Here is a 59266-nt window from a genome sequence, read left to right as displayed (position 1 = left end):
ATTTAACATAAGAATGGCCATGCTGGGTTAGACCAATGGTCCATCTAGCCCAGTATTCTGCCTGCCAACAGTGGCCAATACCAGTTGCTCCAGAGGGAGGGAACACGACAGGTAATCCTCACATGATCCCTCTCTTGTCACCCATTTACAGACAGACAGAGGCTAGGGACACCATTCCTATCCATCCTGGCTAATAGCCATTGATGGACCTAACCTCCATGAATTGATCTAGCTCTTGTTTGAACCCTGTTAAAGTCCTAGTCTTCACCGCATCCTCTGGCAAGGAGTTCCACAGGGTTGACTGTGCACTGAGTGAAGAAAAACTTCCTTTTGTTCGTTTTAAACCTGCTGCCTATTAATTTCATTTGGTGACGCCTAGTTCTTATATTGTGTAAATAACTTTTCCTTATTCACTTTCTCCATACCAGTCATGATTCTATAGACCTCGATCATATTCCCCCCTAGTCTCCTATTTTCTAAGCTGAAAATCCCAGTCTTTTTAAGTCTTTTTACATTTCTCCCCATAACCTAGTAAAGGTTTACTTGAAAATTTGCCAGAACAAACCATTTGGTGAATCTGGCCCAAGTTTTGGAGCCATAATAAAACTTGAAAGCAGAAAAGTATTCCCCTTAGTTTAGATTTCTCTAAAAACTCTTTGCCCAACTCTTATTAAGAACATAAGAACAGCCATACTGGGTCAGACCAAAGGTCCATCTAGCCCCGCATCCTGTCAGATGCCCTAGAGGGAGAGATCACAACAGGTAATCCTCCCTTGTCTCCCTTTTCCAGAGAAACAGAAGCTAGGGACACCATTCCTTCCGATCCTGGTTATTAGCCCTAGGTGGACCTATCCTCCATGAATCTATCTAGCTTTATCTAGCATAAATTATAAAACTATGTATAACATATCGGTGTATAGTGCAAATGGAACCTTTTCCATTCACTGGGTGAGTCAGGCAAAGGAGCTGTGTATTTTCAATCACATTGTAGAAAGTATCTTTTTAGTAAAAACAGAATTAGGGGTTTGTATGCAGGGGAAGGATTTCATTCTCAGATACAAATACACAACAGCAGCAATGTATTCATTAGAAATATATTTGTGTTATTTGTAACCATGGCACTACATAGTGAAAATCATGTCATTTCAGTTTCTTGAAAGAGAATAGAGTAAAAGAGCATGGATGCAGCATATCCTTTGACTGAACCATTTAATTGTGTTCCAGGGTATTTCCAGAAAGAGTAGTCTCATGAGTATCACTGTAGCATTGCATCACACTGAAGAAGCTGGAGAGAGAGGGTGCAATGACAAACTGAATTACATTAGGCTTTATTCGGATCTTGCTGTGGTGTACATAAGAAGTTAACTCCATAGAGATCAATGGAATTATACTGATGTAAAATCAGAATTAGACCTACTAGATATCTTTGTGCTCCAGCTTATGTAATAATAATACTTAGCTCCAACAGAATGCTTTTCACCCACAGATCTCAGAGCACTTCGTAAAGATAAGAAAGTATTAATCCCCCTTGTACTGAAAGGGAAATTGAGGCACAGAGATGGAAAGTGACCTGCCAAAGGTCACACAATAGGCCCATGGTAGAGTTGGAAACCAAGTACAGGTCGTTTGAGTCCCAGTCTTGTTCCCTATCCACTGACCCATGATGACCTGTCAAATAGGCAAATTAATTTTCACTCCCATCTGCCTGAGCAATGAGCATACACTATAGATACAAGGGATTTGGGTGATTGCCATAAAATCAATCTACATTAATTGTGCAAAGCAATATCATACCAAAAAAAAGTTTTACAGAGACAATACCGGTTTTTACAGTAATTAGATGCGATGGTCACATCCGAGTCTTCTACCACAGAGCATAATTCTTGGCTTGCTTTTACTTTTTTTTGTTTGTTTTTGACTTTTTTTGGTACTATTTTCAGTCTTTGCAGCTTTTTTAAATAATATTTTCAAGTATGCACACTTTTAAAAAAATATTTCCATGACAAATTTTTTAAAAATATACTTGTCCAAAAAAACTGTCCAGCGCTATTCCAAAAATCTCCTATAATAAATGTTTGTTTATCTTTTTAACAAAAATATCTGCCCTTGTATAGAGGAAATCAAGTTTTGACAAGATCTATAGTACAGCCAGAATTGATATATCCTACAGCCAGATTCCGCTTGTTTACACTGATGCCAATCTGGATTAACTCCATTGATTGCACTGGTGTAATTCTGGATTGGTACCAGTGTAACCATGAGTGGAACGTAGCCCTTAGCATTTCAAAACAATAATTAAGAGCCAGATTCTGCAAGTAGACTCCTGCTCCTTTTTGAAGTTCAACTGAAGTCAGTAAGAGGTGCATGGACGCAAGGATCGGCCTTCCTGCATCTGCTTGCAAGACCAGGGCCTTATTGGCCAATAATTTTCCGTGGTTATGTCACGCTGCCAGAGCAAGAGTAGGAGACGAGCCTCAGTTCTCCTTCTGATCTCTCATCCCAGTTCCATGCATGACAGTGACATGTTTCATTATGTCTATTTATTCAATATCAATGATTTGTTTGCAGAAATCCTCACTCTGTGAAAAAAATTAGTGGGTGCTTACCCTCTACAGGCAGCCAGCTCCTCCCCCCTCCCCCACACTTCCTGTCCACTAGTAGCCCTGCCAATCAACTTTCCCACCCCCGTTCCAGCAGCTCCTATGCACTGGCAACAACTGTTCCACTGTGTGCAGGAGGCACTGGGAGGAGGAGCAGGGATGGGACCCACTCAGGAGAAGGGGCAGGTTGGGGAGGGGTTTTGAGCAAAGGGGTAGAATAGGGGTGGGAGCTGGGTCTGAGTGGGGATCGAGCACCACAAGAAAAGGAGGAAGCCCAGGCCTCTGTTTGTCCGAACAAACTCCCCGGCAATCCCTGCCTCATGAAAACGCAACACAGTCCTCCTATCCAGTGACAAGGCTGTTGGGATGACTGTTCTCTGCTAGGCAGGGGGCAAGAAGCCATCTCTCCTATGAGCACCCCCTGATTCATCAAACCATCCTTAGTCAGGACAGCACGTAAAGCATGTGCCTCAATCCTGCTGAAATCACAGGGGCTTCGGCACATATTTGAGTCCTGCCGTGCATCAGCGACTAAATGCACATGGGGATTTGTGATCTGAACCCCGGTCCAGAGCCCTGTTTTACCCTTGGCCTCATCTTAAGACAGGGCCGAGTGAAAACCTCCAGGACAAACTCTCCACTATTGTGGGTAATCGAAATCCAGATCCAATTATTTCTCCACTTCCCGAGAGTAAACCATCGCACTAAGTATGAGCGTTTTAGTGGCTTGTTTTCTGTTTCAGAATGGGAACTCTGTACGCTCCTACTCGGAACCCACCTCTTACCAGGCATGGCCTTGAAGTGACCCTGACTGCAAATGCCCTGAGCCTGGGGTTTTCCCAGTTCATCAAAGGGGAACCCATTTAAAAATGCCAACTCAGGAGAAATCACTCCAACATTGGGGATTTTCAAATGTAGCATTTTGCTTCATGCTCAGGTCTCATCATCATGAACTTGGGGGTCAAGAAGCTCTGTTTACATTGAAGCAGAATGAATGCACCAGCGTATATCAGTACAGCGAAGTTGTGCAAGTGGCCCGGGATGGACAATATTGTCCCAGGATTTGAGCTATACACTAAGATAAAGATCCTGGTACCCAGCATTATAGAGCAAAGGGTTGTCTTTGCTTCATTGCACCTGAAACTGAAGAGAAAATCTATCATTATTTATACCCTGACCAACTTGTGCTGGGCTGCGGGAAATTTCTGAACTGCAGCAAATGCTTGAGAGGGGTTTTGTTGTTGTTGAGATCTAGAACACTATTGGCTTATTTAAAATATTTCTTTGCTTGAATGTGCCTCATGATATGGGCCATGGACTTGCAGGAGGAATTGACAGAGAGACTGTGTGTCAAGAAAACGTCAAACTTCCGAGAATGTTTTTTATAGCTCTGTGAACCATTTTAAATTTGAATTTTGTCACTTGGGAAGTGGGGTGAGGTTATCTGACTCTCTCCCTTCCCAGGGAGAGGAAGGAGACAGCCTGAAATTGTTTCTGTATTTCCAACGGAAAGCTCTATACTTAGGCTGCCTATAGTGTGTCCTTTTTAGCATGCAATTAGAACAATCTATTATGGGCTATCATGTGGACAATCTTGTTCAAACACAGGGGTTTCTTTTGATATCCTTCCCCTCTTTATTCCTCTCCTACCCCCACCCTGACTTTTAATGCAATGTTCGATTGAGCTTCACAGAAACAGACCCTAGGCTGAGAGATCTACGTTCACTTTTCTTTCTTCTTCTTTGACATTGGCTGCGGATCCAGCAATTGATCCACAAGGGACGTTTAAATACAGGGAAAAGTTCAGTCCTCACTGTCGTCTTCATCGTCGTCATCGTCTTTACTAGGAGCGCATCTCTGGAAGCAGTGCACCAGTGCCGCCAAGAGGAAGCTGGACAAAATGGCAGCGATGGAGACCGCCACTCCAGAGAAGATGATGATAAAAAGGTCCGTTAACGACAAGCTAAATTTGCATTCACTAAAGCTGACCTCGGATAATTCATCCAGAAAGATTCTTCTGTTTTCCACAGGCAGGGAGCACTGAAGTTCATGGAGACCTGCAAAGAAAAAAACAAAGGAGATGAGAAGAGCACCACTCAACCCTTTGCCTGATTACAGCTGGGACCCAGACATGGCGGGATTTGTCTGAGGATCACCGTTAAGTTTCTAAGACCAGGGACACCGGGAGCAAAGCCGGGGAGGCGGAGGGGCGCTGGGGCGCTGCCGGTTGGCCTCTTAAGGGGGGGTAGTCTTATACGGCGAGTATAAGACGAAAACCTATCTTTTAACTAAAAAATTAGGGGGTCGTCTTATACGCCGTTGCCTTATACGCCGGAAAATACGGTACTCCAGATGTGGCCTCACCAGTGCTGAATAAAGGGAAAAGATTCACTCCCCTTGGTGCTGTTGTCATGAACATTCACCTCTCACCTCATCCCCCACCCCGTCTGGATAAAATGGTAGTTATGTTTTTCCTTCGGATCAAAATAACTGCTTGGGCTCAACCAATGCTTGATTAACTCTGTGATCAGCTTTCACCTTCTCCTTTACACTTTGTTATAAAATATGATTTTTCCATGCAGTATTGAGAACAGCCTGGTGCTATGTAAAAGTCTGGTTTCTTTACGATGAAATTAGGAAATCCAAATTCAGAAACAAGTCTGAATACAGTTTGATACAGACAGGACACCAGCAAAAGGAATTTCCTCCTTGCAGAGCAAACATACTAAACAGAATATTTCTCATGGTGCCAAGGAAATGCACTGATGGACTGACGGGTAAAGTGAGTGAACACTTCATGAATTATTAGTGTGATGGATTCTACGGCTACGGCTACACTGCAGCACTATTTTGAGATACCAGAGGTGTTCTGAAGTAGCTATGCCGCATCTTTTGAGTGCGCCTGTTATTTTGAAATACAACGGGCTCATTATTCCAACGTTCCTGTAAACTCCACAAGGAGTAAGGGGCATTTTGGAACAGTGATTTATTTTGAAATAAGTGCTGTGTAGACAGCGCCCAATTTTGAAAGAAGCTATTGCAAAAGTAATTTGAAAGAAGCTATGCAATTTACATAGCTCAACTTGTGTAGCTTATTTCGAACTCCAGGTGCAGTGTAGAGGCACCTTACTTGTTTATTGAGGCTAGAAATATAAAGGGGATCAGAATGTACTACATGAGAAATGTGTATTAATAGCCTGGGAGTTGCTACTGATCTAATTGATACCTTCTTCCCTTTGTGAGCTGGGGAACACAGAATAGCTGGACAGGCACCTGTCACCGTTCAAGGTGTGTTTCTGGGGCAGGACTGTCCATGGCTGCATAAACACAGTTCCCGCTGCATATTAATGTCGTTGTTTCAACAAGGCAGCATTGGAGATGGAGATGTTTGAATCAGGATGTGACAGTCTGGACCCAGCCTAGCTGTAAAATATTCGTTATCTCTTTTGGGATGTGGTTAGGTTAAGGACCACCACAGGCTCAATTTTTCACTCTTTTCAACCCTACAGTGTTACAACCCAAGTTTACCAAATTCTGGCTCCTAAACCTCTCGGCATAATCCTGCTTATTTCTCCCAAAGTTCTGTCATCTTCCCCATGCCCCACGTTCCTCTCACCCACAGCATAACACAGACCTGCCAACCAGCCTCTCAAAGCATGCTAGCAAATGAGCACTCCAGGCAGAGTGCCCAGGGCTGTGTGTGGCAGAGGAAGCTACTGAGCAATTTCCACGTGGAAAATTGGCAGTGAGAAGTTGTGGTCCGTGTTCTAAGGCTGGAGGGCAGTGGAAATGTCTGTTAGATGGCTAAGCAGGCTGGTTGGCTATGTGGATCGTTTGAAACCATCGTGTCTACTTTGCTGGCTGGCATCCTTTGGAAGCTGAGGAAGCCAAAGGTTTCCGATGTTCTCTGAGAAGTTGGGGTTGCTCCAGATTTAACCAAGTTCATCAATATTCCCTTAAGTTTGTGTAGCCAGGGGGATGGATCAGTGCACTCAGATAGTGGGAGGAGGGCATAATTTAATTATAATTCCTATGACTAGCTGGAGGAGGTTGGAGGAAGGAACTGACTCTCAATAGCTTTCAGGGGAGTTTTCTGTATCCTCTGGACACCTTTCCAGTGTTCACTGGAGCTTTGCATTGGATCTAGCATTTGCCCTTAGTGATGACCTTGGGACAGCCATTCTAACCTAGGGTATGTCTACACTACCACCCTAGTTCGAACTAGGGTGGTTAATGTAGGCAACCGGAGTTGCAAATGAAGCCCGGGATTTGAATTTCCCGGGTTTCATTTGCATGTTGCCGGGCGCCGCCATTTTTAAATGCCGGCTAGTTCGGACTCTGTGCCCGTGGCTACACGCGGCATGGACTAGGTAGTTCGGATTTGGCTTCCTATTCTGAACTACCTTTACACCTTGTTCCACGAGGAGTACAGGTAGTTCGGAATAGGAATGGCAGCGCCCGGCAACATGTAAATGAAGCCCGGGAAATTCAAATCCCGGGCTTCATTTGCAATTCCGGTTGCCTACATTAACCACCCTAGTTCGAACTAGGGTGGTAGTGTAGACATACCCCCAGTTATTTATCCAGTGGTAACAATGATGAAAAGCAAAATGAGATGGGAAGAGGAGCTTTTCTCCTTCCAAGATCCCTGGGAAAGAAGCAAAAATGATGAAGGAAAATTAAAGCAAAAATGTAGAGCCAGGGAGGTTAAGTCCTAAATTTTAAATCATACGCTCCATTCTATCAGATTTTAAAGCCCTAAAATCTGCATTTAACGCATTATGCATTAAAACAACATGGCCCCTTTAAGAGTGAGTGCAGAGTTAGAATAGGGATAGGAACAGGGGAGCGGTTGAGCACTATGACCCAGGGAAGGCACTATGACCCTTGGTCTTTAGGCTTTTTTCTGGTGGCCATTTTATTTTATTTATTAAGCCAAAACGCAGCTTCCCTGTGGAACCTGGTAAGCAGGGAGTCTGGAGGTAGGGGCCCGGGGGCTGGGTTGTGTCATAGGGTTGCCAGGTGTCCAGTATTTTCACCTCCTGCCTGGGAAAAGAATCAGAAAATACCGGACATTTTAGGTGTCTGGTATTTTCTGATTTTTTTTACTGGACAGTGGGCGAAAATACAGTACTGTCTGGGTCAATACCGGACAACTGGCAACCCTATGAGTATTCACTATCCACCGTCTGGGCCTGGAGCCCTGCTCCCATTGTCCTGCGTTGGGCCCTGCCTGATTTTCAGGTAGCTTGCAAAGAGGATCTCACAGTTGTTATTCTCCCAAAACCAAGTTTCTTTCCTTCTGCCTTTGAGACATTTCCTTGCTGTTGGGCTATTTCCTGAAAAACGCTTCATGTCAGGCTGCTACAATTCTATTCTGTAACATCAAAGGGACCCGACTGGGCTAGCTGTGCTGAAAAACCAGACTTTCATCATCTGAACCTTTGAGAAAAATCCAGGCTTTAAAAATGTCTTGGCTGCTGCATCACACTGAGGCGAAAGAATCAAGTCATGACTCATGAAGGGACATGGCCAGGAAATGAAAAAGGGAGAGGAAGAAACTTTCTGAAATGACAAAGCGTGCCGGAGAGCATCTTTGAACAACACGGCAGGCTCATCGCGGGTGTTGCAGCAAAGCAATGGCGAATTGGGATGCTGGGCCTCTGAGCTATTGCGCATTTCACTGCAAATTCAAAGTTAGTCTGGTTGCGTTAAATTATCAGCCACAATTATCACCCTGGCTATCTCATGCCCCAGGGACAGACCCCTTACCTGCTCCACCAGCCCCATGTCCTGGCCTCCAAGTGGCCCCTCCGGGTTCCCACCAGCCCTGAGTTCCAGCATCCAGGCAGCCCCTCCCGGGTCCCACTGGCCCTGCCAGCTTCTGCTTGAGATCCTGCTGCCTGCCTACCATCTGTGGAGGCCAGGCCACTGGACCTAGAAGCTGCACTGCCACGCCAGGTCCTGCTGCCAGCCCAGGGCTCTGCAGCCACCTCTAGCTGTGGCAGGGTATCCAACTATCCCGGACCAGATGCCATTACTGCCAATGGCACCCAGTCCTGGAGAGTGTGCAACTCTAGGTGTGACCCCAGCCTGGGGCGGTGATGGGTGCAAAAAGGTTCTGGGGTGCACATCAGGACCCTCACCCTAAAAATAGTTCCAGTGCTACTGGCAACCTATCCTGTTTGGTGCACTGCTCTGCCCCCTCCATGGCACCCCCTAGACCAGGAGTGGGTAAAAGGGCTTCCAAGGGCTAAATCAGGCCTGCCAAGTGGGTTGATCCAGCCTGCAGAGGCCCTGCTGCTCCCTTGTCCTCAGCCCAATTAGGGCCTGGGGTGGGGAGCGTGCAAAGTTTCTTCCACCCTGCCCTGCAAGGAGTGTGGCACTTAGAAGCACCACAGGCTCCTGGCCTTGGCCTGGGGGCAGAAGGGGGAGCATGCGAAGTCTCCTCCCACTGCCAGGGGCATGGATGCCTAGGAAAACCGGGGGCGGGGCAAAGGGGATCCCCCACCCACAGACCGGTCATGGTCTGTGGGTGGGGAAGCAGGGAAGTATCCTGGTCCTGCCCCTTCTGCTTGAGGCCCTGCCCCGTTGGGTGAGGCTCTGGCCACTTCAAAAATTTCTGAAGCGGCCCCCAGCAAAACATTATTGCCCACCCCTGCCCTACACCATGCTGAGCTCGACAAGTCTGACCCGGCCTCAGCTCAGACACACGTGGCTTTTAGCTCCTCCGGTGGAGGCTCATACACTAAACCCTGGAAGCCCCAGGAGCCATCCCACCCTCGGATGACTGGACTCTGCCAGCGTTTCACAAGCACCAGACCTCTGCTCTGCCTGGGTTTAAATGCAAATTAAGTGACTGATGAGCTTTGCGCTGAGGCTCTGCGCAGGGCTGAATTTCATCCATGGGTGACATGTGGTGGGCACAAGAGGCCGTGTGCCCCCAGATGCTGTGGGAGGGAGGGACAGGCCAGCAGCCAGTGGGAGGGCTAAAGGGGAGGGGGAGACTGGTGCCCACAGCAGGACTCCGCCCCCCGGCACTCACCAACAGTGGCGGGGGATGCAGAGCAAGTCAGCCCCAGCTCACTCTGCTCTCCCAGTGCACCCCTCCAGCACAGGGGCAGGACCCAGCCCCCACTCACCTGTGGGAAGCGGAGCAACATGGCCAGAGGAGCAGAGCAAGCTGGAGCCATGTTGCTCCACTTCCCCCATCACTGCTGGTGAGTGTGCGGGGGATGGACCCCTGCAGCCAGCACTGGCCTCTGGCCCTTCTAGTCCCCTGGGCTGCCTCCGTTGGGGGAAGGGGTGGGGGTGGAGCAAGGATGGGGAGGAGATGGGGAGAGGGAGGAGCAGGAGCAGGGAAGGGTGGCCAGTGGCCCCCCAGGTTTCCCCTCACCAGTGGCCTCTGCGTGGAATCCAATTCTGCACTGACTGACTGTACGTCCAAAGTGCCGACAGGCCCCGAATCAGAATCAGGGCTCCATTGTATAAGTTCAAACATGGAATAAGTGTCAGACCCCACCCTACAGAGCAGACAATCTAACATCATCGCAATCCCATTGACACCAGCAGCAAGGGTCAAGACCCAATATAACCTGTTAGGTCAAAACGAGTTGATAGTGTGTTATTTTTTAAACTTGTACGGCTGCGTGCCCGGTTTTCATTTTACAGTACACCCTTAGCAAAAGCACCATCGCTTGTGCCATGAAATGAGTGGTGTTATAATGATCATTCTTAGCATATGCACACACGTATGAGAATCATACTGTTGGGATACACAGCTACAGCCAAACTTCTTCAAAGTTGGTCAGATCCGATGTTCTAGTTTGGGCTGAACCCCTATCAGCCTCCATAGCTATATTTGGCTTGTGAATATCATTCAGAGAAACTAGTTCCAAACAGTTACGTTTGCTCATATAAAAGAATTCAAGGCATGTATTTCTTGGCCTAGATTGCAACAGTATAGCTAGTGGAGTCAATGAATATTTATTCCTGTTTGTCACCTGCACTCCTGCCTGTCACGCCCTGGTCACACAGGCAGCATTTCTCTCAAACAAAGAACAAAAGGTAGAATAAAAGAAAGAACAGTCATAAATCTCCCAGGAGAGAAAGAACACAGTCCTGCCCTCTGTCACATTCATCATCTGGACTAAATTCAAAACAGCAGTTACCCATGCAGTAGGCAAGGGGACGCCAATATATTTAAGGGGACAGCTCACAGACAACAGAGTGAAAACTTTCCTTTCCAGTTACACATAGGCTGTGTCTAGACTGGCCACTTTTTCCGGAAAAGCAGCCGCTTTTCCGGAAAAACTTGCCAGCTGTCTACACTGGCCGCTTGAATTTCCGCAAAAGCACTGACGATCTCATGTAAGATTGTCAGTGCTTTTACGGAAATACTATGCTGCTCCCATTCGGGCAAAAGTCTTTTTCCGAAAAACTTGCGCAAAAGGGCCAGTGTAGACAGTAGAGATTTGTTTTCCGCAAAAAAGCCCCGATCGCGAAAATGGCGATCGGGGCTTTTTTGCGGAAAAGCGCGTCTAGATTGGCCACGGACGCTTTTCCGCAAAAAGTGCTTTTGCAGAAAAGCGTCCTGCCAATCTAGACGTGCTTTTCCAAACATGCTTTTAACGGAAAACTTTTCCGTTAAAAGCATTTCCGGAAAATCATGCCAGTCTAGACGTAGCCATAGTGAACTGGTCCAAAAAAAGGGGGATGTGAGGGAGAAATAGTGTTATGGGAAATGACACTTTAATAAAAAGAGCTCTTGTTTTCTGGTTCAGCTGAGTTGTACTCAGCACAAGTAGAGTTGCCAGGTGTCTGGTTTTGAACTGGACAGTCCAATATTTGAGCTTTCTGTTTGGGAAACAAATTGAGAAAATACAAATGTCTGGTATTTTCTAAATAAGATGTAATGTAGATTGTGATGTCATGTCAAGTGTGTCCGGTATTTTTGTTGAAACCATCTGCTGAAACCGTCTAGAAGAGGGGTGCAGGCTGGGAGTTTGAGAGGCCTGGCCTAATTTATATTGTCTGCCCATTTTCTTGTTTTCCGGCAACCAGAGACCAGCCTGATGTAAGTCCATCCCGGCTGCTCCCCATGGTCCAGCATGTAGCAGTGACTGTACAGGAGGAATCCTTTGCTGTCTAGATCCCACCAGCATTCTGGTGATGGTGGGTGCTGTAGTGGCACAAGGTAGCCTCCACCCCAGGGTGCCGACAGAGTGGTCTATTGTGGGGGCAGCACAGAGCTGGCAGAGCAGACTCTGTCATGGGAGGCTGCTGTACTAAGGGGGAGTTCACTGGGGACAGGGGACCTGACCCCTCCATGGGCCCTGGTAGGGTTGCCAGATGGTTTAACCAAAAATACCGAACCTCCTCCCCTCCCAAAAAAAAACACAGGGGAAAAAAAATCTGTTTAGAAAAAAGGGAGGAGACCAAAGTTGTTGAGCAAAAAAAAGAGAGAGAGAAAAAGGATCCTAAGCATTATTAAGCAATAATAATAATAATAATAAAAACCCAGCACAGCCCCTTTAAGAAATGCCTTTGAGGCTTTTTGGCCCTAACAGGCTGCTGGCAGCTGTCCCCCATCCTGTCTTCCTGCTCCGGGCCAGACAGCTCCCCTGTGGAACCAAGTAAGCACCCGGGATTTTTGCCTCCTGGCCGGGAAAAATATTAAAAAATACCAGACATTTCAGTATTTTCTGAAATTTTTTTTACTGGACAGGAGGCAAAAATACCGACTGTCCGGGTCAATACCGGACATCTGGCAACCCTAACCCCTGGACAAGGTGGGAGGGGCTGGCTCTGCGCTCCAGAAAGGGGCAGGACTGGGGGAAGCCAGCCCTCTGCACTGCCCAGAATGTGACATGCCTTCCCCAGTCCTCAGAGCTGCACAGAGCAAGCGCTGCACCCATGGAGATTTAAAGGGCCGAGGGCAACTTTACTCTTTGCCCTCAGCCCCCTTTTCTCTCCCATCAGCGGGTCTACTCCGTGCCCAGGCATGTTGGAGCCAAGAGACACACTGTATTTGCTTGCATTACAAGAAAGAGAAAAAGAACAGGAAAAAATGGAGAGGATCAGGGGAAAGAGATCTCAGAGGCCAATTTTCTTTGTGTGGTACTAGCAAAGATGAGAGCCCAGTCCTGCAGACCTGATGTCAATAGTAGTTTTGCCGTTGACCTCAGTGGGGGCAGGATCAGGTCCAGAGGGAATATGCCAGTTCTGTTCTTTTCCCTATGTGACATTCCAGTCTTCACCTTAAATCAGGATGTCAAGCAGGCACAAGACCGTTTGCCTTGTACTAAGCCCTGGGGAATATTTCCTGCTGCGTGAACTAGAGTATGTTGCAGTGATGGAGAGCTTGATTATAAAACAACACACACAGACACAGGCAGACACAGACACACACAAAGTGCTCCTTTTTGTGTAGCCGTGAGTCCTGGAATCTAGGTCACGCTCTCAAACAAACCAGATGAGATTGGAATTTTCTACTTGCTAGATTCTCACACACTCCAACGTGCTAGTTTAGCCAGGAGTTTTCACAGAGTTCTTAGTCATGGAGACTAATAGATGCCACCGGGCAAAGCTCGGCCTGTGACAAAAGAGGCCTTGCTAGCTCCCAGCTGTGGCTCATCCGTGCTGTGTATGTTTCTCCTTCTCGGTGAGACAGGAGGGGAAAAAAACAGCCCGGAAAAGCTGTTTTGGCAATAAGCTAATGAGACCGCAATACTTGGGGAGCTGGGGTCAGTGGAGGTGGGAGAGGGAGACCATGTATTGTTCCATTCAAACTGGTGAATTAGCTTTAATTTTCTGCATTGTGAGCCTATTCCAAAGCCCATTAAAGTGAAGGGGAGTTTTCCTGTTCACTTCATGGGGCTTTGGATCTGGTCCTTTATTCATAACAGCAGTAACAATGATAGCAATATTTCCAGTGGCACGTGGGGCATCTCCTTCCAAAGTGACACACTGGTTCCAAGATAACAGTACAGAAGAGGGTTTTGACTTTTTTATTTGCAGAGCCCCTTTGAAAATCGTAGGTATAGTCCGGGGTCCCCCATGGGTCTGCGAAGCACAGGTTGAAAATACACATTGCATCACACCCACTGAATGCTCACTGGAAGTGCTGCCCTACTTGGGCAACCTATGATGCATGTTGTTAGATCTGTGGACCATATCCATTTTCCTTTCCTTTCTTCCATAGCTTTGTGGCACACCCTCCATGCTACTGAAAGGTGTCATCCTCACCATCATGACACTTTAGTCCGCTATATTGGAAGTACTGATGTTCTGCATTCCAGGAGCAGGCCTGTCTTACATCTAGATCCACATGGCGGATGTTGTACAGAGTGGTTTCCCAAACGGATTCATCTCCTCTCCACCTTCCAGGGTCAGCGGGACAGAAGAATGACGACATTAAACTCAGCCCTTCATCCTATGACAGATGGATTGCTTACTTGTCTGTGAGTGTTTGCTTCTTTCCGCCTCTCTGCAGTGAAAAGCAGTAGGGACGATTTAACCCTTACTGATGTATTATAGCTGATAATGGGTCACACAGTTATTAATCCACCAAGCCATTCTAGCAAAGGCAGCACACAGGGATCTGGGATTTGTTTTAGATAATGCCCTTTTCACTTCAATGTCTACAAATCCCAGAGCCTACAATGACAAGCTCCTGCCAATAAGCATTGCAAAGTACTGTAGACTTGACAGAGAATCCTAGCACCTTTTATTTAATCTTCATGTTTAATATTTGTTCAGTAGAGCCAGAAGCTTCAGTCAGGAAGACACAGTCGCCTTTCTAAAGGCCTAAAAAAAAAATCACTTGGCAGGAATTTCAGCATGTTCGTTGGTACAAAAACTGAGCTCTGGGCCCTTTAAATCGCTGGTGGAGTACCGTACCACGTGCTCTGTGGAGTTCTGAGAGCTGGGGGGTGGGGTCAGTGCTGATGGTTGGCTGCCCTGGCTCCCTGCCCCTTCTACCCACGGCCCCGCCTCTTCTGGGAGTGCAGAGCAAGCCCCCGCCCATCTTACCCAGGGGCCCATGGAGGCTATAAGTGCCCCTGCCCCCAGTGTACCCCCTTAGTACAGCAGCCTCCCAAGATAGAGTCTGGTCCACCAGCTCTGTGCTGCCTCCACAATGGACCTGCACAGGAGGGATGCTATGGGTAGGCCCAAAGAGAGAGGGGGCATAGACCTGAGCCCTTATGTTTCTTCATCCCTGCTCCAGTGGTCGAAGACTGCGGTCATTGCAACAGGGGGCGAGATCAGGCTTCACCCTCTGAGCTGGGAAGGTAGCAAGCTGACGCCTTTCTGTATCTGCACTGGGGTAAGCACCCAGACAGATCTGCCCCAAGGACTGTCATGCAGGTCAAAGGATAGGACCGCATCATGGTCTATAGGAGATGCGGGAAAGGCCCCCGCCTCCATGGAATGTGATTCAGAGCAGGGATTTTCACATCAAAATGTTTTGGTGGCCTCTGGCTGGTGGCTACTCTGACATTTTCTCTTCAAATACAGGCAGTCCCCAGGTTACGTACAAGATAGGGACTGTAGGTTTGTTCTTAAGTTGAATTTGTATGTAAGTCGGAACTGGCACATGTTGTAGGGGAAACTCTAGCCAAACATTTCTCCAGAGCTCAGTTTTATTCTCCCACACCTCACTTCCCTCAGTCCTTTATTCTCAAGCTGAGGTGTCTGCTGAGAAAAGCTGCTTCGCGTCTCCCTGGTCTGCTGGGGGGAAGCAGCTAGTGCGGGGTTGCCTCACCCTGTTTGTAAGTCGGATCCATGTAACCCGGGGACTGCCTGTACTTGAAAAACAAATACATTCCTAGGTTCGTGTCCAAATCACTGCCATTTATTTATGCAGATTTTTTTTTAGACTCCGTATTACAAATAACGTATAGTGGTTTCTATTCTTAACTAGGCCTAAGCAGAACAGAAACACAAATCCCTCTTGTCTTTTTTCTGTTTCCTTTCCTTCGCTGGTTGCTTTTTTAAAGACTTGCAAGCTACTCAGTCTGCTGTGAAATGTATTAGCATACCAATATCACTTTTCGCAGCAGACTGACGTAGCCCCAGCAAGCCTGGGGACAAATTAAGCCCTGGGTAGGGAGGTAGGGATAGAGGAAGGAAGAGGCCAACCGTGATGGGAAGTATGAGTTTGGGGCCAGAGCCTGCCATGTGTGGCCAAGGAATGGAGCCTGAGACCCCATGACGGGAGCCTGCCATGCAGCACCCACGGAGGGGGGTCTCTGGCTGGCTGCTCCTCCAGCTTTTGTATCTCCAGAGAGGGACGGGGCCTACCAGTACTATGACCCAACATAAGGTGTCTAGAGTGGGGGCTCTGAGATGGGGCTGAAGAGGAGCTTTGGGCTGTAGGTGGGTGCTCTGGCTTTGGTGGGGATCAGGGCTGGTGCAGGAGGGACTTACCCCAAGTGGCTCTTCATCAGCAGTGTAGGGGGGTGCTACAGAAGCTTCCTGCCTGTCCTGGCAGACCATGCTGCGCCCCAGAACAAACAGCAGCAGATGACCCAGCCAATGGGAGTGCAGAGCTAGTGCTCATGGGAGGGGCAGTGTGTGGAGCCCTATGCGCTCTCTGCCCCCCCCCCCAGGAGCAGGACCTACCGCTGGCCACTTCTTAACATCCCTACAGATCATCCTGCAACAACGAGACCCAATGCCTGATAGGCAACAACCCCTCATTTGAAAACCACTAGCCTAGACTGTTTCCTAGGCATGATTCCCGAGGCAACGGAGGGGTCTGAACACAGTACGTTAGATAACAGATGGTCAAGTAACGCACAGCTAGAATTACTGATGTGGTTGCATAATAAGAAGCTCCAGTCTTGCTTGTTTAGACTAGGTCTTTCTGCCACCAGATGGGAGATAGGATCTTCTCTCTGGTGAGTAATAAAAACCATTTTGAGTCTCCTCACAAATCGCCGCACTCTTGTCAGAAGACAAACTGTACAGAAGTGGGCAGAATGAGTGCACGGATGCGCAAATACCATTGTTTGTGCTCTGGAGCCCTACAGAACATGCATCACTGCAGTCCTTCACTGCTGTCTGAAACCTGACACAGAGCAGGTCCCAGTTATGTCATGCTGCTTGACACAAATGGTAAGCCTAGAGTCAGGCTACGTCTACACTACAAGGCTACGTCTACACTGGCACGATTTTCCGAAAATGCTTTTAATGGAAAAGTTTTCCGTTAAAAGCATTTTCGGAAAAATCGCATCTAGATTGGCAGGATGCTTTTCCACGTAAGCACTTTTTGCGAAAAAGCATCCATGCCAATCTAGACACGGTTTTCCGCAAAAAAGCCCCGATCGCCATTTTCGCGATCAGGGCTTTTTTTGCGGAAAACAGTACTATGCTATCTACACTGGCCCTTTTGTGCAAAAGTCTTTCGGAAAAAGACTTTTGCCCGAACGGGAGCAGCATAGTATTTCCGGAAAAGCACTGATGATTTTACATAAGCTCATCAGTGCTTTTCCGGAAATTCAAGTGGCCAGTGTAGACAGCTGGCAAGTTTTTCCGCAAAAATCAGATGATTTTGCGGAAAAACTTGCCAGTCTAGACACATCCCGAGTGTTCTCGGCAAACAATATGCTAATGAGGGACTCATTTGCCTGAGTCGCAATTTCATTTGCATATTTTCTGCAGATCTGTTTTTGCGCTAGGGGCTTTTGCACGAAAACAAGCAGTGTGGACATTTTCTTTTTGTGCAAAATCCCCTTTTTCTGCGAGATCGGTATACCTCAATTTTAGGGCATAAGGATCGTGTGGAAAAGGGGGCTTAGGGGCAAAAAGGAAACATACACATTGCTCGTTTTTGCACAAAAACCCCTAGCGCAAAAATGGATCGGCAGAAAATATGCAATTGAGATTGTGACTCATAATTAGCATATTTTTTGCTGAGAAAACTCATAGTGTAGACATAGCACAAATAACTGCATGGTCAATAGGGGTATGTCTATACAGCGGGCAGTTATTTCGAAATAATGTTGAAATACTGTCAGGCTGGAGGACTTCCTACTCCAACTCCTGTAACCCTCATTGTACAAGGAGTAAGGGGAGTCAGAAGAAGAGTCCTCTGTTTTGTGTAAGTGCTATGTAGATGCTCCCAATTTTGAAATAAGCTAATTTGAAATGAGCTATGCAATTGACGTGGCTCAATTTGCGTAGCTTATTTCAAGTTAAGCCCTGCTGTGTAGATGTACCCCAGGAGTTCTGTGGCACCCTCGAGACTAACAGATTTATTCAGGCATAAGTTTTCGTGGGGAAAACCCACTTCATCAGATGAACTGGAGCGGAAGTTATAGAAGTAGGGGTATATATAAGGAAGAAGTTGCATGTATTAATGAAGCTAATCAAGTCAGTGTGCAACTAAGTCATTCACAGCATTTGATCTGGAGATGTGAATATGCAAAGAGGGGAAATTGCCTTTGTAATGCATTAACCAGTTGAGATCCTTATTCAATTCTAAATTGACAGTTTTGAATTTGCAAACGAGTTCTAATTCAGCTGTCTCTCTCAGTCTCAGATGCTGACTTGTTCAAGTTGTTAGTGATTTTACTGCCTGCAGCATGAGATTTTGGTCCAAGAAGAATGTGGTCCCCTGATTCCCTTGGAAATAAAACCCTGTTAATGGTGAAAAATTTAGCCTTGCAGCTGAACGGGTGCTTTCTGTAAGTCCACAGTCCCATAAGGAATAGTTCCAAATAGGATATAATAGCAGTATTACCTTTTCTAGGGGTTTTTGAACCATCCTATTCAGTTTAATAGAGAATTTTATCCCTGCTGCACAATGTTATAAGGTAAAGTCTCCCAAAGGCTCATTGGGTCATGACAAAGGGACATGAGTTTTCACGACCAGTGGCACACGTAGGAGTGATATGGCTAGCACCATGTCCCACCACACTGGAGATGGTGATCCACGCTGAGACTCAAACCAGCAATCCTCAGCAACGTAACTAAGATCCTGAATAACCCAGCCACCCCTCACACAAATCTGTCAAATGGTTACAACTCACTGGCGTGAGGATCTCATGTACTGTTAATTTCTATAGGGTATTTACCGAGTAATTTCTCTAGAATGCTGTTGATTTCACCCCTTTGAAAATTCCACCTGGCTTTCCCATCAAAAAATGTCTCACGGGGGCTATGGACATTTGCAGTTTAAATATTAGTTGGAGCTATGAAAGATGATAGTTATAAAAATCATCTTGCTCCTACCCAGTGTTCAGAAGAGCCGCTTCTTCATACCAAACCCAAATCTGTAATTGAAATAACAAGAGTTATAAATATGTCACTTATGTTATTTTGGCCAGGGGTCACACTTTATCTTTTAAACTCCAGCTGTCCCAAGGACAAGGTCGCACAGTCTGTATCTTTCTGTTGTGTCATTTGCAGAAAGACAGATGTACTAATGTTGCAAGCAGCCTCTTTTTTCTTGTTCTCGTTATTATGGCAACTCTTAGAACCCGAGGCAGAGATCAGGCACTGAGCGGTAGCTAAGGACTGTGTCTACACTTTTTCTACATATAATGACTGACAAGGTTTGCCTGTGTCTTAAAGAGCTGACAGTCTAAATAAAGTGGAAAGCTTGGAACTGATGGAGCTAGAACCATGCTGATACTTATCAGGATACATTTACTGTTTCTTTAAATAGCAGAAAGTGCTGTGTGAAGGCTCCAGGCAAAAGCTGTACTTATTTTCATAAAGTTCCTTGTTCAGGGGTAGAAGAATGTGACATTGGGATGGGTCGTACAACACAGAGGGAAATGTTAAGGAGTCTTGCTAGTTGTTTTGGCTGCAGTGGGGTAAAGCTCTATCAGGTATAAACACTCCCACTGTGGCTAATTCATACCTAAATAGGATGCATCTAGATTACAGGGCTTTTTGGGAAAATGGCCGTTTTTCTGAAAAAACTTCACTTATGTCCACACTGCTATTGCGTTCTTTTGAAAGAAAATTGAAAGAACGCAGGTTTTTTCTGACATTGGTAAATCTCATTCTACAAAGAAGAACGCCTTTCCCAAAAGAGCTCTTTCGGAAAAAGACGTGTGTGGACATGGAAGAGGGCGATTTTTTGAAAGAAGAGGCCTCCAAAAAAAAGCACAGGTGCCGTGGTGGCCACTCCGTCCATAGTAATCACAACTCAAATGCAAGATAGCGTCCATTCAGTGTGGATGCTGTCTTTTGAAAAAGCAGATTGCTTTTTGGATGCGCTTTTGCTGTGTGGACGCTCTCTATCGAAAGAAGCCTGCAGTCTAGACGTACCCATAGGGAGGTGGGAGAGCAGCAGGATTGTGTGCATGCTTAGTGATTTGAAAATGGATACAGTCTGGAAAATAATTAATCTGGAGAGTGGGAGTGGGAAGAAAAAAGGAAGAAAGTTTCAGGGAAAAATGTAGAAAACCAGCTCTATTAGAAACACTGGGCCACCCAAAGGGATGTGACCCTGCTGTCCTACCCCACCCCAACAGGGCACAAAACACCCCAGTCCATTTGAGCTGTGTAGGAATTCTTCAGCCTTCAAGATCTGTCATTCAATCATGTTTGTCCTTGGTGCTCTTTAGCCAAACAAGTTTCTAGCTACATCCCATCTGGCTTATTGACTGTTTTGAAATCGCCTCCTCTTGGCTCTGAAGTAAATAGTTCCCCAGATGTCTGCAACCTGTGATGATATATTGGATGGTAACCTCTGATTTGCATTTATGTTCCTGTGGCTCAAGATAAGCAACAAATAGCACACCTGGCCTCAGGTTAACTGGACTCTGCTTTAAAGGACCTTCTGAGTACAGGCTGTCCATGCTTATTCCCAATCCTTGGGATGTTGTAAGAAATATTCGTATTAGTTATACCTTTTATTAGGAATATTTTGAAGCCCTTTTGTATCGCAATCCAATCACTTTAGTCCAGTGGAGAGTAACCTGTGGTCCTAGGGCCATGTGCAGCCCTTCAGGGTTCTATGTGTGGCTCATGAGACATTTTATTTACCATTGCCCATGTGCAGGGTTGCCAGATTTTGCTGGTTTTGTCTGCATAATTCCTACCAGTATTACTAAAGTGGCACGTGCTTAAAGCAAAGGCACATGGAGTGAGGTGCATGCGGGTTGCACACAACATTGAATGTGAGAGCCATGCACTCCCTCTGCATCCAATCAAAGTGCTGTCGTGATTCAGCTGGCAAATTCTAGGTGTGCAAGCGCAGTGAGCAAAATTAGCTTATCCCGGGAGACCATCTCGATTATGACAATCTTGAGGCCCACTGAGATGAAGGAAGGCCACTCATGTGGCCTGCTCACTTGCTTAGATTGCCCCCTACTGCTTTAGTCTGTTTTCTTTCTAGGTCAGGGATTGCCTCTTTTTTTAATACAGTACTCTCCACAAATCCCACTTCGGTCCTCCAGATATTACCATAATTTAATTATTTACGACAACTTCTACTAACATTTATAATTGCCTAATACCAGAAAGTTACAGTTGCCTTAGTTAAAAGTCAATGTAAATTATCCATTGAATAACTGATATATTTGTAAAACCTACGTATGGTGGCAGGCAATTAGCCTGCAGAAAGTGGAACTAAATGTATTAGTTACTGCAAATATTTCCCTCAGCTGTATTTTAACCTGCATGAGGGAGTTAGGAAGAGCATTTGAATATTCCGCACCGACTTGTCTAGAAAAATGGGAAATTATATTTGTCAAATTGTAGCTGTTTGCTGATGTTAGAGAGGTTTAAGTGACTTGAAATTATTTAAATGTGGCATTATATTCCTTGTATGGTATTTTGCCTTTAGTTATATATCTGTTTCTTCTGCTTTTACACTGGCACTGATGTATTAATAAGTCCCAAGGAGGAGTTCTGTTCTAAGGAAATTTGAAATGCCATTCAGCTCTTGCCTATGGCTACCAAAAAAGAAAAGCAAAAAACAAACAAACAAAATCAAATCTGGATGTATGCAGTAAGGAACCGACTTCCGATAAGATTATTTTTTTAAAGCAGGTGAGTGTTCACAATTCGCACTCACTTCAGTTTACCTTCAGTTAGATCTGATTGTGTTCATCACCTTTGGAAATCGAACAACTGGGTCTGGATTCTAAATATACTTTTGATTCAGCCCAAAACTTTCGGCCAGAGTGAATTTGTAAAATAGCGATTACCAAAATTCTCCTGAAAACCCTAAAAACAAGGAACAAAAGAAGCCAAAGGAGCCAGTGACCAATTATTTTTCTGCAAATGAGCAGGATTCAGCATACATATAGAAACCACTGCAGGGCTCTTGTGGAGGAATCTTACTTCTGTTAGGAGATTCTGCATGAACAGACTAAAAGCTACTGAATGTGTGCGATGTCTCAGAGCTTTTATTTCCATTTCTGGCCTTGTATATTATGTACTAAACTAATGATGTGTCAGATGTGCCAGCATATGCACTGATACCCAATGAAAAACTGTGCTATAGAAATGGACTTTAGGGCTGTGTCTAGACTACATGCCTCTGTCGGCAGAGGCATGTAGATTAGACACATAGGCAAAGGGAAATGAAGCCGCGATTTAAATGATCGCGGCTTCATTTACATTTACATGGCTGCCGCGCTGAGCCGACAAACAGCTGATCAGCTGTTTGTCGGCTCGCGTGCTAGTCTGGACGTTCCCTGTCGACATCAAAGCCCTTTGTCGGCAGCCCTGTTATTCCTCTTGGAATGAGGTTTACCGGGGCTGCCGACAAAGGGCTTTGATGTCGACAGGGGGAACGTCCAGACTAGCGCGCGAGCCGACAAACAGCTGATCAGCTGTTTGTCGGCTCAGCGCGGCAGCCATGTAAATGTAAATGAAGCCGCGATCATTTAAATCGCGGCTTCATTTCCCTTTTCCAAAACAACAAATCTACATGGCTCCATCGTCTAGACGTACCCTAGTAGTGTTTCCCGTAACTGTGTACTTGGGTGGCCACTCGGGAGAAATTCAAAAGCTACCCAGTTATTGACAGAGCACCCACAGCCAGTGGTATGTGTTTCTACTGGTGGTGCACATCCTCACATACCTCAGTGCACATGGTAAAATTTATTCCACATGCGAGGAAAAAATCAGATGGAACATTGGAAGTTAATCTCCTGCCTTTTCAGTGGAAGCTTGTTCTAATTCTATGCAAGCACACAGTGGAAAAGCAGCCTAGTGTGTATAACCGATAAACACACACAGATACTAACAGCCAGAAGATAGGAGTGACAGAAAGTTCACTAGTTTGACTAACTTTCCAGCTGGCTAGACATTTAAATGGAACTTCTGCCTTTACTTATTGGACACCTTTTGAAATTAACATTTACCATTTTCACCGAGTTCTTTAGGGCCACTGATGTCATGTCTGCTGGCAGTAAGAACCCACATGAATAGAATACAGACACATTAAAACATACCATTTTAGACTCCATAGCATGACTCCATCATCTCTGGACTCTCGCCCATTGTAACCTTCCCCTTTGACCTCTCCCCAGTGCACAAAAAAACTCTGTTCCTAAAGTCGTTCTTTTCCATTACTCCAACCACCTCCTCCACCCCGGAAGCCCGCGTTGGTTTCCTGTTACTGCATTCAATTTAATTTCTACTTCCTCACTCCAGAAAGCTTGCCCATAATCTCAGCTGCACCTGTTATGCACCGTCACTCTTCTTCTCCCTCGCTCATTCCTAGACTTCTCCCCAGTTCTGTTGGGCAGCTCATCTCTAAGCGTTCTATATCGGGGAGGTAGCTAAACTGACTACAACACTGCTCCCGCTCCCCCACAGCCCTTAGAGCTGTTTAGAGTGCACCGGGAAGGGATGCATTGTGGTGGCCATATAAGGGGCCCTTTAGAATCGCTGGGCCTTGGGGCAATTGTTCTCTTTGCCCTTTTCCTCCCCCCGTGGCAGGCCTGCATAGAAGCACTAGTGTAGGCAGCACCGTCATTGAACCCACTGTGCCGTTAAACCATGTTGAAAACAGTGATGAATGGTGCAAAGTGAAAACCAGTTCTCTAGCTGCCCTAGCACTCCCTAAATCCCAGATCATTGATTTCCTACATTTATAACCATGGCACCTCTGGTAGGAACCTTGTAAATGGCAAGCATAGTGGGCAACCTCGACCAGAAAAGGAGGAGGCGCATCCCATGGATTATATCATACCATATTGCTTTATTAGACGCCATTCGTAGTCTCCACCTTCTGCTTAAATCAGGGGTGGGGAACCTCAGGCCCAGGTGCCAGATGCAGCCCCCGGCTTGCCTGGATCCAGCCCCTGAGGCTCAGGGCTGCCCTCTCCCATTATTGGGGAGACCGTGATGGTGCTCTGCCTGGGGCTGGAGCATACAAAATCTACTCGTCTGGACCCCCCACGCTCTGCTGTGCTAGGGGAATGTGGGGGGGTGTCTTTCTCCTCAGTTGGGGACCACGTCAGTGAGGGTTTGTTTGGGGGTTTTTTGCTTCTCACTTTTGTGCAGCCCCCCCACTGATTTTTTGGTGGGTCTGCGGCCCCTGGCCCAAAACAGGTTCCCCAGCCCTGGCTGGGGATACAAATCCTTCACATAGTTCTACAGCTGCAGCAGGCCAGCAAATAAGACCATCAAAGCCTTTTGTTCCTGTCAAGTGTAGGGTGGGGGGTTAATTGGGATGTGCATTGAATAGCAACAGGAGGGGAATGCCTGTGTGGTTGACACTGGTTTCAATGACACGATGGCTGCTCTTTGTGAGACCAATGTAGCACAGCTGCGTCCTCATCCTTCCTGAAAAAGCTTGTTCCTAAGACACTAGCTGGAGGTGGGGTGGAAAGAGGGCAAGATGACAGAAAGGAGACACCACAGTCACACTTCAAGGGCAACTTAAACTCTAATTAAAAGTCATGTTAAAAATGCATTAGCCATTAGTAAACAAGGTCACGCTCACAGCTACCCAAGGCATGTCCATGCAAGGAATAAAATAGCAATAGAGACCTGTACAAAGCACTTAATTAAATATGGGCACCCCAGGCGACTTGAATTCCCGTCAGTACCTGTGTTACATCTGAATCCAGCTTTGGCACCTGCGAGGGGAGACTCAACGGGGTCCTTTTACAGCGTTTAATTTTTAAAATAGCATCTTCCTTCCAAGCTGCATGCTCAGGGTTAAATGATAAAATGGCAAAGTTGGGCCCTGATCCTACAGTTCATGGTGCACCTATAAGCCGCAAATTGCAGCATCGGGGTCTGCAGCAGTAAATAATAGCACTGGAAGAGTGAAATTAAGATAGTTAGGCCAGGGAGGAAACATGCATTTCCAGCTGAGATGAGAATGAGCAAGAGAGAGAGAGAGAGAGAGAGAGAGAGAAAGAGAGAGTGAGCAGATGAGGGCTGGAGATACAGGAAGGTTGTTGCAGACAGCAGGAGCAACAGGGTTGCATTTTAATGACATTGCTAGCTCTTCATGAAGCAGCAAGTACCAGAAATCTGACGAGACGATGGATGAAATCCTGGACTTCGACTTCTGTTGGGTCATGGTTTCATCCAAGACCTAGACCAGTTCTGCAGACCCAATGGACTTGGATGGAGTGAATGGGCCTCAAAGTTATTCACACCAATCCTCCAAATGCCCTGCATTAGCTCTCACTTTTTAAATACAGGTTGAACCTCTCTAGTCCGTCTGCTATGTACATTGGACATACGTCTCAGACACTTCGTCAAAGGATCAATGCCCACAAAACAGATATTAGACAGGATCACAAAGAAAAAACAGTTTCTTGCCATTTCAACCAGAAAGGACATTGTCTCAACGACTTAATTACCTGCATCCTGCTTCAAAAGCCTTTTAAGACTGCACTTGAAAGAGAATCCTCAGAACTGTTATTCATGCTAAAATTCGACACTTTACACCTGAGTCTGAACAAAGGATCTAGTTATCTTACCCATTACAAAGATAGCTTCCCCAATTATCACCTCTAATATCATTACCTCACAGACATTTACCTTCCCCCCATCCCCCTTCTGTTCTGAAATTTGATTTGTCCTTTTCATATGTGTTCATTTTTTAAATTGTATCCTTTGGTATATATGGTTGTGACAATTTTCTTCCACTATTTGATCTGAGGAAGTGGGTCTGGCCCACGAAAGCTCATCATCTAATAAACCATCTTGTTAGTCTTTAAAGTGCTACATAGTCCTGTTTTTTGTTTCAGCTACACCAGACTAACATGGCTACATTTCTATCACCTCTCTCGTCTGGCACTCTGGTCCGGCAACCTCCATGGTCTGGCACGATTTTAGTTAGCTGGACATCCACTTATCATGGATATGACCAAGCTTCCTGCAGACCCATAGAGTTTGTTTACAGTTTCTGGCTCTCAGTGTTTTGTGGTGTTATTTAGCTCTAATTTGTCCCTAAATGTCTTCTAACAGCCCAGAGAGCAGTGGCAGAGTTGGTAATACTGATAGACAATATTGACCTCCCGTGGTCTGGCAAAATCTCTGGTTCTGCTCTGGTCAAGTCCCTATGGTGCTAGACTAGAGAGGTTCAACCTGTCACACATGTCTTACCCTCCTTCTATCAGGTTCCTTAAAGGAGCCCATGAGAGCTTCTTTCCTCTGAAAGTCTCCATTTTGGTGAATGTGGACCTTGTCAATTACCTCCAGTAAAACCCAGCAATGTGTTATGGAGTCAACAGAACGAAGCAGGGGGAATGCCACAATGGTATAAGCCTAAATGTGAATGTGCTTGACTCCTGCAAACAACGGAGTCAAATCCTGGCAAAGCCAACTCAGCCCTTCTTTCGTGTAGAGTTCCAGGCATTCACTATCACGGTGGGCTAAAGTTGAGTTAAGCTACGCAACTTCAGCTATGTTAATTGCGCAGCTGAAGTTGAAGTATCTGAACTCGGTTTTAGGCGCTGCCTACACTCTTCCTTCGACTTCCCTTACTCCTTGGGAAATGAGAGGTAGAGAAGTCGGAATAGGAAGCCCATTATTTCAAAATAATGGGCTTGCTGTGTAGACACACACTCTGTTACTAAAATAACCTGAGTTATTTAGAAATAAGCATGCAGTGAAGACATAGCCTATGGGTGAGTGCCTGGGGGAATCTTTCAAACGGAACCTTTAATAAGAAGGACTTTGTGGAGGTTCTAAAGGATCTCATGGAAGATTTCTTAAAGCAGACATTGGCCCTGGTTTCCTCCCCTTACTATTCTTAGCATTCTGTGCACCCGTCACCCACCTGGCTGTTGTAATTCAATGGTGCCACATGAATATATACAATGAAATTCACCCCCGGTGCAGAGACTGCACCAAATGTATATATCGGAATGAATTCCATCCATAGTTTGGAAAGCACTTTTTGCATCTTTTCAGAGAAGAGATGCCAGATACAGGTTGGACCTCCCTTGGCGGGCACCCTGGGAACATGACTGGTCCTGAACAAGGGAGTTTGCCAGACCAGAGGAGGTCAATGCTGGCCCGGCTGGGCTAACAGCCCCACTGCCACTGGCTCCTCTGCCATCATCCCTGCAGGGCTCACAGCCCTGCTATTGGCCACTGACCCTGCTGCTGTTGCTCCGGCAAAACTCCAGTCATCAGCCAGGCTGAGCTCCCAGCCTTGACAGGGCTCCCAGCTGCCATCCCTCCTGCCCCTGGACTCCTGGCTGCTGGGGCTCTCTGGTCCAGGAACATCTGGAGTCCTACTGGATCATGGATGTTGTCGGACCAGAGAATCCCGGTTTACAGAGGTTCCGCCCATACCAGTGGTTCTCAACCAGGAGTCTGTGGCTTCCAGGGGGGCTCCCAGCAGGTTTCAGGGGGACCACCAAGCAGAGCCCGTATTAGACTCACTAGGGACCAAGGCAGAAAGCCAAAACCCTGCAATGTATCTCCACGGGGCAACCCCGGACACTTCCCCTGCTTGTTATCCCTTACCTGGCCCCGGCTTTTATATACAGAAAAGTAGTTGTGGTGGCATAGCTGGGCCATGGAGTTTTTTCTAGCATGTTGGGAAGGTCAAAAAAATGTTGAGCTCCCCGCTTATCTACAATCAAAATATCATTATTACAGGGATCTTCACTTCTTTGGGCAGCCTGATGCACTGCACAAATTCTGCCTTCACTAAAAGTGAAACAATTTAGATCAGAAAACAACCTAGACCTTTGTTCTGGATTGTGATGAAAATTCAACATTTTTATGTATTTTAAAAAGAACTCGTCTTCTGTAACATTGGTCAAGCCAACAGCTTTGAGTGCAAAACTTTTGAGTGCAATAAATTGCAAGTCTGCCTGCAATTAAGGGTGTGAGAAGAAGAGTAAAGTTTTCTTTAGAATTAAAGGTTGGGGCACAGAAAGGCTAAGATCTGTGCAAGGAATCCAATGCCTGCTGTTTGTGTGAAGCAACAGAGCGAGCTAGGCAGCAGCAGCTCAGCTGGGAAGAGACTTTCCGGACAAACAGAAACAAACCAGCAGAAATAGTAACATCACCAGCCTTTTTCAGTAGCTGCCCTGCTGATTAGAAACCAGGCGCAATGAAGGCAGGTCTTGCAAGACGTCATGGGTTGAATTGTGGTTCACCGACTGATCCAAGCATTTGGAGTGTAGGGGGACAGAGGGCATTTGGGATGAATTGTGCTGGGGACTGGCCCGTGTCTGCTGCAGCAGAATGGGATATCTATTCAGATGAACTACACTGGTGGTTTGATTTTTTTTCAAACTTCATCCACCAGGGGTTCAACGTCCATCAGCTGGGTATCTATTTTGTCAGGCCAAAACCCAAGGCATTTTTGGACCAGGATCCCATTTTAAGGTGGGGAGGGGAGCCAAGTCCAATTGCCCCAGGGCCTGGTGGTTCACAAGGACCCAGGGCTCCTGGCTACTGCTGCTACTACTGCCACAGCAGTGGTGGCCGGAGTGCTGCCCAGCATGCTCCAGGCAACACGGAGGGCTGACAGGGATAGGCATGGCACATGGTGGTCAGCACTGAGGGATGCCTGGGGGACGTGAGATACCGCCCTGCCCCTTCTACCTGAGTCTCCACCCCTTCAGAGGAGTGGAGCCACCTCTCCCATCTTGCCCTGGGGCCTGACGGGTCTGTTGGCTCCACTGGTTGGTAGATTCAATACTCATCTCCAGTTTGTCTCATTCTCTGTTATACAGAAGAGACGGGGCACATTAAACTGCATTTTCTTATTTTAAGCTCACGATCAAGACAAATTTACAGCATCTTACTCTGTCCTGAAGTTTCTCTCTTCCAGCCACTTATTTTCTGTTTCCTCCACCTGTCTCTAATCCTTGCAGGGGCCATATTTCACAGTAGTGTCTGAATGCTGCACTTCTGGGGTGTTACAGTGGCTACAGAATAGCAGGAGTCTGCTTTCTGCCTCTCCTGGCATGCTCAGTCTTCCTCCTATCCACCCTGATGTCCTGAACCAGCTGTGAGCCTGCCAAGGGCCCAGTGCACTGAATGGGGCATTAGAGATGGTGCAAAGGGGCACAGGGAACCAATGAATCAGTCCTTCTACCCTTAAATTTCCCAGTTCCACGTATTTCAGCTTTCCCAATTCACATGTATTGTGATAGTCAAACGCTGGAATTGCTATAGACGTGAAAAGGTAAAACATGGTGCTGAGCTCAGATCTTTATCTTGAAACCTGCACAATTTGTCCCTGTCTTTCCTCGCTAGACTGTTTCCAGGCATAACATTGGCTGCCCTACTTAGCCCACAGTCCCTGAGTTCTCAAAGATAAATGCAAATGGCTTCAAACTTTCTTCAGCTAGTCCCTTAAGTAACCTATGATAAATTTCATCAGCTCTTGCTGACTTAACTACATCTAACATATTCTTTTGCCTGTTTTTTCACTATTTTGGCTTTCTTCCTTCCCTCTTGTTAATATTAATTATGTTAGGTATCTTTAAAAACAACAAGCAGTCCTGTGGCATCTTAGACACTAACAAATGTATTAGGTCATGAGTTTTTGTGGGTAAAACCCACTTCATCAGATGAGTTGGAGTAGAAATTACAGAATCTATGGTATATATAATAGTAAAAGAAGTTACCTGGCAATTGTAGGACCAATGTTAATGAAGTTAATTAAGTCAGGCTGGGTGTGTCTCATTCATAGCATGTGATATGGAAATATCAAAGGTTGGGAAAATTGCCTTTGTAGTGTGCTAACCAGTTAAGATCTTTATTCAGATCTAAGTTGATAGTGTTGAACTTGTAAATGAACTACAGTTCAGTTGTCTCCCTCTGTAATCAGGTGATAAAACTATTTTGTTAATGGATGGATACTTTTAAATTCATGATCTCCACAGAATTAAAATGTTCCCGTACAGCTTTATATGTGTTACCATTCCTGATGTCTGATTTGTGTCCAGTTATCCTTTGGTGGAGAGACTGTTGGTTTGGCCAATATACATGGCAGAGGGCATTGCTGGCATATATCATGTTAGTGGATGTGCAGGTGTATGCACACCTGATGTTGTGGTTTATATGGTTAGATCTTTTGATGGAGTCGCTTACACAGACGTGTGGACAGAGTTGGTGATGGAGTTTGTTGCAGGCGTAGGTTCCTGGGTAAATGTATCAATGGTGTTGTGTGTGACTGCTGCTAAGTATTTACTTCAGGTTGGGGCACTGTCTGTAGGCAAGGACTGGCCTCTCTCCTAAGGCCTGTGAGAATGAGGGATTGTTTTCCAGGATAAACAGTAGATTGTCAATGATACGCTGGAGGGATTTAAACGGGGGGCTGAAGGTGATGACCAGTGGTGTTCTGTTATTTTCCTTGTTTGCCTGTCTTGAAGTACCTGATTTCTGGGTACTTGTCTGGCTCTGTCACTGTTTCCTCACTGCCCCAGGTGAGTATTTAAGTTTTAAGAATGCCCGATAAAGATCTTGTAGGTATTTGTTTCTGTCTGTGGGATTGGAGCAAATCCGGTTGTATCTTAGGGATTGGCTGTAGTCAATGGATCATGTGATGTGTCCTGCATGGAAGCTACAGGCATGTAGGTAAGAATAGCAGTCAGTAGGTTTCTGGTATAGGGTGGTTGTGACGGGTCGGAGCTGCCTCGTTCAGCTGGGGCCGAGCCGCCCTGCACTACTCCCATGGTGGTGTATGAGTTCCTCGGGGTGAGCCGGAAAACACAGGCCCCTTGCGTGCTGTTCGGTGGCCACGGCCCAGCTGATGGACGCGGGGGCCGGACGCCGGGGGGAATCCCACGCTCCGGGCTACGTCGGAGGTGTCAGAACACCCCAACCCCGGGGTCAGTGGGTGATGTCAGGGAGAACGACTCCAGGAGGGGATGAAAAGGAGAGCCTGGAGAGGTTGGGGGGAGTGAGAGGAGAGCCTGGAGAGACTGGGAAAAGAAAGGAGAGCCTGGAGAGGCTGGGGAGCAAGAGGAGAGTCTGGAAAGCGAGAGGTGAGTCTGGAGAAGAGGAGGAGAGCAAGGGAAGGAGAGCGCCACCGCGGCTAGCGGGATAGGAAGCATCCCAGGGCAAGGCATTTGAGGACTTGCAGGTGGGCTGAGGAGTTTCGGGTATTAACCCCACCAGCCGGACAGGACACTACGAGAGCCTGTCCTTAGGGCCCTGGTCTGGGGCCCATAAGAGAGGGCAGTCTTGGGCCCCCCTACCCCGCATCCCATAGACCAGAGGAAAAGAAGGGTGGTAGACCCGAATTTAGACGCACACACCGGACAAAGGGGCGTGGCTAGGCTTGAACCTATTTATTCGGGTCACAAAGCCAAACTGAAGGACGTATAAAGGGGGGGGGGGCGAAGGACCACCCTTGTACAGTGGTGTTTATGTGACCATCATTTAATTGTACTGTAGCTTTCAAGAACGGGATCTCTTGTCTGGACTGGTCCAGTTTGAGATTGATATTGGGGTGGAAATTGTTGAAATCCCTGGTCACAATTTACCATTGTAGTGAAAACTGAAGCAAAATAGGCACTAAATACCTCAACCCTCTTGATGTCATCAATTACTAATTTTTGCCCCCCTTAAGAAGAGGACAGATCCTTTCCTTTTTTTCTCTAGCTCCTAATGTATTTATAGAACCTCCTACTCTTTTATGTTCCTTGCAAGGTGTAAGTCACACTCTGCCTTACCTTTCTAATATTGTCCCTACGTGCTTGTGCTATTTTTTGAACTCCTCCCTAGCAATCTGTCCCTGTTTCCACTTTTTGTAGAATACCTTCTTGATTTTCAGGCCATTAAAGATGGAGCCATATTTTTCATTATTCTTCCTTTCTTTCCTTCACTTTGGACTAGTTGGCAGTTTGGCTTTTAATACCATCTGTGTGAAAGACTCCCAAGTCTCCTGAATTCCATTTTCCTGTAGATTTCCCCCCCCATGGGATCTTATTTCCCAGTTCTCTTAGTTTGTTAAAGTCAGCTTTTTAGGAGCTGCATTACCCTTATTCTGATGATCACACCTTGCCTTAGAGTAATGAAATCTATCAAGTCATACAGTCGTGCTGGAACTATTTTAGGGTGGGGGTGCTGAGCTGTGCCCCCCTTATCTCTGTTCACCTCACCACCCCAAGTTGGGGTCACACGTAGGGCTGCCAACTCTCCCAGATCGGATGCCATTGACGCAAATAACAAATAGCTTCAGTCTGATGTGTCTGGTCCAGGGGAATTGCAAATCTAGCCACAGCTGGAAGTGGCTGCAGAGCTCAGGTGAGGAGCAGAGCCTGGCTGGCTGTGGAACCCCATGTGGCAGCGGAGATTCCAGGGCCAGTGGCCTGGACCTTGAGGCTGGCTGGTGGTGGGACCCTGGGATGGGTGGGGCCACCTGGAGGCCAGGACGCAGGGCTAGCAGAGCTGACAGCAGGTCGAAAACATGGCCAACCTATGGGCACCAAGAAGCCAAACCTGGAGGTGCTGTCACAGCCCCCCTCGCATCCTACTCCCCGCGCCTATGATTTCAGCATGATCACTTTGACCCAAAATTCCTTCCACCTTCAGATTCACCACCAATTCATCCTTGTCGGTCAGAATCTAGTCCAAAATGGCCATCCTCTGGTTACTTCCTCCACTTTTAGAAACAAAAAAATTGTCCCCAATACATGCCAACAACTTACTGGGAATTTTGGGGTGTACTATATTACTTTTCCAACAGATATCTGGATAGCTAACGTCCTCCGTTACTTCTAAATCTTGTGTTTTGGATTTGTCTGTTATTTGTTCTAGAAATGTCTCCTCTACCTGCTCTTTCTGATTTGGCAGCTCCCTACCATGTTACCGTAGTTATTTACCTCTTTTACTTTTGCCCAGAGTCTGAGACTTACAGATGATTTCCCTCTTAACTCCTTCTGAACCTCCGAACAAATGTATAGATATTCTTGGGTTCATCTGGGGTTGGAAATGGCTGAAACAAAACATGCTGCCAGGGTGTTTCTAGCCTGGCTGACCCCAGTAAATATGGGGAAAGCCTGTAAGAAAACTTGATCTCTAGGGATTTGCAGATCTAAGAAACACAGGCACACTTAGGAACAGGCATAAAAGCAATGGGAGGGTGAAAGTAGCTATGCTGAAAGGGGATGCAAATTGGGGAAAAGAGAGTGTCATTATTAGGATATTTTTGAAGGTGGAACAGATTGGTTTGGGTTAAGGGGGGATGGATAAAAGATTGACTAAGTAAATGGGGAGGAAATGAGGGATAAATTGCTGGCTCAGATGAAGTGTTGTGTATGGAGGAAGGGAGGAATGATCAGAATCTTCAATCAGTTAAAGGTTCGGCGCACTGTTCAGATGAGCAGGTAGGGGAAATGGAAGAAGGTTCAGCTGGAACACAGAGGGGCCGCCGACTGGAGGTTTGCTCTGGATAAGGGGAAGAGATGGGCTCACATGCTTCAGGGGAGGTGGGCCAACACACAGCTCTGAGTCCAAGACAGACTCAAGCTGGCTCAGACTTGCTGGGGGAAGCTGGTCGAGATTAGGCTCCCGCCCAGCAGGGGTGGGGAGACGAACATTTTTCTCCCCCAATCACTTCATCCATCTCTAATAGGTCTCATGACATCCTTGAGCATCTAGGGCAAAGCAAATTCATGTATCAGACGTGCCCCCCAAGGGGATGGGCACAAGGAGAGCTCACACAAGTGTGACAGCCTCTAGTGACAAACAGGAGGGAAAAGCTCCTGATACTGTTTTCTTGGCTCATTCAGTGTTTTTCTCCCTCTGCCTCCGACACTGCAGGAAATACCCAGAGATGCTCTTTAGAGAATGGCTTCTTCCTTTCTCCACCTCCTGTTCTCCCTGGTGATCAAACCTCAGCCTTTTATCCCCCTCCCTCCCCCCAACCCCAGCCAAACACAGCTTAGCTCAGAAGCAGACTAGGCAGCAGTGATCTCATGAGGGGTGTTACCTTGTGTGCCCTCCAGTAGCCCCATCACCACGTCCACTCCTGGCTGTTTGGCACCCATGGGCCTCTGAGGGGGTTAATGGCAGGAGTTTCTCACCCCGGTGCTTGTTGGGAACCCTGACCTGTGGTTGATCTCCAGCTAAAGCTTGTCAGATTATGAAGAGCCTTGGGCTGGGCAGGGCATGTCTGGATTCCTGCACATGGCACCTTTAATATCATTTCAAAGTGCATCTGAAAATAACCAGCCAAACCCCAGGACTAAGTGCTTTGCCATGTCGGGTAATTCCAGATTTGGCAGCTCGAGCTCTCGGGGCTGCTTCCTAGAAAATCGAGGCAGGGTAAAATCAAGTTCCCCCGTGTGCTGACACAAAGAGTCAGCCATTCCAAGGGCTTATTAAAGGCAATCTATGCATTTACTTAATAGAAACTAAAGCCTGGAAGAGAATCAGGGTGCGGCCACCTGGTTTGAAAAGGCTCTTCTCCACCTGGAGAGGTTTCATCATAGGGCCCAAATATCCCATTTCCTGGGAGGGGGATGTTAGTACTAAAAGGTCACTGGACGGACAAGCTGATTAGCAGGAAAAGTGCGCATCTCTCTCTCTCTCTGTCACACACACACCTGTCTCACACACAAACTGACTAGAAGAGTGCATGTGTCTCACACTCACACGCAGCCTAAAAGAGTGCATCTCACACACTCACACACAGCCTAAAAGAGTGCGTGTCTCACACACACACACACACACACACACAAGCTGCCTGGAAGAGGGCATGTGTCACACACACAAACGCTGCCTGGAAAAGTACACGTCACACACACATGCACACACACAAGCTGACTGGAAGAGTGCACATGTCTCACACACTCACAAGCTACCTGCAAGAGTGTGTGTCTCACACTCACACACACTGCCTAAAAGAGTACACGTGTTTCACACACACAGAAACACACACACAGGCTGCCTGGAAGAGTGCACGTGTCACACACACGCACACACACAAGCTGCCTGGAAGAGTGCACGTGTCACACACACACACACACACACACTGCCTGGAAGAGGGCACGTGTCTCTCACACACACAAACGCTGCCAGGAAAAGTGCACGTCTCACACACATGTGCACACACACAAGCTGCCTGGAAGAGTGCACGTGTCACACACACACACACACACATGCTGCCTGGAAGAGGGTACCTGTCTCTCACACACACAAACGCTGGTTGGAAAAGTGCACGTCTCACACATGCGCACACACACAAGCTGACTGGAAGAGTGCACCTGTCTCACACACTACCTGAAAGAGTGTGTGTGTCACACACACACACACAGAGGCTGCCCCTTGCCAGTCCTGCAGCTAGCTGTACCTTTCTGGAGCTTGGAGGCGTTCTCTTGGATCCAGCTGAAGAGGTTGGCAAAGTCACAGTCGCAGACCCAGGGGTTGCCCTCCAGGCGGATGGTCCGGAGGGCGGGCAGCGCCTCCAGGGCCGCCACGCTGAGGCTCTGCAAGTTGTTGTCGTTCAGCTCCAACACCTGCAGCTGCTCCAGGTTCTCAAACGCAGCCTCGTCCACCTCCACCAGGCGATTGTTCCCGAGGCTCAGTTTGATCAGCTTCTCCGCCGACCTGAATATCCCGGCCTCCAGCTGGGTTAAATTATTGTAGCTGAGGTCCAAGAACACCAGCTTGGCGGAGCTGCTGAACGTGCCGCCCTCCAAGGCGGCGATGGAGTTATTCCTGAAGTCCAGGTACACCAGGTCGCCATAAAAGATAAAAAAATCCGCCGGGATTGCCTGGATGTTGTTGTCAGCCACCAGGAGTTTCCGCACGTCCAGCGGGAAGGGGTTCGGGACACTGGGCAGCCCTTGGTCCCGGCAGTCTATGGTGTGGTAGTCCAGGCAGCTACAGAGAGGGGGGCAGAGATGCCCCGGGGGCAGGAGCAGCGAGAGGGAAAGCAGGAGGCAGAGAGGAAAGCATGGCCACATCGTCAAGGACTGGCAGGCTGTGAGGGGCACCGCTGCTAGGAGAAAGACATGTTGCTCCGCGGGGTAGCAGTGCCCGCCGGGGCGTGTGCGTATTGGCGCGCGTGTGCTGGTCTCCAAGAGATCACGTACCATCCTAGCTCAGATAGCAGCAGGCTGGGGAGGAAAGGGGAGGGGAGGCTGGGGGAGGAGAGCAAGGGGAGGATCTACAAGCTGGGGGATGTATAACGCCGGAGCAAGGGGGGAGGACAGGGCGAAGGGCTGATCTTGCAAAGGCTGCAGCCTGCTTCTTCCAGCCAAAGCCCTTGTGCGGCTCTGCAAGGCGCAGCGAAAGTTTAACTAGTTCCTGGTTAGCGGGCAGGGAAAGCTGAGGAAGCCAGTAGTTTTAGTTCTCCCCTCCACCGGCTTCCCCCTCCCCCCCCCCCCCAGTTCTAAGTGTTCAGAGCCCCCAAACCGGGCAGGGGGAAGAAGCCAACCTGGACAACTGCTGAGTTCTCCTTTCTTTTCCAGGGCACAGGCCAGCTTTTCAGCTGAGGTGGAACTGGGTGTCCTTCCGGAAAGTACTGGCTTCTTATGCTTGGGCTCAAGTGTAATGTCAGTTAAAGGACTTACATTCCCCAAAGGGAATAGGCCCATAACTCAGGGGCACTTGATCTATTAGGCATTTTACATGCTACTTTTTTATGATCCTCTGCTGGTACTTTTCGCACTGCTCATGTTCCCAGGAGGCCAGACACAAGCCTGGCTTATATGGGTCCCGTTCTCTACTGGAGTAAACTGGAGGTCCTGCAGCTACATGGATTTACATCAGCTGAAGATCAGGCTGCAGGGGTTTTGAGCTCTCTGCCATGCTCCCCACCCCCAGCAGGCATGCCTTTGTATGGAAGCATGGGTGTCTTCCTGCCACTAGCCCCAGTAGTGCTCACGGTGGGACATAGCCCTGCCTCCGGCTGCTGGGAGCTGAGTGCCAGACTGGTGGCCCCAACACTGGATCAGCAGTGTGAGAGCGAAGGGAGAGATGTACCAAAACCACAATGGGTCATTAGGCACCTAGCTCCCATTGAAGAGAGAGCAGAACTGGGAAGCTTACCCAGTTTTGCCTCTGAGTAGCTCCCCCTAAACTCCCAGGGGAGCTGGCAACATTGGTTTATCATCACACTAGAAAAAGTCCCCAGTGTCGCTCAGGTCCTTAACCCAATTCATATTTGTTTTTGGAAAAGAAAATGAAAATGTCCACTTGGGTTAAATCTTGGCTCTGGGGTAGGGCCGAAGATGAGCGGTTCAGTATGCAGGTGGCCTACCTCAGCCCTCTTTCACCACAGCAGCTTGGGGCAGGTGAGAATTGCAGTGGGCACAGCTGGGGCACAGCTGCAGCAGACACAGCCGGGGAAGGGTGCATGTCCCCCAGGTGAGGCAGGTCCAGGTTTGCCTGCCCTCTGCACTCCCCAGCCAGAGTGAGGAATGCAGCAAACTGTGCACTTACCCCTCACTCCCTGAGAAAGGGGAACAACCAGAACTGTTCCCATATGAATTGAAGAGGGGAGCTTCAGTCCCCTCCTCCTCCACTGTCTCTAAAGACAGCCTGAGGGGTGGGAGACTTGGAGCTGGGCAGCCCCAGAGATGGGGGCACGTCCCCAGCCAGACCCTTTCACCGGCCTGGTGATTCAGTCTCTTTTCTGTACGGTTTTATGAGACACAATCCCATTCTAGGCACATCCCATTTCCCTGGCACAACCAATCCCTGACCTTGCTTTATAGGGTGGAAGAGGAAGCTGTGTACTGAATTTGGTGCTCCTAGCTCTTACTGTTTAGGAGTTTTTGAACAAACAAACAGACCGACAGATGGACAGACCCTTTCAAATATATAGTGGATTACAGAAATGTGTCTGGAGTCCCTGTTACTCTACACAGGCTGCCCACGTGCCTTTCTCTCTAAACAAGCCTGTACATGTGACCATGCTTAGAGCTACATCTGACTAGGGAAAGCAGAGTTTAGGAACGGTGAAGGGAGCAGCATCTGTATTTGCCAGGTCTATGCTATTTGCCCCTTAGAAATAGACAGCCCGTTGGCCTTTAATTTAAGAAGATGTCTCCACGTAGGACTGCCTGAAATTGGGGCTGCTCCACACACTCTGCTCTTTTAGACGGAGTGCCCTGCTTTACCGCATTGTGCGTTATTATGCCACGTCTCACTGGGGTTGGCATAAGAAAGTTAGACAGGCATGGCCAGGTGCAGTGATGCTCCCTCTCACTCTGGCTAGATGATACTGCACCGTAGTGGTGCTTTCGGGTCTGAGGCAAGGTGTTTATGATGACAAATGGATCACAGGGGTGCACTGACCTTCACTGGGGATTTGTCTTGTTTCATATCACGTTTGCTAGCTCTGATTGTTTTCTAGCTGTTGCGGTGAGCGTGCAGCACCAGAATAGAGCACACCAGTGCAGAGAAAGTGAAGGAAAGGATGTTTACAGCAGGAATTCGAAGGAGGCCAGGGTAAGGCACTAAGAGGAGAATTCATCCTGGTTAAGTAATCCTGATAAGCAAAAATAGCCAGTGTAAATGGGGTTGCAGAACAGCCATGAAGTCCCCCTCCCTTGAGAATATCCCAGCAAGGGGACTTTTCCTGCGGGCGCAAAGACAATTCAGGAAGTGCTACACTAATCCCCATGTGCATCCATACAGGAGGTGTGTCAGGTGCAGGAAGAGTGGGCATGGGAGAAAGGAGGCATGAGTCGGATATCCCACTACTCCGGCTATTCCTCATTGCAAACTGCCCAGCGAATATTACATCAGGGACACACATTAAGGCATTCTTCTGGGCTGCTCCAGCCTGACGAGGGGCAATATTGGTGACCCCAAGAAGTGGAAGGCACACGCCCTCCCCCTTTGAAATCAACGAGCAGTCCTGTGGTACCTTAGGGACTAACAAATGTATTAGGTGATGAGTTGCCATTGGTAAAAAGTTAAAATCCATTTCATGACGTAAGCTGGAGTGGATGGTGTACCAAGTAAGCCTGCTCTGGCCAGCCCAGGCTGGGGCTGATTTCCCCACTTACTTCCTGCATGTGGGCCTAAAACAGAGAGAAGTCCAACAAACTCTTATAACCATGACTTTAAAAATTCCATAAGTAAATTAACACACAGAGACAGCTGCTAACTTGCCACAGAACGCATATCCCTTCTGGCCTGGACTTCATCCACAGTCAACATCATGAAAGAACTAGAACGGATATTTTTTGTGCAGAATTGCAGGCTTTTAACCTTTAAAGGTCCAGTCTTAGAATGACAGAATCATAGAATCCTAGAACTGAAAGGGACCTTGAGAGATCATCAAGTCCTCTGCACTCACAGCAGGACCACAAACCATCTAGACCATCCCTGATAGATGTCTATCTAACCTGCTCTTAATATCTCCAATGATGGAGATTCCATAACCTCCCAAAGCAATTCATTCCCAGTGTTTAACCATCCTGCCAATTAGGAAGTTTGTCCTAATGTTCAACCTAAACCTACCCAGGCCATTGCTCCTTGTCCTTTCATCAGAGGTCAAGGAGAACAATTTTTCTCCCTCCTCCTTGTGACACACTCTAACAGGTTCAGTCCTGTCAGCGAGCACCCCTTAGCGGCTACAAGGGGGCTCACAACAATGACCTCTCCCACTCGGGGTGAGATACAGTCTAACTGGTGGTCGAGGTCCAGGGTTCCCCCCTTGCCCGGGGTTCTTCCATGTTGTAGGATCTAGCCTTGGTTCATTAAAAAGGTCCAGCTCCCATTCAGAGCTGGCCCAAGTGCTGATGCTCCCAGCCAGCCCAGAGTTCTGGCCACATTGAGCTCCAGGAAGGAACTAACTGACTGTCACTCAGCAGCTCCTTATATACCAGGCTGCCGAACTCTGATTGGCTGCAGGGCTGGCTGCCCTTCTGCCCTGCTTGGAGGCCCTCTCCACTGTCCCTGCTGCTGGCCAGGGTGCTGAACGGCGTCCAGTGGATGATGGGGCTCTGTCCACCTCATCACACTCCTCCCCCCTCAGAGAGGTTCGGGTGGGGTATCCCCACAAACCACCTCTGCAACTGCCCTGGAGAAGAAGTCTGCATTCCTATGGTGGGAGTCTGGTCGGTGCTCCACCGTCAAGGCATACGGCTGCAGTGCGAGATACCACCATGTTATTCAGGGATTTGTGTCGTTCATCTCTTGCAGCCATTTTAATGGTGCATGGTCCATGATGAGGTGAAATGGGGCTCCCAATCGGTAGTAGCGCAATGCTACCACTGCCCTGCGAATAGCTAGACATTCTCATTCCACTGTCGAATATTTGGTTTCCCGGAGGTGCAGTTTTTTGCTTAGGTACAGGATAGGCTGTTCCACTCCCTGGAAATTCTGGGACAACACTGCCCCCAAACCGACTGTTGAAGCATCCGTATGCAAGATGAATGGTTGGGAGAAGTCGGGGCATCGGAGCACTAGAGGTACCAAGAGCTGGCATCTGCCTTCCCCAGTAGCGAGTTCCTTGTCTACTCGATAAAGCAGGTCCTTTTGGAGTTCGAAGTGGGGAAACTGGGAGGACAGGGTCTCCAGGATAATGACCACATCAGTAACTGCGATCTGAGAGTATGCCTTCCTCAGAGTTTCATCATCCTTTTGCCCTTGGATAAAATCATATGAGCTAGTTAAATATTGTAAATCCATCTCCAGGAGGAGGCCCTCTTGCGAGGGATGCCCAGGGACTGTTGGGGTACCCTCTTCTTCGGAGGAGGCATCTCCTGCCTGCGACAGTTCCTCAACGGGGACAATCTCCCCCACCAGATGGGTCTGGAGCCAAGCCCTACCCTCCTTCCATCGGGCCCGACGGGACTTCCTTGGCATCTCAGGGGATGGAGGTCCTTCACACAGGTCAGAATCCACTACGCGCAGTGTTTCTCAAACTGCTCCCTGGGACCCCAGGGCTCTGCAAGACATCTCCAGGGGCTCCGTGAGGTTGACAAACTGGAAACATCGATAGGTACAACACATACAATCAGTGGACCGCTGGGGCTCTGCATAAGTACAACACATACAATCAGTGGACCGCAGGGGCTCCGTGTACATTTTTACGCATGTAAAGGGCTCCAGAGTCCCAAAAGCTTGAGAACCGCTGCACTATGGGAAACAGTTCCCACAACGACTTTGGGGCTGATTCCTCGGGAGGGGAAGCCCTGTCTGGTGAGGGGAGCAATGAGGGGAACTGTTGCCAGTCCCGGACAATTATGACATGCCAGAGAAGGCACTTGGCTATCCCCACACTGATTTTTGTCTCACAAGCCTTCACCTTCACTTGGACCCAGGCAGTAGGCTAGGGATGCACATCCCCATGCACGCACGTCACCTTTAGAGATCTATCATACAGGAGGGTGCTAAGGTCCAGCACTGACTCCCTAACCAGGGTCTGGGAGCACCCTGAGTCTATTAATCCCAGTACCTTGCGACCCTCTACGGTGACTAGTACCACATAAGCCTTACGCTGCTGGTCAGTCCCTGGGTCCAAACCACCACTCATCTCAGCAACCCCACAGTCCAAAAAGTCACACTCCATGATGGAGCATGACCTGCTATAATTTCCAGGCTTCCCACAGCAGAAGCACATTAATGGTCCCAGAGTGGGACCCATCTGACTCAGCCCCTTTTGACCCCCTGGAACTGGACTTGGTGATGGTTGGGGAGAAAAGGGCCTCGGCGAGGTATGATGCTCCCAAGCGGTCATGCGCGGGGTAGCACTCGATCGTTGCTTAGATACTTCTTTCTGTGCCCCGGGGGCGTTCTTCGCACCAGGGGGCAGCCCGCCCTCCAAGTGAGGCCTGGTGGGATTAGTAGGATCAGCTGCGAGCAGGAAATCCTCGGAGCTCTGGACCACTGCAGCCAGGGAAACGGGGTTCTGCCAGCGCACCCAAGTTTGCATAGTTGTTGGCAGGATATCTAAATACTGCTCTAACACTATTGAGTCCATAATCTCAGAGGCTGAACAGGCGTCTGTCTGTCTTTCTTGACTCCACGTCTTTCTTGAAATGTGGTGCCCAGAACTGGACACAATACTCCGGCTGAGGCCTAATCAGCACACAGTAAAGCAGAAGAATGACTTCTCGTGTCTTGCTCACAACACGCCTGTTAATGCCTCCCAGAATCTACTGCAGATTCATATTTAGCTTGTGGTCCACTTGAAAACAATTGCTCCCAGAATGTAGTCTCATTGGGGTTACAGGTTCCTCTCTGTCTTTAGCCTAGTGAATAGGTAAGAGCTGATGCTGTTCCTGCTTCCTTCAAGCACAAGACAGAGCCGACCCAATGCCTGGTCATGTAAGTCTCTGTAAGTAAATAAGTAATAATAATTCATTTAATTTACATAGAGGTTTTTCCTATAGCCACTGATGTCAATATTGACGTGCATAGTGCAGAATCTCGGTCAAAATGCTTTTCATTCAAAAGAAAGCTCAATACTATTGAAGGGGAAACGTGGAGACATTAACCCTTGAATTGCCAAAGATTATGTTATCAGCAGAAATAGGAACAGAATTCACTTCTCTTGCCTGCTAGGTGCCATCTGAATTGCTGGGCCCTAGGCGGTAGGGGTGGGGCTGGGAGCTAGCTTCCCCTCTGCCAGTCTTTTGGTGCCACCTGGAGCATACCACCTGGCGCTCCAGCAGCAATTTAACGGGCTCGGGGCTCCTTTTGAATTGCCGGGCCCCAGGACAACTGCTCGCTTCCCACTTCCCACTGTCAGCAAGCCTGTGGTCAGTACAAAGAGCACTTCCTTTCCTTAAGATAAAAGAGGCTGCCAGTGGCTAAAGATGTCCTTAGCTTGTCATCTTGTGCCTCATGCATGTAAAGGTGGTATGAGGTTTCTGTGTGGCTTGAAGGCAGACTCCATGTCCAAGACATGCAGAGGAAGGCAGGGAGCCGAGAGACTGCAGTGATGTTGTGGCAGACAGGAGAATGCCTGGCCCTGTGTGGTGTGAGTATGTAGTACGCAGGCTCTGCCCCAATGAGCTTACAGCCAATCCAAACACGGGTTGTGGATAACAAAGTTGCTCTTTGGCTGTAGAGGAGCAGCTGTTGTGTTTCTTACGCCCTAGTCGGGGATCTCTCCTCTACTGTCCTTGATTTCTACTGTTTTCCTCCTGACCTGTTTTTAATCTGTCTTGACATTTCTGTGTCTCTTCTTTCTGTTGCTTTGCTCTGCTCTTTCCTTGGCTATCACTTGTTTGGATGGCTCTTTCCCATCTCTCTTGGAACTGGAAGTCTCTCTCCCACCTCCTTTTGAAACTTCATTCGGTATTCATGTCCCCCCCCCCAAAACAGTCCCACAAAGCCAGAGGCATAGCGAAGGTGTTATGCACCTGGGGGCGAAGGCAAAATTTGTGACCCCCCCCGCCACCGCCGTGTGGCAGGGCCCCAAACCTGGCGCATAGCTGAGCCCGACCCTGGGTGGGGGAGGGAGCTTGTACCGTGTCTTCCCCCGTCTCCTCCAGTTTGGGGCTGGGCCCCTGCACACACTAGCCGGCTGGCAGAGATGGAGGAGGATTGGGCTGGGGGTAGAGAGGCAGGGAGGAGGCTCCAGCTGGCAGCAGCAGATGGAGGAGGAGCAGGCGAGCCAAGAGATGACAGGGGGAGTAGAGAGGGACTAAATTGGCACCCCCCTAGCATGGCGCCTGGGGGCAACTGCCCCTCTCTGCCACTCCTTGCTACGCCACTGCAGAAACCTAGTACGAGGACAGAGATGTAGCAGAATTATCTAGTAATCCAGTAAGACAGAGTAACTGGTCTGGTTCTCTATTTGTATCACCCAGACCTAGCCTGCCCTGTGCTATTTACAGTGAGTCCAGTCAGCTTTCTGATAAGTATATAGCACCCTCTTGTGACCTACATGTCACTGGCCATTATATAGTTAAATATATCACTATATTATACCTAGTACTGATTCTAATGTGCAGTTTATATTCTGAGCTCTGTTTCTTCCTTCTCCCTTCCAAAAACAAACTACAAAATGAAACTATAGGATTTAATTGTGTCCTTTTCAGCTGGCTATTTTTGAGGAGCTATAATCGGGAAAAGGCAGACTAAAATAGCTAAGCTGCCTATGGATAATTCCTCCAGTGATGGGGACTATGCACAGGCCGGATCACACTTACAGACTTATGCAGAATGGCTGAATAAAGTTTTCCTCTATACTATAGCTGTTCTGTCCCTGCCAGCCGTACAAGTACAGGAGCCAAAATTCAGGCCAACTGCAAAACAATGCAACTCCAGTCACTGAAATGAAGGAGTAGCGCTCCTGCTAGGTTTCCCTTAGCCCCAGCACGAGTAGTTAAAAAACTCTTGGGCATTTCTTCCAGTAATTAGGACAGGCGTGCTTAGGTTTGGAAAGTCATAGGGCAGATTTGGAGATTTTAGGTAAATGTAGAGGTATCTGATGCTGGGTAAAGTAAAACCTCAGCACCTTTCCTTTGGCCCCAGAAGCCAAAAAGCTAGGAAATAAAATTGGTCTATCAATTACTATTCCAGGATTTTTCTGAGTGTAGTGGGTTCAGTTATATTTTCAATTTCACTCATGCCCACTAAGCACCTCCCAACAGGCAAACAGAAATCTCACATTTCCAGGGCCAAATTTCCATTCATCCTATTTTGAAACAAACAAATAAACAGATGAAAATTACCTATTTTCCAATGAGAACCATGTCCAAAGCTGCTCCTCTTCACCTCATGGTGAGACACCTCCTGCCCCAAATCTTCTTTCAGTTTCTAGCCATGACACCCACTCCCACACTCCCCAATGTCAAGTGGGGAAAATGGGGTTTGCAGTGTGTCTAGAGGCTACCACAGTCAGTTTACTTGTCAAAGTCCTATACTTTGAGCTCTCTGAGCTCATTGTTTTACTCATTTGCATAACACCTAGACCAATGGGATTCTGATCCCTGACTGGGACCTCTAAGCATGACAATGATATAATTAGCCATTGTAAAGCACACCAGCCTCTGATAAAGAAGCATTGTTCCACACAAGTATTCCAAAATAACTAAGGGGGACATTGTGCTTAATTCCCAGATGGACAAAATAAAGGAACAAGGAGCTCTCCTCACCTTCCATTGCACAGGCTTGGAACAAGGGGAGGCCTTGTGCAAGGACCTGAGTGCAAATCTGCTTTCCGTGCAAGGGACGGTTTGCAGCATTCTCTCCCAATGCTCTATCCTATTCTGTCAGTTGATCAGTCTTGGAGTGATATGCTGCTGCTGATCACCCTCCCTGTCATATCTCCTCCCACCTAAAATCAATAGCAAACTATCCATTTGGGCACTACCAAGGTTACTCCCTTCCTTCACTACCCACCAGAGAGAAAGGGGTGCATTCTGCATGCCAGGGGAAGGTGACACATTACCTGTGTGCCTCCCACTTCACTGCCCTCGACAAGCAATGATGCCTAGAAAGTTATAGGATAGAACCAAACCATTTCAGTAAGTCAGAAACTAGAAGCGCAGGTGCAGCCATGTCTTTGAAACGCCTGCGGGACAGAACTATTTCAATCAAGAGACCATTATGTACTGAAGCTGGGAGCTGCCCATCCTAACTGAAGTCTATGAAAAGTTAATGGAGCAATCTTTTCAAAGGATGTAGTTATTCCTGGCTTTTGCTTTACTGGGCTAAGGTATGGGTCGGGCCCTGGGGCTGCTGTACTCGGTGCATTTAAGGATCACAAACTCCCTTCCACTTCATGATCATCCATCAGCCACGTGTGCTGGAGTTCAAATGTTCTGACTTGGATGGGCAAAGTTAAGAATGTAACTTAAATCAAGGAATTAATTCAATGCTGAATTAATGGTATTTGTAAATGCTCAGCACCTCTGAAAATTTCTTATACAGTCACCTACCATTTTGAGGCAGATTCTTGCTTCCAGTGACAAAGAGTTGCAGCGGTTCTGGCTAGGGATGTTCAGTGTTAGTATGGACACCACTGGGCATTTTTCTTTTGATCTTACAGCTTAGAAAGCATGAAATGGAAATATCTTTGTCTTCTATAATTCCTAAGGAATATCAGGAACTGTGAAGGGAACTGAAGCTTGTGTTCTACCTGCCCAGAGTTCTTCATCGCTGCTAATGCTGCTCCACGGGGAGATGAAACAGCTCAGCCCTCATCAACTTCACAGTGGCAATGATTGCATCTGAAAACTTTAGACACTGCAGTTTAGCAGCTAAACGAGTCCAGTGATCTGCATCAGAATGATTCCATCATCTGCTCTACCGGGAATGTGGGTTAGACAGGCATGTGGTGACTGTTATTCGCAAGTCCTTTAAATACAACACAACCATTCATGGACCAAGGGTCTTGTAAGTGGTTTCTCCCCTCCGAAGAGGTGTTGGTACACAACAGGCATCCTCTGACCCCTGCAATAGCAGATAATTTGGCACTTTGGCCGAGTTTTACCAGGGTTTCCGGGGGAATTAAAGGCAACTAAAAGTGATAACTCACCCACTTATGCAAAGCACTGTCTTGTTGTCTAACAGGATTGCATGTGTGTCCCCACTCCAATGTGATGAGTGAACTGTTGTATCCCTGGTTACTGGGAGTTCCTTAAATCAGTTAAATGAAAAACCCGGCATGAGATCCCCAAACGCTGCATGAACTTTAAAGTCCTAGGTCTCAAGATGTGGTGGTTGGAAAAAGCTGATGGGTTTATTTCCTGCTACTCAAGTGCATTTGAAGACATACTTCCCATTGTTACTTTTCCATGCAGTTGCCTCAGAAATGCTCTGCAACATGGACAGAAAGAGGAGAGGACCTGCATGAGATCACGGGAGAGGGAAGGTATCTATGAAACACTCACCATTAAAGCTGCTTTCTACTCTGAGAACATTTAAAAATTCCGGTTTGGAAGGGTCACTCACCTCCAGGATTGGTTTGGACACAGTTTGGACCACACCTACAATCCAGGATGCCCCACAAGAAGAGGCCTTTGCATGAGATTTGCATCACATTGCATCTGCTCAAGCTGGGTATATGGCAAAAAGAGCCTTTATTGGAGGATCATGGTGCATCCCCATGTAGTCCTGGAAAAAAACCTGGAGGTATGGAGAACAATGGGAGAGGAGGACACTAAATATTTTAGAACCTTCAAAAAAGTTAGGGGGGTAGGACTCAAGCTCTCAAAACAACCAAAAGGTTCAGGTGGGAAGGGGGTTCTATTTCATCTGACTCAATTTCTCCAAACTAGACCTGACACATTGTAAGGCAAATCTATCTCACGCTTGTCCAGAATTATACACTCAGGGTGTGTCTAGACTGCAGGGTTTTTTTTGGAAAAACGGCAGTTTTCCCCCCAAAAAGTCACTTACATCCACACTGCTATTGTGTTCTTTAGAAAGAAAATCAAAAGAACAGAGGGTTTTTTTCTGACATGGGTAAACCTCATTCTACGAGGAAGAATGCCTTTTCTGAAAGAGCTCTTTCGGAAAAAGGTGGGTGTGGATGCAGAAGAGGGAGTTTTTTCGAAATAAGAGGCCTCCAGGAAAAAGCACAGGTGCCCTCGTGGCCACTTTGTCCATAGTAATCATAGCTTACATGCGAGAGAGCATCCAATGAGTATGGACGCTATCTTTCGAAAAAGCAGATCGCTTTTTCGATGTGCTTTTGAAGAGTGGACGCTCTCTTTCGGAAGAAGTTTTTTTTTGGAAGGTCTCTTCCAAAAAAGCTTCTTTCGAAAGACGCTCGCAGTCTAGACATACCCTCAGTCCCCTGCACATCAAAACATCTGCCAACAAGTTGCAAGAGCTCTAGGAATAGCTCACTTTATAACTCATCTCTCTGCCTATTCGAGTTGATTTCTATCTAAAGATGCCCAAGTGCTTTACAGAGATAGCTGTTTCCAACATGGGTTGGCTTCTTTTAAAGTAACAAATGACATTTTTCTGTTCACTGTTAACAAACATTCACCTCCGAACATCTCAATTATATTCATCCGTGAAGTCTATGTATATGGATACATCTGTTTATTTCAAGTCAATTTCCATTATTATATTTTATAGTGCAGTAGCACCTAAAGATGCCAGCCAGAATTTTGCTGTACCTAGAAGGAAACCAATCTCAAAGGGCTGACCATCTAAAAAATAGCTTGCAGCTAAGCACTGGCTATCTTGTCTGCTGTTTAAAGTTAAAATGAAAGCTCTGTGAAACTTTGACAGTCCCATTTTTGGTCCCTTTGCAAACTCCAAATTGCTAGTCAGGTTCACTGAAGGGCTGATAAAGATTTGAAAGGCCTGAAGAAAACCTGGGGCCTGAGCTTGGTGGAAATAAATTTGTGAGTAAGCCCAATGTGATTTATTATTTTCACTGGGAAGCATTTGACTCTGATTGGTTTCTAAGCAGCAGCTTGGGTCGAGTGTTGTTTTAAGCGCTGACACTTGTCTGAACCTGAAACTCAAAGTGAAATTCAAATGGAGAGCACTGATGAAAAGCAAAATGGAAAAAAAAAAGTTTGACAACCTCTAGGTACCAAAACCACAGAGTTTCTTGCTGCTTTAGTTGAAAGTTAAATGAAAGGTAATCTGAGCCCACTGTTGCCAATATAAATATGTCATGTCTGCACCAAGTAACAGGATTTGAAGGACTTTGTACAATTGATTCTTTCCAAGCATAACCTCTGCCCTTGCACATTCATTCTGCCTAACCTTTCTGTCGAGAGTCATCTCAAAACACTTTATAGACACAGTCAGAGTCTGACCGTGTCACTCTGCAATCTGGCCAAGCTGAGAGTAATAGAGTATAACAAATTGGATATGTTCTGGGAAGCAGAGGCAGCTAAAAACAACCAAAAAACCCAAACCAGCCCCCCCTCCAACAACATCAACCACCCTCTTTCCCCACGCTCTTGGAGAAAGGAAAACAAGAAATGAATCTGAAAGAACTGGGAGGTGAATTTGTGTTGTTCAAGGGAATATCTCATTTTGTCACCTGTGAGCAATTTATGTAATATTCTAGATAGGCCCCTGAGCCCTGACTCCATGGGGACAAAAACAAACCCAGACTGGAGCCCTTTTGCTCAGCTGCTTATGTATTGATTTATTTTGATTTATGGACAGGTGTTTTTTTGTTAAAAGACATCCATCCCATGCTGGAGGTGCCCTGATAACATTGAGCATCCACTAAAATGCCCCCAATAACAATGATGAGAGTAAGCCAAATAATCACTGCACTCAGGAATGAATTCACACAGGAAATTAACGGAGAAAAAACATGCTGTCACCTGTGGGTGAACACTTTCCACAAAGTCTCAGACGGGGTAGCCGTGTTAGTCAATAACTTTAAAAACAACCGCTGATCATAGAATCATAGAATACTAGGACTGGAAGGGACCTCGAGAGGTCATCGAGTCCAGCCCCCTGCCCTCGTGGCAGGACCAAATACTGTCTAGACCATCCCTGAAAGACATTTATCTAACCTACTCTTAAATATCTCCACAGACGGAGATTCCACAACCTCCCTGGGCAATTTATTCCAGTGTTTGACTACCCTGACAGTTAGGAACTTTTTCCTAATATCCAAACCTCCCTTGCTGCAGTTTAAGCCCATTGCTTCTTGTTCTATCCTCAGAGGCCAAGATGAACAAGTTTTCTCCCTCCTCCTTATGACACCCTTTTAGAGACCTGAAAACTGCTCTCATGTCCCCCCTCAATCTTCTCTTTTCTAAACTAAACAAACCCAATTCTTTCAGCCTTCCTTCATAGGTCATGTTCTCCAGACCTTTAATCATTCTTGTTGCTCTTCTCTGGACCCTCTCCAATTTCTCCACATCCTTCTTGAAATGCGGTGCCCAGAACTGGACACAATACTCCAATTGAGGCCTAACCTGTGAAGAGTAGAGCGGAAGAATGATTTCTCGTGTCTTGCTCACAACACACCTGTTAATGCATCCAAGAACCATGTTTGCTTTTTTTGCAACAGCATCACACTGCTGACTCATATTCAGTTTGTGGTCCACTATAACCCCTAGATCGCTTTCTGCTGTACTCCTTCCTAGACAGTCGCTTCCCATTCTGTATATGTGAAACCGATTGTTCCCTCCTAAGTGGAACACTTTGCGTTTGTCTTTATTAAACTTTATCCTGTTTACCTCAGACCATTTCTCCAATTTGTCCAGATCATTTTGAATTATGACCCTATCCTCCAGATTAGTTGCAACCCCTCCCAGCTTGGTATCATCTGCAAACATAATAAGTGTACTTTCTATGCCAATATCTAAATCATCGATGAAGATATTGAACAATATAAATATGATGAAGTGGGTGTTACCTACGAAACTATATATTTTTGTTAGTTTCTGAGGGTACATCTAGACTGCAAGCTGCTTTTGAAAGACAGTGTCCACACAGCAAAAGTGCATCAAAAAAGCAATCTGCTTTTTTGAAAGATAGCGTCCACGCTGAATGGATGCTATCTCGCATTTAAGCTATGATTTCTATGGATGCAGTGGCCACCATGGCACCTGTGCTTTCTCTTCTTCTCTGAGGTATACCAAAATAGCTACCCCATGTCTACACAAGCCACCCATTATTTCAAAATATTTTTCAAAATAACGGGTGTGCTATATCGCCATCCTGGTAAACCTCGTTGCACGAGGGATAAGGGATGGCCCACAATAGCATGTTATATTGAAATCTGGCACTGTGTAGACGCGCCAAATTTCAAAATACACTATTTTGAAACAGATTCAAAAGAAGATATGCAATTGGTGTAGCATAAATTGCGTATCTTATTTCAAGTTTAGGGTGCTGTGTAGATGCACCCTGTCAGTCTAATATTTAACAGGAACATTCAGTTTCATCCACAAAACAGGAACAGGACAGGTTGCTCATCCTATCCCAAGGAATGAGGCAGCTAACCCTTCCCACTGTAGAACTCCCCATAGAAAATAGACTTCTCCAGTGCTCACTGCCCCCACCATAAATGCTTATGGGAGAACATGGGACTTGAAGCATGTGCAGAAGTGTAACCAATTTTGATGGCTGAAAAAGAGGTTGGGAAGAGGGGCAGTGCACCCATGTGGCAGGTTCTGTTCATGCAAAGTGAGCTTTTTCCTGGCCCTGGAAATCCCTATTGAGAGGATAATGTCGGAGGCAGACTCAACCAGTGGCTAGTGGATCCACAGTGATGCAGATCCAGTTGCACAAACACCTTGAGCAAATGACACGGGGCGCGGGAACGCACAATGGTGGCGGTGTGGCCTGCTTGTCAGATCCGGAGCTAGGGAAAGATTGCGGCTGTTGTGATTGCTGGAGTTCGATGCAAGCCCGTTATACTTTGTGATCACCAGGGATGGACAGTCTTTTAAGTCAGCATAGCTCTGAGAGAGAGGCTCCCGTTTATTTCCGAAGGGCTTGAATTCACTTTGCTGTTACTGCTGTAATTTTAATGGACTGAAATGTATTTTGGGGACTGAAGGAGACGGTGCACTAAGGTAATGCATTTGTGCATGTGTGTGCACGTTATATACCCAGCTAGAAAAAAAATTCTTTACAGGCAAAATGAGGACACGGGAAAATTACTGGGTAGCCAAAGTCTTTTTAGCTGTTCCTGGGCACTTCGTTCTACTACAAGAAAAGGGTTTCATTTTAGACAAGACCTTCTGATCTGCCCCATTTTGCTGTGACATCGTCTTATTTGATGTGGTACAACCTAATCACAATCACAAGAAACTAGATTGGTTCTTCCAGCAAATAGAAACAAACAAAGCAATCGTGAGCTTGAGTCTCTTCTGCTATCCACCGTACAGCTCCCTACCACGTACTCTTCATTAGTTCCTTGTGCACAAAGCCTTTTTGTGTCAATGGGGATTCCGTGCATGACACGGCCGAGAGACGTAATGAGAGGTCATCTTGTGTTTCTCCAGCGTTATCCACCCAAAGATGCTTTACAAGCTTCACCGAGGCTATATCTACACTACAAGAGCTACAGTGGCCCAGTGGCAGCGTGGACACACACTACTGTGACAGAAGGGGTTTTTCTGCAGTTGTAGTAAGTCCACTCCCTTGAAAGGGGGTGGCTTAGGCTACATCTATACTTGCTGGGTGCGTCTAGACTGGCAAGATTTTGGAGCAACTTGCCAGCTGTCTACATTGGCCCCTTGAATTGGCGCAAGAGCACTGACTTTGTAATGTACAAAATCAATGCTTCTTGTGCAAATACTTTCACGCTCCCGCTCGGGAAAAAGCCCTCTTGCGCAAGAATATTGCGCAAGACGGCCAATGTAGACAGGGAAGAACTGTTTTGCGCAAAAAAGCCCCGATGGCTAAAATGGCGATCGGGGCTTTGTTGCGCAAAATCACGTCTAGACTGGCCACGGATGCTTTTGCGCAAAAGCACTTTTTGCGCAAAAACATCCGTGCCAATCTAGACGCGCTTTTGCAGAAATACTTTTAACAGAAAAACTTTTCCATTAAAAGTATTTCCGCAAAATCATACCAGTCTAGACGCAGCTGCTGAGTTTTGTCGGATGCCAGTTTCACTGGTGCTAGGCAACCAGTAAAAGAAAAGCGCTGGTTTGTGTATTCACTTACTGCCACAGGCCTCGGATTGTGTTTACATATGCAGCATTTCCTTTGCCGAGGAGCACTGTGTCCTCTCCGACAGTGCAGCTCTCATGGGAAAGCAGGGGAATGATCAGGGGGCATCCTGGCTCCTAGCAGAGCTCCCTTTCCCCAAACACTGGTCAGCTCCAGTCGCTCAGCATTGTTGCAAGCAGGGAATCGTTTGCTCCATGGAGTAAGCATTGTCACCTGGCCTGATGATAAGTGAATACTTGCCAAGAAAATAGGAAAAGGAGTTTCAAAGTTCTCAGGCCTTTACCTGGGGGAGGAGAGGGACATCTGTTTACCTGGCCTCAGAACAGAGGAGGTGCTGATCAGAGAGGTCACCTAGGCACTATGGGATAGCCTCTGGAGGCTACAAACTTTGTATTCAGCAAGAACGTGTCTTCTCTTGCACCTCACCACAAAAGCATCACGGATAAGAGCTATATGCCTCTCAAGGGGTGATTTTCTTTTTCCAGTGAAACTTCTGAATTTCCTAAGTCATCCTAGGTCTACCCCTCTTTCTTGCTGGAATTTCTGGCTTCCAACTGAGAGCCATAATTGGTCGGCAATTAACCCATACATGTCTGGGCCTACATGGTCTGTCTATCATCTGACTCTTCAAATTCTTTCATGGTACAGGCAGTCCCTGGGTTACATGGATCCGACTTTTATCAGATCCCTACTTACAAACAGGGTGAGGCAACCCCACACTAGCTGCTTCCCCCCAGCAGACCAGGGAGATGCAAAGCTAGCGCCCCTCCCCCCAGCAGACCAGGGAGACGCGGAGCGGCTTTTCTCAGCAGACACCTCAGCTTGAGAATAAAAGACTGAGGGAAGTGAGGTGTGGGAGAATAAAACTGAGCTCTGGAGAAATGTTTGGCTAGAGTTTCCTCTACAATATGTACCAGTTCCGACTTACATACAAATTCAACTTAAGAACAAACCTACAGTCCCTATCTTGTACGTAACCCGGGGACTGCCTGTACTTAGAGAATTTTTAAAAAATATCTTCGCCAGTGTTTTAATAAAGCATAATGAGCAACCTGCAGTCCACAGGTTCAATGTGTGGCCTGTGAGACATTTTGTTTACCACTGCCCATGCACAGGGTTGCAAATTCCACTGCTTTCTGTCCACTTATTTTTTTCCTCTGACTGTTACTGAAGTGACACAGCCATAAAGCAAGAGCACATGGGCTGTGTCTACACTACATGCCTCTGTCGGCAGAGGCATGTAGATTAGACACATAGGCAAAGGCAAATGAAGCCGCGATTTAAATGATCGCGGCTTCATTTACATTTACATGGCTGCCGCGCTGAGCCGACAAACGGCTGATCAGCTGTTTGTCGGCTCGCGCACTAGTCTGGACGTTCCCCCTGTCAACATCAAAGCCCTTTGTCGGCAGCCCCGGTAAACCTCATTCCACGAGGAATAATGGGGCTGCCGACAAAGGGCTTTGATGTCGACAGGGGGAACGTCCAGACAAGCGCGCGAGCCGACAAACAGCTGATCAGCTGTTTGTCGGCTCAGCGCGGCAGCCATGTAAATGTAAATGAAGCCGCGATCATTTAAATCGCGGCTTCATTTGCCTTTGCCAAAACAACAAATCTACATGGCTCCGTCGACGGAGCCATGTAGTCTAGACGTACCCATAGAGTGAGGTGCATGATGATAGCACACAACATTGCTGTGAGAGCTGTGCGCTCCTTCTGCATCCAATCAAAGTGCTGCTACGGTTCAATTGGCACGTCCTGCAAATTGTAGGCATGCAAGTACATGGAGTAAAACTACCCTACCCCAGGAGACTGTCTTGGTTATGACAATCTTGTGGCCCACTGAGATGAAGGAGGAGTCACTCATACAGCCCACTCACTAGCCTAGGTTTCCCATCGCTGTACTAAGACTTTTCTAAATGTGTAAAACCCCTGAGTCTTTCATACATACACAATGACCAGAGACCAAAACAAAATGGCTGCATAAAGGTGTTGGGGATCAGCGGATGAAATTCAACCCTGTAAAAACCCTGTTTTTACAGCATTAGTGGGAGTTAAGTGATGGCTAGGCCTGTGCATTGTACACAGGGATGAATTCCCCCTCCCCACCATCACCATGGTGATTACGGCTGGACTGATCTGATCAGAGGATCTGGGACCACTAACCAGAGGTGAACTTCCAGGATCATGTCTTTTTCAGCACTGGCCTCTTTTTGCACTATTTCTTCCTGCACGCTACATCAGGGCCCTAAGGGTGTCCAATTTTTTGAGTGATGGATCATTCATAGGGTAATTTTGGGCCAACTAGTAAAATTAATTGAAAAACCAAGTTTCAGAGCAACTGAAACTATTGGCTAATTCTGGCTGAATTCAGAAAATCATTTCAGCCAAATAAAAAGCAGGAGGAAATTCCTAAAAAGTCAAAATGCTTTCAAATGAACCATTTTGACATTTTGTTTCAGAACAAACTGTTTTGTTTCAAAATGTCATTTTGAATCTACATTTCCTTTTAAAATGATGATTTGTTTGAGCTACACAAAGATTTCAGTTTTTCGGTTAAAAAAATGGGGGAGGGGGGAGGAAATGGGTTCACTTTGAAACAAACTAAATTATTGTGAGCCACCAAACCAAACAAATCAATTATAGTGAAAATTTTGTTATCTGGCACTCTGTTAACCAGAAAGCCACAATACTGTTGGGTCTTCAGGCTCACGTGCCAGGACTCCTGCCAGTCCAGCTGGCCATTGTGGGGCTTCTGACAGCTGGCATTTCTGGTTGACATCATCAGCAGGTGCCTCCTTCTTCCTCAGCCTGCCTTGAGTTGTTGGGAGCCAGATCTGCCAGTAGGGGGTAGGGTGGCGCAATAAGCTTTGTTATCCAGCACATTCAATTAACCAGCAACCCTTATTCCCCATGAGTGCCAGATAACAAAGCTTTCATTGTGTTCGCTTGGGTCTGCATAGGACTTGCTCCTCTAATTACATAATTGCACATACAACCTTTACTCACATGAGTAGAGTTTTATGGAAGCCAAAGGGACTATAGCCGGTATAGGGACACGGGCTTCAATGTGCGCTGGGTGAGGACCACATCAATTCATTAGTTCAGTTACTATTCGCTGGGTTAGTTTGAAATGTATATGCTGTCCTGTGCCTGGCATGCTGTATCGCTCACACTGCCATGTTCATAAAGATGATCTTTCTATGTTCTGAACAAGTTTCTCTGGCTCCACAAAAATATAGCATTCCTCAGGGAACGCACCATATTTTGACTTGATGTTTTCTGACATTTCACTCGCCTTCTTAATAAGATGGGTGAAATGTCAAGAGAAATTACATCAGCCAGTGCCAGAACCCTCAAACAGGGAATACTTGGTGTTCTAATCCTTCCTCTGGATTTGCCTTTTAAAACATTTTGCTGCCCACTTCTAACTGTTAAAATTGCCAGTTTTCATAATTGTTACGTACAGTGCTTACCCCACTAGCTAGCCATCAGCAGAAGCACTCGTGTACTCGGTGATTTTACACTGGACCCACACAGTGATACTACACATGCACTTGGTGACACTATTTCATACTTTTTAGCAGTGCTCCTCTAAAATTTTTCAGAAGTACTATACTAATCTACTTGATGTTACTGTGCCATTACATAGTACTACAGATTGGACATCCCTGGTCTGGCAGCCTTGGAACCTGACAAGTCCTAAAAGAAGGGATTTGCGGGACATGGGGAGTTTCCTTACCACTGGCCCTCCAGTCTGCCACCAGCTACACTTACAGTCCAGCCAGTCCCCCAGTGACTGCCCTGCTGGGCTGCAGGGCTGCTGCGGCCCCATCTCCCCTACTAGGCTGGCACAGACCCCACCCGGGCTCCACTGCCGAGCTGCTACTGGCCCCACGGGGCAAGGCTCCCAGCTGCCAGCCCTTCTGCTGCCTAACTCCTCGTCACCAGGGCTCTCTGGCCCAGGAACATCTGTGGTCCTGGACCATGGGTGTTACTGGACCAAAGAGTCCTGGTTTACGGAGGTACAACTTGTATATTGGTATTTTATGGTATTGTACTAGTACTCACCAGTAGTATTGTGTTAGTACTTGGTGGTATCATACATTACCAAAACCAATAGATTGTAGGGGGGAGTTCTAGAGTGTTCATCTCTATGTCTTTAGTTGTATCTGGATTTACTCCTTTTATGCCTTTTTATTGTTGCCTTGTTTTTTTTTAAAGGAGGGACAAATGTTGCTGTTCATGATTATCTTTTCAAAGGGCAAAATATTCAGTGGCAAAACTCCAAATTTCCACCCTGAAGAAAGTTCATTAAAGTAAAGATCTTTCTCCTGGGTTGGCAGTTTCTACAGTATAGTTTTCAGGTACCTTCTTCATATGTTCTTTCTGGGATTCTCTCCCAAGTATGGAGCAAATGAAGTTTTTTTGTTTGTTTTTTTGGTCCATTAAAAGATATTACCTCATCTCTCTTATTCTGGAACTGGCACAGCTAAGACAACACTGCAAACAGACACTGAAACTTAGTTACTTAGGTCCTCGTGCTGCATTTGATGCTGCATTTGATCCCTGAACCTGGGCAAAGCCCTACTGAAGTCATGCTCATAGATGCTTACTTCTAAAGCAGCCTCTACTCTGCACAAACTTGAAATGTGCCACTTCCCTACTATGAGTGCTTTCAGCTCTGCATGTTTCAAGAGAGCATCTCCAATAGCGCAGTGAGCATTAGCACACGTCTGGGACATACTGACCCAGATGGAATGCTATCTACCGATAAACAAGCACTTCTCTGGGGTGTTTCTTGACAGCCTCCGTCCAAGTATTCATAGGCTGGAACACCCACATAAAAAATTTAGTGGGTGCTTACCACCCACCTCTTCTCAGCACTATCACCCACTGCAATTTTGAGGCATGTAAGAGGCTCTGGTAGGAAGAAGGAGAAGTGGGGATGAAGCACACAGAGGGGTGAGTATGAGGATTTGGGGGCAGGGGTTGGGTGAGGGTGCAGTCTGGGATGGAGCAGGGGGTTGAACACCCACCAAGCCCAGAGGAAATCATCACCTAATCAAGTACTGACTCCACCTGACCCCATTTGGCTAGTTGGATTTGACAAGATCTTAACTAATGGTGGCAAAGAATTATTATTTGGCTCTTTGTAAGAAAAAAGTAGTAGTCCTCAAACTCTCTGGGTATGTCTAGACTACATGGCTCTGTCGACAGAGCCATGTAGATTAGGTTTCTAGACATAGGAAAATGAAGTGGCAATTTAAATAATCACCGCTTCATTTACATCAAAATGGCTGCCGTGCTGTGCTGATCAGCTGTTTGGCAGCACAGCTCAGTAGTTTGGACGCTCTGTGGTCGACAAGGGAAGCCCTTGTCGACCGCCCCATTATGTCTTGTGGAGTGTCCAGACTACCGCACTGTGCCGCCAAACAGCTGATTGGCACAGCACGGCAGCCATTTTGATGTAAATGAAGCGGCGATTATTTAAATCGCCACTTCATTTTCCTATATCTAGTAAACTAATCTACATGGCTCCATCGACGGAGCCATGTAGTCTAGACATACCCTCTGAAACATATATGCTTCAGCCTACAGTTTCTAAAGCAACCAGTGATTGCTCCATTTTACTTTTATTTTTTTGTAACCAACTTTGACTTTTGTGCCTTGTTACATATTGTCACAAACTCTATGGCTGTGTATACACTGGCAAGTTATTCTGGAAAATCAGCCGCTTTTCTGGAAAAACTTGCCAGCTGTATACACTGGCTGCTTGAATTTCTGGAAAAGCACTGACTATCTAAGGAAAAATCATCAGTGATTTTCTGGAAAAACTATGCTGCTCCCATTCGGGCAAAAGTCTTTTTCCGGAAAACTGTTCCGGAAAAGGGCCAGTGTAGACAGCACAGTAGTGTTTTCCGCAAAAAAGCCCTAATTGTGAAAATGATGATCGGGGTTTTTTTGTGGAAAACCGCGTCTAGATTGGCCACGGATGCTTTTCCGCAAAAAGTTCTTTTGCGGAAAAGCATCCTGCCAATCTAAACGTACTGTTCCAAAAATGCTTTTAACGGAAAAGTTTTCTGTTAAAAGCATTTCCGGAAAATCATGCCAATGTAGACGTAGCCTATTTTTGTGTGTGGTTAATAAATGCATTTTATTATTTTGTCTAAACCAGAGTGTTTAGATTGAAGTGTTTAGGAAACTCCACTTCGGATAATAAGATTTGTACATATCATTTTCTATTAATAAAACGATGGCCTATATATGAACTTGTATTGTCCATGAGGGAACTGGACAGTACAGGATGTATAGTTTGAAGGGAAAGTCTGAGAATGGGAATTTGCTGGTGTTACTTTGCAATATAATACATGAATGGCTGGCCGTAGTGCCCATACAATATACCTGGAAGTAAGTTACATGCAGGAGGCTGTGTGAGAATAGACCGGGGTAGTGACCATCCCAGCAAAGCAGTGTAAAAGATACTCCAGGTGGAGAACTGAGGGAACACAGCTGTTCATTGGTCCAGATTATACCCTGGGTAATGTCACATTGGGTGAAAACGGCATGATTTCAAATCAACCTGCAGAGACATGTTCTAATTGCTTTAATTTTTGAGTAGAGGGAATCAGTCACTATAAGTACATCCAGAATTTTCTTCTCTTGAAAAAAAACATCAGATCTATAAAGCGCAAATGTTAAGATGCACATTCAAGAGGGACCAACTGATCTTTTTTCCAGGTTTTGTCCAGTTTGTA

At 46.8% G+C, this 59266-nt stretch overlaps 1 protein-coding gene across 1 annotated transcript; it reads right to left on the bottom strand.

The window, feature by feature from the left end:
* Window positions 1–1082: 1082 nt before the first annotated feature.
* Window positions 1083–36139, bottom strand: LRRC38 (leucine rich repeat containing 38). The gene is made up of 2 exons (XM_006127899.5): window positions 35317–36139; window positions 1083–4657 (listed from the first exon to the last, which is right to left on the bottom strand). Exons 1-2 carry the CDS (start codon window positions 36062–36064, stop codon window positions 4404–4406), a joined length of 1002 nt encoding a protein of 333 aa, XP_006127961.3. The 5' UTR covers window positions 36065–36139; the 3' UTR covers window positions 1083–4403.
* Window positions 36140–59266: the final 23127 nt, after the last annotated feature.

This window comes from Pelodiscus sinensis, chromosome 24 (genome assembly GCF_052426305.1).
Source record: "Pelodiscus sinensis isolate ZL-2025 chromosome 24, ASM5242630v1, whole genome shotgun sequence".
Lineage (NCBI taxonomy): Eukaryota > Metazoa > Chordata > Testudines > Trionychidae > Pelodiscus > Pelodiscus sinensis.
Note: the sequence above shows the minus strand (reverse complement) of the source record. Positions and strands in the feature narration are given on the sequence as shown.

Bases quoted from the DNA above. Each gene is read 5' to 3' on its own strand.
- LRRC38 (XM_006127899.5), bottom strand. From the start codon at position 36,064: ATGGTACGTGATCTCTTGGAGACCAGCACACGCGCGCCAATACGCACA. The intron at 4,658-35,316 runs GTACAGCTAGCT...TTTTCTTTGCAG, and splicing joins CGCCTCCAAGCTCCAGAAAG to GTCTCCATGAACTTCAGTGC.